At 39.3% G+C, this 72,089-nt stretch overlaps 2 protein-coding genes and 1 long non-coding RNA gene across 3 annotated transcripts; 2 read left to right on the forward strand and 1 right to left on the reverse strand.

The window, feature by feature from the left end:
• Nucleotides 17,368–18,654, reverse strand: LOC109843277 (AN1-type zinc finger protein 4-like). The gene is made up of 2 exons (XM_020412208.1): nt 18,623–18,654; nt 17,368–17,769 (listed from the first exon to the last, which is right to left on the reverse strand). Exons 1-2 carry the CDS (start codon nt 18,629–18,631, stop codon nt 17,455–17,457), a joined length of 324 nt encoding a protein of 107 aa, XP_020267797.1. The 5' UTR covers nt 18,632–18,654; the 3' UTR covers nt 17,368–17,454.
• Nucleotides 19,669–33,298, forward strand: LOC109828215. Its single transcript, XR_002243628.1, has 2 exons — nt 19,669–19,738; nt 32,975–33,298. It is a non-coding gene; the product is annotated as an uncharacterized LOC109828215 (long non-coding RNA).
• On the forward strand, nt 54,292–55,641 carry LOC109837404. The gene has a single exon (XM_020405642.1). It carries the CDS (start codon nt 54,292–54,294, stop codon nt 55,639–55,641), a length of 1,350 nt encoding a protein of 449 aa, XP_020261231.1.

Below are 72,089 nucleotides of genomic sequence, written 5' to 3' on the forward strand. Positions count from 1 at the left end.
AGGGGGAAAAATGGAAACAGATGATTGTTGCTTGATATGTTAAAAGCTTAGTTTAAATTTCCTTGATTGTCCCTAGGTGAGTTTAAGCGCCCTGAGTAAAAATGAAATAGAGAGTTTTGAATTTAAAATTCATTATTTTCCAAAAAGTTTAACTTGTTCGTAGAGCACTAGCACAAACCAAAAAATTGATTTGTGCTACCTATTGATTCAGTATATGTCCTTGGGAGGATAAATCTGAAACTGGAATCCTATCGTACTCTCCATTTAATGGAAAATCATGAAATTATGTCATCGTTTGCCAGGTGAACATATATATTAATTATTTTATTTTATTTACTTTATTTATTTATTTATTTTGGGAGAAAAAGTGGTCAGGCAAAAGAGAGGAAAGTGAAACAAGAAAAAAAAGAAAATCATAAGATAGTAGGTGGAGAATTTATTCTTTCGTGCCTATTTATGTATATGCGGATTTGTTTTATTTAGTTAGTTCAATTGGTCTCGGTTTGTTGGATTGATATGATTGGGGTTATTTTAAGTCGTGATATTTTTTTGGAGTTTTTAATAAGAAGATATCCTTAGAGCATAGGAAGATTTTTTATATATGACTTGGAGAAACTTGAGTATGATGACTTAATTGAAGAATTCGCTTCAAAAAATTCAATGAGAAGGGCAACCAAACTTAAATTGGGCTAGGGCAACCCAAACCTCGGGGCCGGCCCTGTTGAATTGTATAGCTTCACTCCACAGTTCCGCCAACCTCCATTTGATATGATCGTGAATGCTCGATTCCATCCATCCTTCAACTCGTTGTTTGCCTAGAATAAATAACAAAACACAAACACTAGACAAACAATATTAGATGTAAATTGTTTGTTAAATCATCATCAAAACAAGAAGGCCAACAATCTCTCCCTTTTTGATGATGACAAATAATTTATAAAAATGATATATGCATGAAAGAAAATGAATATATAATATTATAATTATCATGCATATAAACAAAAAGAATATACTCACAATATTTCTCCCCCTTTGGTAACATCAAAAAGGGGAAAACAAAAGAATGAAGAGAGCGAAAGCTCCCCCTATCAAAATGCATGGGTGAGTATAAAAACAATAATAGAAAATGGAAGACTCCCCCTATCAAAATGCCTTAATGAATATATGCAATGAATGCTAAAGCATACATATGTGAGCAAGCAAGAAATATGCTAAACACAACTCACATACAAAAAGACAATGAGAACACATATAAATATGTCAATATGAAAATAGTGTCTCATTAACAAATTATAAAAGCATAGTGTATAAAAATAGATTTATGAAAACAAAGGAATGAGGAAAACATGAGAACCATGAAAAAAGTTTTCAAGTGAAAACAAATCACTCAAATGAAGTTATAAATCAAGATTTGAGTCCAAAAACAATGTTTGATCAAAGAAGAAAATTTTCTTTGTATAACTTGATCAAACCACTCATAGAATACATTACAAGACACGAATAGATGATCCATAAGCACAAACACATAAATATCATCATATAAGTGAAATATAATGAATTCAAAGCAACAATTCAAAACAAAATCTTTGACAAAAGAATTTTAAGAGAGGCAACAATATATCAAGCTCTTAAGCTTGTTCCAACCCATATAATCATTCTAGCATCCGGTAAACATGATTTGGGAATAAACACCGAATAAAACCGGAGGGTTATATAAACACAAACCTCTCATCAAAATCAAAACTAATAATCATAAAAACAAAAGAATTGATAAAAGAAAAAATTGTTTTCATAACCAAAATATTTTAAAACATAATTTTCAAAACCAAGAAAAAGAAAAAGAAAAACACTAAAATACTTGATTTTAAAAATTAAATTTGTTTTGGTACCCAAGAATTCTTGGTACCAAAAAGTTTATGGACATGACCCCTATCATTTAAGCTCAAAGCCCTAGGGTTATGAACCCTCATAGGCATATGTGGTGCACTAACATGGTCAAAACAATATTTACTCAAATGATCCTTCCGATTATAATTTGTGCAATGAAAGAGATCCATTTGTTTTTGTGGACCATTAGCTCGTGCACGTGAAACATTTGCAAACATAGATGATCTTTTAGGATTATTTTGCAAATGTGAAACATTATCAAAACAAAACTTTTCTAAGTGGTCATATCTACCACAAACATCATATTTAAAAACATGTGATCTACTAGAAACATTTAGCAAATGAGATTTTTTTTCAAATCAAAACAATATTTTGCCAATTGACCAAAACGATCACATATATCACATTTAAACACATGAGCATGCTTATGATGAACTTTATGAGTGTGTGCATGTACATATGTGTGTGATGAAGAAGCCTATGAGATGCACAAGAAGCATTAACCTTAGAAGATTTGTGTGCATCATAACAAAATTTAGCAATGTGGCCTTTACGATTGTAAATTGAGCATTTGTAAATTTTGTTATACAAGTGTGCATAGTGTGTAGGTGATTTTGTAACACTAAGTTTAGCACACTTGTCCATAAGTTTCTTATGGTTATCAATGCATGTATTAAGAGTTGAGTCTAAAGATAAAATGCGATTTTTAACAACATTCAACTCATCATTTGGTACATATGCATTTTTATTAGAAGTAGAATATAAATAGTCATTTATAAAAGAAATAATATTATTTTTTATGTTCTTTACTTCTAACATGGTATTATTTTTGTCATGAGTCAAGTTAGCAATATTCAATTTCAAATTATTATTTTCCAAATTTAACATATCATTGTTTTCTTGAAGAGCAATACTTTCTTGAGAAATGATATCAAATTTGGAAGCTAACTTCTCATGATCGGATTTTAAATCTTCATGCTTGTTTTACAAATCAATAAATTTTTTATGCAATATGTTATAGGCATGTAATAATTTTTTACTAGCACAAGCAAGTTCATCACTAGATAAATCATTAGTTGTTTCGAACTCGCAAACCTCACTATGGCTATCGCCTAGTGGCCGTGTGCATGATGTTCCATATAAACTTGAAGCGGGATCCTCCAAAGCTTGTCGGATCGCCTCCAAGTCCCCTTGATGTGCTTCAATAAGTTTCCATAAGTTGTAAGCACTATTAAAATGAACAAACTTGTTAGACATAGATGAATTAAGAGCATTTAACAAATATTCTAATAAAATCTTGTTCATTGTAAACATCCTTTTATCATGTTTGCTCCACTTGGATTTCTCCAACATGGGCACAATATAAGCACAATCAATGACTTTTCATAAATCAGTATTTTTAGATTGAACAAATATTTTGAATCTAAAATACCATTGAGCATAGGGGAAAACATTAAATTTAGGAGCAATATTAGAATCATAGCCTAAACAAGATGCATCATTCATATCCATAATTTGTAAAAATATGCAAATAAGATACAAATGCAATCAAAATAAGATTAGCACAAAAAGATAACTTGGATCTTTAACTCAAGGCGATTAGACCTTAAATCAAAGAGCATCAAGCTCTGATACCAATTGTTAGACCCTAGGGGGGGAGAGGGGGGGTGGTGATTAGGGTCTTATGCTAATCTAATCCGATTTTATGCCAATTAAAACTAATTAACAAGTTATCCTAGCAGGTATGAAATACAATAAGATATATGAGCTAGGATAAACAATATGAATAAAGAGATATATCCTATATGATAAAAATATATGCAAGGATATATAAACTAACACGAGGGGTGAAATAAATAGGATAAGAGTGATAGTGTGCAAATAAACAATGCAAGCACACGAAATGATCACGGAGTTCGGACCTTCCGTCCAACGTCTCCGCTCCCACTCCCGGGGAGAAATCCACTATCACAACCGGGTATTTTACGTTTACCCGAACAACGTTTACACCACACAATACAGTTTTCTAGTTTACCAAAAACTCTACAACTCACACACTCTTGCAATCCCACTCTACACCCTCTCAAGTGTTGAACTAGACGTGTGTGACGCCCCTGGGTTCACACAAGGCTGCAGTTCAAGGTGAAACCAAGAATGTCAAACCTGCTATGCACCACACCGTGTAATAACATGTTTCACCATCATAATTAACATCTATCTAGTAGAATCGACAACTGGTGTAGGTACAAAACAGGTAAGAGATAATACAAGGAATACTGATGAAATGATAATAGTCACATAAATATCTCATCATCCAACAATACAGAAATACATAGTCAAGATCTGAGTAGATAAACTGAAATACTCAACAAGTCTCGAATACAAATATCTGACGATAAAGAGATAAGGCTCACAGCCTTTACAATTTTTAGAATAATACCCTCAAATGTCTAACCTCACTACAGTGGAGCCCAAAGAAAATAATACATAGCTAGAAAGTAAAGCTGAACACTAATGTGATCCGCTATCAACCTGCGGCTCTCCGTGCTCCTGGCTCGTGATTTGAAAGGGGGAGGGACAACGAGCGTCAAAGCGCTAGCGAGTAACATCACAACCAACCCCAAGGGAAAAGGGCTCGTTGTATAAGAAAATACAGATAATATATATAATAGATCTAAAATCATTGATCCTACTAAAGAGGGTTTTAGTATTTAGAAATTTACAACACGAGCATAGGTACGTCGAGCGAAATAATCCAAACAAGGAAACCCTCATGTATATACCTTGTATCTCAAATTGTAAATCTCTAAACACCAAACCCGAGGTTCTAGTACAGAAACAATAAATCAAGAAATACAGCTAATCTCAGAACAAATTACAGTGCCATACCATAGCTAACATGAATGTCATGTTATTACTTACATAAGTGTCATGTCAACATCATGTCGTGAACTTCTGTGAAGAAGTCATATGCAGGGTTAAAAAACTATGTCCAAATCAGGAACTATATATGTCGTAGTTTTTCCAAACTCATAGATTAAGTGGCAAATGTCCAACACGAGGACTGGAATGAATTTATAGTCCAACACGAGGACTTCTATGGATTATAGTCCAACACGAGGACTAAGGCATAGTAAAATATCGCTATGATGTATATAGTGAAGTCTACTTATATCAATCCACACTAAATAGGAATCATTATCAAGATCCCAAACATAGTTAAACATGATCTATGTATAGTTAATCAACAAAAACAGGGTTTTTCTCCTTTTTAAACATATTCAGATCTGGATCTCTTTAACAGAATCGTTGGTGAGCTTTAAAATTTTAGAAATACCTGAATCTCATACTGTACGCAAAGATGATCTATTAGCTTTTCAAAAAAATACGATTTTGGCTCAATAAAACTCACAAAAATCCAAGAGAAAACCATAGAGAACAGGGGTGAGGGATTTGGCGAGATGATACTCGCCTTTGGGTGTTGACGAAAGTCCTAGATCTGCAGGAGGTTGATCCTCTTCGCTGAAATCCCACAGACCTGCTGACAATCCTCTAAACTGCTCCCAGATCACCAAAAGAGAGGATTAGGGTTTAAGGGAAGAGAGAGGGGGCTAGGGTTTTGATTTCAGAACTCCAAGAGGCTCTCTCGTGAACAGTAGCATATATACCCACTCACAACCCGACCCGAAACCCAAAAGACCCAAAATAGAACCACAAAGAAAACAAAACCTGAAACTCTCTGTACGCTGATCGGTCGACCGCACCGGTCGACCGCCACGGTCGACCGCTCAGCACAAAAATGCCTTCTGTAGGCACTTCACCTGCTGGCCATATACCACTCGATTTCTCTCACTTGTAAACACCTGCTGGGTTCCCAAACACTGATAAACATATATATCTTATATTTATATGGTTATTCATCACAAGGGAATTATTTACTATTAATAATTCACATATATTTATTATAGAAATTTTTGGGGTTTTACAACGTGTCTCCCTCAAGTGCTCGGTTACAACCTCTCCCTAGATTCGTCAACCGACGCCACTCCTCTTGGGACGATCCCCGACTCTCGCCACACACTTCTCTCGGTGTACAAGTATATTACAAAGTGATTCTCACAATAAGGCACAATTACAATAATTGTTTGTTCTCAAATATGGATGAGAACACAATGAAAACTCACACTCAATTGTTACAACCCCACAACCTAAATTATACTATGAATATAAATACAATAAGCTCAATGTGGGTGTGTGTAAACAATGAGTAAAATCAAATCTAAACTCAATAAAAAACTAGCTTTAATAAAATGATAATCAAATAAATAGATGTAAAGCTAGAAATAGAGTTTCAAAAACTTCTCAATAAATCAAGAGGTGGAGGGAGAATAGTTGGATGCCCAAACACCAATAGATGATCTCCTCAAACTCTTGTGAAATTGATTTTATAAACTCAAATTTCCAAATGTTTAAAAGCTTCTTAAACCAAACTTAAACCCTTGTTTAAAACTCTTTAAACTTGTTTTAAAAACACTCTCTTGTTATAGAAGAGCTGAAGGCAATGGGGTATTTATATCCACTCAAAACTTTAGAAAAAACCCAAAACAAAATGACCAAAAAGCCCACAGAATCCAAAATCAGATTCTGTACAAAATAGCCGTTGGAGTATATGGCGGTCGACCGTAAAAATCTCGCGGTCGACCGCGAGTCACTTTCGAAGCTGAGAATTTTCCAGAGACTTTGACGGTCGACCGTGACGATCGACAGTTAGAAAATTCGAGCTGATGGTCGACCGTGACGGTCGCCCGTGAAAGTTTCTGTTTGACTCCGCAGGTAAAAACTCAGGTGCGGTCGACCGTGACGGTCGACCGCAAACTGATACATGAACAAAACAGTTTGAAAATTATTTTTTTGATTTTAAAACCCTGTTTAAAAATATCAAATAAATTCAGAAAAATGTAAAACTTTGGAAAATGATTGTAAACATGATAATACACATGCTACAAAAACTGATTTACAAAAAGAATCACCCAAATGAGAAATATCATCATTTTGCAAAATAATCCAAAACATAAAAATGTGAACACATGAGTTTTAACATTTTAGTTTAACCATGTTTTGAAACATTACAAAATAATTTTATAGACTTAAAGAAAGATATAAACTATTGTTATGATGTCTATAAACAATGAATATAATATTTTCACAAATACAATAGAATATGAAACATATGAGTATGTATATGAATATATATTTGTTTCATATCTATGAAATTAAACCAAAACAACTTATCCACATAGAAAACAAACATGTATACATAATTTTTAGAATTTATTTATAAAAACTTTGTTTGTGGATAAAACTAAAAACCAAGATGTATATATATATACATATTATATATATAAAACTATATATATATATATATATATATATATATATATAGAAACCAATAAAATGTGTGTGTGTATGATTGAGCTTAGAGTACTAACACACATAATATAAAACCTAAACTAAATATACCCAAGCTTGATTGATCTTCGATGTAGCTCAACTTGGTAAATTTGGATGAAGCTTGTAATTGGATCTTTAACTTGAATTGTATAGCTTCACTCCACAGTTCCGCCAACCTCCATTTGATATGATCGTGAATGCTCGATTCCATCCATCCTTCAACTCGTTGTTTGCCTAGAATAAATAACAAAACACAAACACTAGACAAACAATATTAGATGTAAATTGTTTGTTAAATCATCATCAAAACAAGAAGGCCAACAGTTACCTTCATACCCCTCCGATCTGCTATAAAAGGGAGTTATGTTGCATGGGGTAAGGGTTTCTTCTGCATTTTAGCAACTTTGAATAACTACCTATACAATTTATCCTTAATTTCCCCACTCAAGATCAGAAGACTGACTTGATCGTTAGAGGAATACCGAAGAACTCAACTCCGTCCTCTTAGAGTTTTTCATGTGCAAGGAAGAACAACGGACTCTGGGACCAGTCATCTGAAAGAGTTTGATGACCCTAATCACTCTTATAACTCTAACATAAACCCTCTGCTTGGTAACTAAAATCACAGCTGACAACTAACATTGAGTGAATCTAAATTATGCCCCTATTGTGCAAGACTACATGTAAATTACCACATATGATTTAATTTTATCCTGTACTGATAATCAACTGCTCTGTTATACGTGTATTTAGAAATCCTAATATAAACAAAAAGAATTTGTCATAGAGGTTAGTTATGACCATAAAAGAGCCCGTACAACGTAGTCAAATTTGTTTGTGACTTTACAAGCCAACTGTGCTTGAATAAAGCCTTATTTGATAATAGATTACATCAAGATTCAAAGGGGTTTTAATATGGATTTGTGTAGTTAAACAACTTTTTAATCAGTGTGTTACCTGCGGTTGAAGTCATGAATGTCTGCGGAGCTTATGCTATTACAATTAACGGAGCATATAAGATTGTCATCTAAGTTCTATTTCTGATTGGAAAATAAACCTGCAATAGCTCGATTATCCTCAACTATTGTCTCAATTAAACTGCAAAAATCCATAAAAAATCACACAAAAATAGATGATAAATATTATTAATAGATAATAAATATTATTGGTAGTGGAAAACAACCTCGCAATACTCTTCCCTAGTGGGTCTTAAGACCCTAGAATAATATCAGAAGCTAAGAAAAAATTAGAAAAGAAAAAGGGAATAGTTAAGCGAACGATTAGGAAAGCAGAGGAAAACAAACATGTACTGTTATTTCAAATACCTTCGGAGCTTCGAATAATACGGCAGCTGGAATTTAGGTTCTATTTGGAAGCAGGAAGGTGAAGATGAGAACATGTCTCAGGAATTTGAAAACCAATAAGGTTGCGTTTGGATTGGAGGATTTGATTTCAAATTTCAGAATTGAATTCTGAAATTTGAAATCCAGAATTTCAAATTCAATTCTTTCGTTTGGGAAACATTCAAATTTGAATTCTAGAATTCAATTTGAAATTCATGTTTGGCAAACTTTAGAATTTCAATTTTAAAAATTTCAATTGGATTGTTTGCCAACTAGTAGAATTCTAATTTCTAAACTAAAATTGTAGCTCGAAGACAATTTAGAAATAAAATACTCAAATTACATAAGGTTTGCATCAAAATTTGTGGAAATAATTACCTCAAATAGTATATCACATATCCAACTAAATAAAGTAGAAACTTCAAATATTGCATATAACAATGCAACAAACTAGAGATCCAAAATATCCAACAAATACAAACCAACAAAAGTTAATATTTCGCTGTTACATAGTGTCATGTTTAAGTTGCTCTCGCACTAGTTTCTTTAAAACTTTTACAACTGATTCAAATGAGAGTTTCTTTTTAATGCTTATACACTTTCACTTTGTATTTGTTTTGTAGTTTTCTCCCATTGGTTCAGAAAGTCTTGCTTTGCGAGTTCTTGAATCACCTGAAACAATAACAAGAAGACCAAATCAACTCCATTCTTAAAGACCGTACAGACTTGCAACATAAAAGAAATCATCTTTTATTTATATCGTAATTCAGAATGACGGGCAATTTCCCGTACCGCTTAACCTTTGGATGAACTCTTGGTAAGTCTGAAGCAGTTTGACTAAAATCAAACTTGTTAACATGTAAATATGATTAAGTAACATGTTAGAATTACTTTGTAACTTTGTTATCCTGTTAGCTGTGGCAAATAATCAATGGTGACGATGAAGGACAGCTTATGTGTGTAAATGTATTGAACAGTTAATTGAATTTCTGAAACATTTTCTTAAACATGTGGGCAAAAAGCTAAAATGCGGTAAACTACCATTATAAGACATTGAGCTTTTTCTTTTCATTTTTGGTGAAGAAAGCTTAGTAAGCAAACTATATATTACTGGAACATTTTATGAGCACATAAAAAGAATTAATAAAATAATCTGACCTTTGATAACGGCTTTCCCTTCTCAATGATCAGAACATTTAGATGAGGAGCTATTTCTTTTGCTCTTATTGAAGCATATACTACCGCAGCACCACCACCCACAATGACTAATAGTTGTTCACTTATCTAACAAAACAAACATAATTAATATGCATATATTTCAGCTTGAATAAATGAAAAATTTTAGTCAAGATAGCTGAGGCAATGATGTTCAAACATTTAATATGCACTAACTAAAACTATCAAAACCAGAGCTTCAATGCAAACGGAAAAGTTAATGAGTTATTTTTTTTTACCTTAGTCTGAGTGTTCAAGACATAGTATAATCCAATCTAACTTTTGATTGTCTGGAAGTAACTTCAACATTCGGAAATCATGTGCAGAACCATCAATGAGTCTCTTAACCGCCCTTAAAATTGATGTGGAGGAATACCCCTCACTTTAGATACCTTGGCATAAATCTCCTCGCAATCAGTTTTTGGTGGGTTCGTACTCACCAGATACTCCTTTAGCATCTCACCAACATCACTTACTGCATTTAGTAAAAGGGTCTCTCTTGAGCTTCTTATTGGATTTAGAAGTTGAAGATTGTGAAACCTCTCTGCTAGAGCTCTCCCCTTCATTCGCACCTTCCATATCCTGTTGGCCTTCTTGTTTTGATGGTGATTTAGCAAACAATTTATATCTAATGTTGTTTGTCTAGTGTTTATGTTTTTGTATTTATTCTAGGCAAACAACGTGTTGGAGGATGGATGGATTGCACCATAACGATCATATCAAATAGAGGTTGGTGGAATAGTGGTTGAAGCTATGCAAATTCAAGTTGAAGATCCAAGTTCAAGCTTCATCCGTAATATTACCAAGAAGAGCTTATTGAAGATCAAGATCTAGCTTGGGTAACTCAGTTTAGGTTTTATATTATGTGTGTTAAGTACCTTAAGCTCAATATCATATACACACACGCATTGGTTTCTATGTATATATATAGTTATATATATACATGCATGGTTTTGAGTTTTCATGCTTTGGACACACTTGCAAAATACATGAGTTTTCACAAATAGAAATTCAATTTGAGAAATTCTTTTTCTAACATGTTTGTTTTCATGCTTATAAACATTTCGCAAAGTTTCATCAAGTTTGGAATTGATTTGTTATGTTTAATGGAATTTACAAAATCATGTTTTTGTTCGTGCACATGTTCGTGCATGTTTTACAAAACAGATAAGTTTTCACAAATGAGAATTGATATTTAAGAAATTCTTTCTTTGAAATGTTTATCTACATGTTTAGAAACTTTTCTCAAAATTTTACCATTTTTGGAGTTTATTTACTGTGCCCAATTGATTTTACAAAATCGTGTATGTCAGCAGATTTTCAGAAACTGTATATCTGTGTTAAAACATTTATTTCTCTCAAATTATAAAATATTTTTCAGAAACTCTTTCTCTAACATGTTTTTATACATGTCTATAACCTTCCCTCAAAATTTCATAATTTTTGGAATTGATTTACTATTTTTAATTGATTTTACAAAATCAGATACGCAAATTTCCAGAATGCTGGATTTTGGGGTATTTTGGTCTTTTCAACCTATAACGGCTAGTAACGGCTAGTTTTTGATATTTTTGGTTTTTGGGGGTTTGTGGCTGATTTAAGAGGCTATAAAAATCCCTCAACTTTCATTGTTTCTTATGGATGTTTAAGAGAGTTTTAAAAAGAGTTTTACAAGTTTGTTGAAGGGTTTTTAAGTTTGTTTCAAGAGTTTGTTTGTGAAGAAAATTCCACAAGAGCTTGAGAAGATCATCTATTGAAGTTTGAGCTTCCAACTATTCTCCCTCCATCTCTTGATCTATTGAGAAGATTTTTAAACTCTTATCTAGCTTTACATTTGGATAGTTATTTGATTATCTTACTTTAAAGCTAGTTTTTATATTGAGTTTAGATTTGATTTTATTTAATCTTATTGTTACACACACCCACATGAGCTTATCGTATTTTCATACATAGTATATTTGGGTTGGTGAGAGTTGTAACATTTGAGTGTGAGCATTCATTGTGTTCTCATCCATATTAGAGAACAATCTTTTATTGTAATTGTGCTTATTGTGAGATTCACTTTGTAATACACTTGTACACCGAGAGAAGTATGTGGTGAGAGTCGGGGATCGTCCCAAGAGGAGTGGCGTCAGTTGATGAACCTAAGAAGAGGTTGTATCAGAGCACTTGAAGGAGACACGTCTAGTTCAACACTTGAGAGGGTGTAGAGTGGGATTACAAGAGTATGTAAGTTGTAGAGTTTTTGGTAAACTAGAAAATCGTATTGTGAGGTGTAAATTGTTCGGGTAAACGTAGAAAACCCGCTTGTAATAGTGGAGATCTCCTCGAGGTGATGAGCGGAGACGTAGGTCGTGGGGACCGAACTCCGTAATCATATCGTTTGTTTGTGATTGTATTGGCGTACTTAGTTTTATGTTCATATCTTATATCGCCTTTGTATATTACTTGTTGATTATATTGCCCACTATCTAGTTTAGATTATTTACCCTTGTGTTAATTATATATCCTTGCATATATCTTATAGTATATCTCTTTGCTAGGATATATCTCTTTATTCATATTGTTTATCCTAGCTCATATATCTTATTGTATTTCATAATTGCTAGGATAACTTGTTAATTAGTTTTAATTGGTATAAAATCGGATTAGATTAGCATAAGAACCTAATCACCCCCCTCTAGGGTCTAACATATCCATGGCTGTAATAGAATCATCAATTTTCTCTGCACCCTCGCGAGTTGCTCTATCGGTGCCCACTAACACACATATATCATCCCAGTTCTCAATAGCTTTGTTTTGATATGCCTTGGCATCTGAATTTACCTATGCAAGCATGAGAACATACAAAAACATAGTGAGACAATCTAGTAACACAACACCATATATCAATAAGATTTTGAACATCACTCACTTTTTGAATCTAGAATATATACGATGAAAGAGCAAAGACATAATTTATGTCAACTATCTATCACTATTCAAAAGAGTGAACAGTCAATATTTATCTCCAACAATGTAGAACACATTAAACCTTGTTTTGTGCCGTATTCTTCCTAATGACAATAACATCAACCGGGAAAACATGAACACAAAGACTGCATAAAAGAAGAACCACGAAACACATATGTAAGTAACTCTACTTAATCCTAGCATTGAGTTCTTTCCATTTTCTGAGTTACACTGGTCAACAAATCATTTAATACCAAAGTTAGCCGCAAATGTTAAACAGTATGTACATAATTATGGACAAAATCAAACTAATACATAGTAAGACAAAGATTTATGAACATGTGTTGTAGATATTTAACATACCTCATAATATTTGGTCCAATCTACCAAGTCCTCAATGGTAATTACCACCATTTTCTTATCATCATCCCATCAAAACTTGGTTTTTGTCATTATTTCAGTGATGATGGCATAGTGTCTCTTCCAAAGTTTTACCCTATTCCTTACGTGATCCACCGTGATAGACAAACCCAATTTGGATTTTAACTCATCAACAATAGCTTGATAAGCTTGAGGCTTCCAATCCCCCTCACCTTTATTGCCTTGGTTTAGTTGATTGTAAAACACGGCCGTCAGTATCATGTCCATTTGTGGATTCCAAGTAAGAAAGCTCTTTTCCTACCTCCTTGTGTAGGAGGCAAAGTCTCTTTACCTTTTCTAATCATTACCTTAAAAAGAAGGAAATCATATTAGTAGGAAAACTCTAAAGTCAGAGAAACTTCATTGAACAAAACAAAAAGAAGATATTATAACAAATCAATAGCCCACGAGCAAACTTTACAATATTGAACACATACAATTGTTACGAAACTGTCAGTTGATTTCATTGCTTAAGCGACAAAGCGGGCAAGAGCTTATAAGTACTTGCTAATAACAGTCATCTGCCCACATATCAAGAATCAAACTAATGATTTCAAACCTAAGGTATTCGTCCTAATTCTGCAGAAATCAAAAGTAACAGAAAAACCCTCTATAGAAGAATTTCACACGCGAATAGCATGTTTACAGAAAAACACCCTTATTAATACTTGCAGCCTGTTTCTGTACGCTTTAACTCGTATAGTTTCAGGCAAAATACTACAATATGTAACTTCAAAATGAAAAACTGCAGAATTAAAGACCACGTGACGATTTTACAAAAATTTTCTAAACAGACCATCGCTTAAGCAGACTTCACTGTGGCAGCATTGATGATGTCCACAAATTCAGGCTGAAGCAAAACAAACACAATAGAGTGAGGCAAAAAGAAATTGTAAAGGTCTCTAAAAATTAAAGCAGAAGAAATGTAGTTCAATCGTTTCTTTTTTGCTCTTCAGTGGTAATAGGAAAACTCGAGGTGAGAGACTATTTACAACTGACCCAAAAGTAATTAAGATATAACAGCTTGCTAGACGTTTGGTATCGGCGTTCAAGAGAAGATTTCTTTTTGTTTCATGTGATTATGATGCATACTTTTCATCAAAGAAACAAGATATAAAGAAAAACTTGAATTTCATAGATAACAATTACTTGAATTCCTTAACAACCCTCAACACATAGCTCATAGATTCACAATTCAAAGGTCAAGAAAATCTCAAGTAGCACGAGCTCTCCGAGCTTGATATTCATTGAACATCTCCAAAGCAATATCATCTCTGAACAAATTCCATTCATCCGTTGCTCGAGCACTTGTAATGTAATCAACATCAACCTCATTGTCGCTATCAAATGTGTCTGTATTTTCAAGCTCCTCATCCACCTCACGCAACAAATCATTCTCTTCCATATTTTCATCTCTTACGAAATTGTGAAGAATAAAACAAGCATTTATAATCCTAATTTGAGTCTTTTTGTCAAAGAAGCTTGCTGTTCTAAGAATGACCCATCGTTTCTTCAACACTCCAAAAGCTCTTTCAATAGTATTTCGAGCAGATGAATGTCGCAGATTGAAGAGCTCCTTGTAATTTGTTGGAGTAATCCCTCGCCACAAATTCAAATGGTACCGAGTGCCTCTATACGGAGCTAAGAAACCCCGACTATTGGTGAACCCCAAATCCACAAGATAATACTTATCTACAACATCAATATTACCATTTTAGCTTAAACATGAAAAAACTAGTTAAAAAAGGAAAGTCTATCAACACCAAGCTAATGTCTTACTTGTTGGTACTTTTAAACCATTAGGCCTCTGCAAAGCATCACGAAGGATAACACCAAGCTAATGTCTTACTTGTTGGTACTTTTAAACCATTAGGCCTCTGCAAAGCATCACGAAGGATGCGAGGATCAGATGCGGATCCTTCCCAGCTTTTAAACCATTAGGCCTCTGCAAAGCATCACGAAGGATGCGAGGATCAGATGCGGATCCTTCCCAACCAGGTAAAACATAAGTAAATTGGAGATTGGGATTGCACAAGGCAAGGACATTATAGTTTCTCTGGAACGAAAAAAGATTGCTCCAACAATTTGATTCTTCAAGTTATAAGAAATAACATGTAGAGAAAATACCACAGCTTCTCTCACCGTGACATTCCTAGAAGTCACCAATCCCCCTTTAGATCGTAAAATAACACACAACTTCTCAAAACAGCGTCTATTAAGACGTAGTTGCTCCCGACATATTGTATCATTCATTAATGTGTCCATCCAGATGGCTCTTTTATCTATTAAGACGTAGTTGCTCCCGACATATTGTATCATTCATTAATGTGTCCATCCAGATGGCTCTTTTATGAGCACGTACATCTTCACTCCATGCATATTGTATCATTCATTAATGTGTCCATCCAGATGGCTCTTTTATGAGCACGTACATCTTCACTCCATGTTATCTCCTTGTTGCTAAACCTTCTTCTATGACGGTATGCTCCAACTACCATTATTATGAAAGTCACAATTATGATAACTAGCTTTTTTTTTCTCATCATCTTCACCTACTTCTTCCCTTACACGTTTCCTTTGACCATGTAAACTGTGTTGGTCTGACATTTTCTCCTAAACTGTTTCATCATCAAAATTTAATGTGTAAAACTATACTTATCTAAGAGATTTCATCATCAAAATTTAATGTGTAAAACTATACTTATCTAAGAGATAGAATCAGACCATGTAACATGGAGTAAATGTAAAGGAAACTATACTTATCTAAGAGATAGAATCAGACCATGTAACATGGAGTAAATGTAAAGGAAAAGAATAAAAAAATTTAGAATTACTAAACGAAATTATCAAAGACTAAAGATAACAATATGAAACAAAAAGTAAATTAATAACAGAGCCAATGATATCAGGTACATGTTCTTTACTGTGATATCTGCCAATGTCTGATATTCACTCATAATTGTTCACAATCGTTCATTTCAATTATGTTGTTGGATCAATTCCACACAAATTGTTTTAAAATACAAATGACTCTAAGCAAATGTTAGCAAATGCATCTCAATTTTGTAACAGAAGCAGAATATACATTATGCATTTCTTCTTATAATCATAACCGAGTAGAAACAAATACACAAAACAATGTTCTCACAACAACACATGCATCTACATCTTATACTAAATCTTAGGATATATCACTGACAATATCATTCAAATGTGGGAATTTGTCCTGTTCACTGAGAATAAAATAGATAAATCATCACTTCTTAAATAACTAAATGACGAGATCATTAATCAAATTAATAACAGATTCAAAGGATTCTTATTGAAACACATAACACAATGAAATCAACAACTAGGCATTGAAATAAGAATATAAATTAAAAAGAGCAAACCAATCAAAATTCAAAAAAATAAATCGCAGTTCTCCTAGATCTAGGATCTCACCGTTGTATTATTGGCGTCGCCCAAGGTGAGATTAGTACATGTGAACCGTCACTGTTTGGATCGTCGTCGCCGGTTGGATCTAGGATTCGTCGCCGGTTGGATCTAGGAACTAGGGTTTTGATGGATCTGGAGAGAGAGAGCGATAGCGTTGACGCCGGTTGGATCTAAGATCTAGGGTTTTGATGGAACTGGAGAGAGAGAGAGAGAGAGAGAGAGAGAGAGAGAGCGCAACTGAGAGCTGAAGTGAGGAGAGAGAAATCACAGCTCCAGAAAAGGAAATGGCGGAGGCGGAAGCGGAAGTGGGAGAGAGATCGCGGGTGAAAAAAATTGCGGAATTGTAAATGACAGGGAATAGGGTGGGATTTAGAATTCTGGGTTTATTACCGGTTTACAATGTTAATGGATTTGGCCCAATATCCAGGATTCAAATTCTTTTGAATCCAAACAATGTAATTGGCCCAATTACGATATTTGAAATGAAATACGGGTTTCCAAACAGGCCGTTACAAAGAAATATAAAAAATGTTCATATCTGATAACCGAACACAACATATCAGAGTGTGAGAAAAACAACCACTTGCTCAAGGAAATTGCATCAACCAATGTAGGCATCATATTCCATGTCTATTTTCAAATCATCATCATTGTAGGTAATTATCCATTCATGATAAAAATCAATGTACATTTTTTTTAGGCAGAAATATGGGGAATTAGGGGTTTATTAGCATAGCGTTAATGGTGTTTATTCAATATTCAATACATATCTTTTAACACGTTGATGAAGTTTAGAACCCGTCTTAATATTGTAATAGTTGAAAGATCTGTAATCCTCCAACTCCAATCCATTATGCATCAAAATTTGAAGCTCCTCCGGTGTTCCCTCCAAATAATTCATAATGTTCTTGATGCACCAAACGACATCAGAGCCCTTCACTCGAAAACGGAAGATGGTCCCTTGCCATGTCTCCAATTTTATGAAAATCTTTGCGTTTTGATTTGAGACCCTACTGCAGTTTGCATTGCTCATCGTACCTTCTCTTATTACTCTCTGATCGATCTGCAATATGAAACAAGAAAGAAAAAGAAAAAAAAAGGAGATTAAGATTACGACAACAAACTTGTAGGAACTTAAAAAAAAAAAGAAAATCAAATTATAATAGACTTACATACGAAAAACACTTGCTCGGGATGAAAGAAGTCACAAGAATAATGAAAAATAATTGAAGGGACAAGTTTTGATGAGTACGTACATATATCATCCATCTATAGTGCAATAGTTTGATTCCTATATCATCAAGATACGTGTTCCTGATTTTAATATTTTGGTGGTTTTGCTCATTGTTTTCTTTGCCAATAAATGTTTACCATCTATACATTAATTAATGTAACAATGAGACTTCCCTTTTAACAGAGACAATGAATGTAGAGCCTTTTCTTAGAGAATCACACAATTATTTAGAGACATGGAATCTAGCATCCTGTAATATTAATTCGGAAAAGATTAATTCCTATTCATCTAACAAAATGTAAATAAGTTTGAGCACATTGTAAAAAAGAAAAATAAACCAAATATTTCTCTGGCTTGGAAATGTTTCAAACATGTAACATGTAATGATGATGTTTTTTTTTTGAAACTTGTTAAACAATATTTATTTTAAAAAATTAGAATAAAATCACTATTCAATAATATGCAGAGTAGATGTTGCTTGGAAAAACAAAAAATAAAAAGCTTTCATGGTTAAGGACAATGATTAAACCTACAAAGAAAAATCTTCAAAAGGGACTAAAACATCACAATTAAGAATTATTTACCATTCAATTCAACATTAAATAAAGTTTAGAATATAAAATAGATATTCCAGAGAGAAAAAAAAACAACTCTAATCAAAGAAAGGATTAATCTCTCTCACCTTCCCCATTGTTGGTACTTTAAACCTCGGCAGGCGATAAAAATAAAAAAATAAAAAATAAAACTCTCTTCTCCCGTACATATAAAGGCAAATGGAGCCGATTAAATTTCCAATTCAGATTAGGGTTTGTATTAGGTAAGGTTTTTGTTGTTAATTTGAAATTTAAAAAACAGAAAATTTTTGTGATGCCCATGGTCTTGGGCCCACTTATGAGCCCAATGTTGAAAAAGAGCATTTTGTTAGTTGGGCTGCAAATGGGTTGGGTTCAGCTGCATCTTCATGGATAGTTCTATTTTGTTTGTTTTTCCGATAAAGATGCTGTGTGTAATCATGCATCACAATGTAGGAAGTTTGAATAATTATTCCTTGTCCTTCTGTGATATGAGCTTCTCATTTGCATATATTTGTACATAATTTATTGTCTTTGCTTTGGTAATTGTATCAATAAATCATTTGACTGTCGACACAGAGTTATAGATGAATCATTTTGAAAAAAAGATCTGTGGGACTGTTTTCAAAATATGAAGATGTAATGGACTAACATGAATGAAACCCTTCTTTTCTGATTTCAACTTGGTACCCCCATGGTTTATCCAGTTTTCACTTTTACACCCTAAGTACTTTTAACACTTTGATACCATAAATATTTCAATCTCATTTCACTTTGATACCCGAAAGTAGTCTTTAATCTTTTAATATCCTTGAGTTTCAATTTAATTTCAGTTTGATTCCCTGTTGATATCTTGTTAGATTTTTCGTAAGTTTGGTATCGCGTCCTTATCAATTCGGTAAAATAGATCTGCACGTATCATATTCTAAGGATGCGACACAAACTTAATTGAAAATCTACCAAAATGTGGAGAGGGGTAACAAAGTGAAACGTGGTTGAAACTTTGGCATATGGACGTGCTAATTAAATGCTTGGGGGTATGGAAGTAAAACGGTACTAAGAGACTGTTGGGTTACCGAAATGTTATTAAGTAAAGATACCTGAGGGTATCAAAGTGAAAATACGGGTGAACTCTGGAATAGAAGTGAAAAAAGGACCCGCGCTGCCCATCTCTATCTCCAGGCTTAGAGCCATCTACGGAGAGGATCAGCCGCCCGTGGACCGAGGTAATGATTTCATTGGGTTTTTTTTAATGGGGATATTGATGATGGGTTTTGGTTTGATTGGGGTTTGGAAGGAAAACCCATGTTGGATATGACTTACAAGTTTTTTTTAATATGCATTAGTATCGATTTCCTTTTTAAAGTTTGATATTGATGGAGAGGATCAGCCTCCAGTGGATCGAGTTAATGGTTTGAGTGATTTGGATGGAGTTTATTTGGGTTTGGGAGGAGACCCATGTTGAATAGTGAGTTAATAATGAAGAAATTTGGATTTAATAGCGTTGGATGAGTGGGTTCTTTTGATGGTTTTTTATTTTTAATTGATATTTTTTGAGATAAATACAATGAATTAATTTATAATTTTTATACCATTAATTTTCATTTTTTAAACTCTATAAATAGAGATTAACTTTGTGTCATTTGGACACCAAAAAAAATCTGAGTTTCTACATCCCATTCTTCTTCTTTCTACAATTTGAAGCTAGTTTCTTCATGGATCTTTCACAAAACTATCCTAATTTTTCCTACAACTACAACTTTCCTAACCAACCTCAAAATACCCTCCCTCAACCACAACATCCAAATATACAACGCCCCGAAAATACTCAAAATACGGGGATGCAGTCCAATTTTCAAATGCCGTATATGATGCAACCAAATTTCGGCATGCAATATCCTTATCTTCCTTACGGTTATCCTCCAGTTCCGGGAAGCAGCTATGTTCCCTCCCATATGAATTATCCTAACACGGAGTCGAGTGAGCTAGCGACACCCCGGTTTAGTAGCGGATCTACAGATATCCCAAAATTTTCCACCCAAATGTCTTTGGGAAATGTTGGTGGGGATACTCCTCACAGTTTTGTCCCTCCAACCCAACAATCAGCAAAGAGATCAAGTTATGAAACTTGGACCACCGAAGACAACATACTTTTACTAACTGGTTATTTTCACGTTAGTAATGATAGTGAGTTGGGGAACAACCAAAAGGGTGAAACTTTCTGGGGTAAAATTACACAATACGTGAATGAGAACGTCAAAAGTGGAAAGGAGAGGATTGTGTTTCGGTGCCATAGTCATTTCAAAGACATCAACAGAAAGATATCCAGTTTCATTGGCTGCTACAGTACTGCATGTAGGGAGAAGCGTAGCGGTTGGTCCGATGAAAACTACATATCCAAGGCAAGAGAGTTGTACTTTGAGAAAATGGGTACGACGTTTAATTTGGTGGATGAGTGGAAGGTGGTTCGTAATCAACCCAATATATGACAGGAGAAAATGCATCCGGTAGTAGTGGCTCTAAAAGAAAGAGTAGTGGTGAGGATGTTGAATCATCAACTCCTACCCTTGTACGTCCAGAGGGTAGAGACGTGGCAAAGAAGAAAGCTAGAGGTTCCTCTAGTAAAACATCTGTGTCAAGGAAATCAAAGGGGGCAATTGAGGAGGAGTTATCTAAGCTAGTCAGTGCTCATGAAAAATTTGAAGAGAAAAGATCAAGTACTGCTTCAGCTATGAATAACCTGGCTCATTCCAAGAATATGGAGATGTGGTTATTCTTGAAAAACAAACCAGATCGTGACGATGAGACGTGAATAAAAGTGTTGTTTATTTTTGAATAAAAGTGTTGTTTATGTTTCAATAAAGCCGATTGATAATGACTTCTCACTGCATAATAGTACAAAAGATACAATTACTACTCACTGCAAAAACAAACAAATGTTGAATTGACCTTTCACTGCAAAAAATACAAAGGATGAAATGACTACACCTGCATAATAATACAAAATATGAATTGACAACTCTCTGCACATGCATGCCCTATGACACATGTCTCTGATGTTGCATGCCCTACGACACATGTCTCTGATGTTGCATGTCCTATGACACATGTCTCTGCAATTGCATGTGAATTCAATTATTTGAACAACTACCATTCATTATATAAACTGATCAGATGCACATCATAAGTATACCTATCAACATTTTAAAAATCATAACATCCAATGGATCCTTTCCTAAATGAGTTTAGTCTAGAAGAGTTCCAACAACAATGGGAAATAGAAGAAAAAATACTTGATAGGCAGCGAGAACTTCTTGAAGAATTGCAAAGGAGAAGCGAACAACCACGTAAGAGGAAATCCATACATAGAGATCATCATGCAGCGCATGAGAGACTCATGGCCGACTACTTTGCCGAGTCATGCACTTACACTAACGCCCAGTTCCGACGCAGGTATCAAATGAAAAGGCCTCTCTTTCTACGAATTGTGGACTCTATATCAAATTACGACGATTACTTCACACAACGGCGCAATAATGCGGGCAAGCTTGGGTTAACGCCTATCCAGAAGTGTACGGCTGCCATACGCATGCTCGCATATGGAGTCGCAGCCGATGCTTGTGATGAGTACGTCAAGATAGGAGAATCCACTGCTATCAAGTGTACTCGCAAGTTTTGCGAATGGGTAATAGCATTGTTTCAAGATGAATACTTACGACGACCAAATGTGAAAGACTTGCAGAGGTTGCTCCAAGTTGGACAGGAACGTGGATTCCCACGGATGATTGAAAGTATTGATTGTATGCACTGGCAGTGGAAAAATTATCCTAAGGCTTGGCAAGGGCAGTTTACTAGTGGACACATGGGGACGGTAACAGTTATCCTCGAGGCAGTTACGTTATATGATTTGTGGATATGGCATGCTTTTTTAGGGCTTCCTGGTAGTTTGAATGACATAAATGTACTAGATAGGTCACCGGTTTTTGACGACATTGAGTCGGGTGAAGCTCCACGGATAAACTTCACCGTGAATGGGCGGGAGTACAATCTTGCATACTATCTTGCCGACGAAATCTACCCTAAGTGGCCTGTCTTCGTGCAGTCAATTCAAATGCCCCAAGGCAACAAACATCAATTTTTTGCCAAACAACAGGAATCATACATGAAGGACGTGGAACGCGCATTCGGGGTACTCCAAGCACGCTTCGCTATTGTCCGCCAACCAGCTAGAATGTGGGATCTTGATGTCTTAGGAAAAATAATGAGGGCGTGCATTATTTTACATAACATGATAGTAGAGGATGAACGAGATACGTATTCGCGAAACTGGGAAAATATCGACTTTGAACCGTCGAACAATGCTAGCTCTAGCGCCTCTTTCAATGTTCAAACAGACGTGTTGCCGGAGTTTCAAGTCCATGTTCAACACCGATCTGAGGCAGATAATCAGACTAGAGCGGAACTACGAGATAAGACCCAACATATTCAGCTGAAGAAGGATCTCATCGAGCACATTTGGCAGAAGTTTGAGACAACCTCCGATTAGATTTAGCAATTTAGTGTGTTTTCTTTAATGTTTTCAATAATTTGGGTGTGTTTGGTTTTCCGTATGCTTAATAAAACCGTGTGTTATTTTATGTTAATTTAAAAATATTATTGAAAATTAAATTAATAATATATATTTAAATATTAGATATTATTTATTGAATTATTAATAAATTATAATTATAAATATATGAGTTATATTAATAATAATAATAATAAAATAGTAATATATATGAAATAGGAAAAAGAATGAATAAATATGGTGGGGTATATGTTGAAGTGAAGTGGTTTATGGTGGTCACCTTTTCAAAAAACTCCTGCTGCAACCAAATATCTCTTCAAATAACCCCTGCTGCATATGGTCTAATGAAGGGTAGTTGTTCAAATAATTAAATTCACATGCAATTGCAGAGACATGTGTCATAGGGCATGCAACATCAAAGACATGTGTCGTAGGGCATGCAACATCAAAGACATGTGTCATAGGGCATGCATGTGCAGAGAGTTGTCAATTCATATTTTGTATTATTATGCAGGTGTAGTCATTTCATCCTTTGTATTTTTTGCAGTGAAAGGTCAATTCAACATTTGTTTGTTTTTGCAGGGAGTAGTAATTGTATCTTTTGTACTATTATGCAGTGAGAAGTCATTATCAATCGGCTTTATTGAAACATAAACAACAATTTTATTCAAATATAAACAACACTTTTATTAATACATTCAACAAACATAGGCACCCACACAACTCCAAAATTAAACAAACGGCACACAAAAACATCAGAAAGAAAACACACAATCATAACTTCTTGAGAAGGTCTTATTTTCCAAACAGGTTCTTCCTCAACATATTATAAGCTTCTTCATCTTCATCGTCACGATCTGGTTTGTTTTTCAAGAATAACCACATCTCCATATTCTTGGAATGAGCCAGGTTATTCATAGCTGAAGCAGTACTTGATCTTTTCTCTTCAAATTTTTCATGAGCACTGACTAGCTTAGATAAGTCCTCCTCAATTGCCCCCTTTGATTTCCTTGACACAGATGTTTTACTAGAGGAACCTCTAGCTTTCTTCTTTGCCACGTCCCTACCCTCTGGACGTACAAGGGTAGAAGTTGATGATTCAACATCCTCACCACTACTCTTTCTTTTAGAGCCACTACTACCAGATGCATTTCCTCCTGTCATATATTTGGATTGATTACGAACCACCTTCCACTCATCCACCAAATTAAACGTCGTACCTATTTTCTCAAAGTACAACTCTCTTGCCTTGGATATGTAGTTTTCATCGGACCAACCGCTACGCTTCTCCCTACATGCAGTACTGTAGCAGCCAATGAAACTGGATATCTTTCTGTTGATGTCTTTGAAATGACTATGGCACCGAGACACAATCCTCTCCTTTCCACTTTTGGCGTTCTCATTCACGTACTGTGTAATTTTACCCCGGAAAGTTTCACCCTTTTGGTTGTTCCCCAACTCACTATCATTACTAATATGAAAATAACCAGTTAGTAAAAGTATGTTGTCTTCGGTGGTCCAAGTTTCATAACTTGTTCTCTTTGCTGATTGTTGGGTTGGAGGGAGAAAACTGTGAGGAGTATCCCCACCAACATTTCCCAAAGACATTTGGGTGGAAAATTCTGGGATATCTGTAGATCCGCTACTAAACCGGGGTGTCGCTGGCTCACTCGACTCCGTGTTAGGACAATTCATATGGGAGGGAACATAGCTGCTTCCCGGAACTGGAGGATAACCGTAAGGAAGATAATGATATTACATGCCGAAATTTGGTTGCATCATATACGGCATTTGAAAATTGGGCTGCATCCCCGTATTTTGAGTATTTTCGGGGCGTTGTATATTTGGATGTTGTGGTTGAGGGAGGGTATTTTGAGGTTGGTTAGGAAAGTTGTAGTTGTAGGAAAAATTAGGATAGTTTTGTGAAGGATCCATGAAGAAACTAGCTTCAAATTGTAGAAAGAAGAAGAATAGGGTGTAGAAACTCAGATTTTTTTTTGTGTCCAAATGACACAAAGTTAGTCTCTATTTATAGAGTTTGAAAAATGAAAATTAATGGTATAAAAATTATAAATTAATTCATTGTATTTATCTCAAAAAATATCAATTAAAAACAAGGAGGAAAACAAAAATTGCCGCCCAATCAGATTTCGCCACGCGGCAGCTGGCAGGCATGCGCCTGCAGCCTCCATGCACGCGTCCACGTGCCCGTTTCTGATTGGGCGGCTTCTATTTAATTTTTTTTAATAAACCTGTCATGCATTTAATGAGGTGGGGCCCACCAGGTCAGAAATACCCGGGGTGAATTTTTCACCCCTTGGCCTTGTTTTTTTGATTCACCTTTTCAAAAAACTCCTGCTGCAACCAAATATCTCTTCAAATAACCCCTGTTGCATATGGTCTTATGTTGAGATTGATGGTAGGTTTTGGTTGAATTAACTCTAGGAGTAAAACCCGTGCTGCACCTATTAATCTCAAGGCTTAGGGCCATCCGTGGATAAGATCAGGTAAGGTGGATTTAGGTAATAGTTTCATTGGTTGTTGAGATTGATGCGGTTTTGTTTGATTGGGGTTTGGAAGGAAACACTTGTTGGGTATGAGCCGGGAATGTGAGAATTTAGGTTTGGTTGTGTTTGATGATTGGTCGTTTTAATGGGTTTTTAGGTTGAGATTGATGCTAGCTTATGATTGAATTGACGTGTGGAGTGAAACCGAAGTGAATTTTTGCTTCTAATGGGATTGGATGATTGCTTATTTTCATGGGGTTTTCAGGTTGTCGTTGATGCTAGGTTTTGGTTTGATTGACTTGTGGGAACCCATGTGAATTTTCGCATTTAATGCTATTGGATGATTGCTTATCTTCATTGTTTTTTTAAGTTGAGGTTTATTGTATAAATTTATAATAACACTCACCACAACTCCGGAGTTTTAATGCAATGAAGTGGACTTTAATATACTATTAGAGCAATCTGGTTCAAAGCCCACCAGTCAAGCATTTACAAAGGATTAAAAAAATATCACTAGCCAATCCTGATTAGGTTAAGGCGTTCAAGCTGTTGGACACCTACGTCAGATATGAGCATAAGATCTGAAAATTTGGGCCTAATAATGTTGGATGATTGCTTGAATGCATGGATGATAGGTTGAGATCAATCATCAATGGTAGGCTTTGGTTGAATTAGCTTTAGGAATGAAACAAACTTAATTTATGCCTCTAATGGTGTTGGATGATTGTATGTTTTCATGGATTTTGTAGTTGAGGCTGATTGTCTCATTGTGTATTTTGACTGCATAAGCTTTTAGATTGGGGGTTGATACTGAGTTTTGATGGAATTGCTATAGTAAGTAAAACCCATGTAGAACATCAGGAAAGTGAACTTTTTCTCTTTCTTTTTTTTAACTCAAGTCTCAAAAGATTTCATGCCATCATTTGAATCAAGAAAGTGAACTTTGTTTACATGTGACTGATTATGTTCATGGAGTTTGAGTTGATACCACTGCTTTATGAAAGCTCTTTGTTACAACATGGGTTTCAGATGGTGTCTTTCAATGGGAACATTAGAATTTTGGGCCTTGTGTTGTTAATTATCAGCTATTTGTGCTCTGATGGTTGTTAATACAGTTATGATCCGCTGTAGAAAAGAGGGGAAAACAGATGCAACAATCAATTTTTGTTTGCTGGTTAGTTAGATATGTACTTGGGGTTGGGACCAAACTCGGAGAATTTATGCTCTCCAAGTTCACGAAGTTTATATGAAGTGCGGAATAATTAGGAGTTTTGGAGAGTGACCCCCTTGCTCTTTGAATACCTTCAATGGATTTGCATGATTGCAATTTGATCAAAGATGTATTCTTCTTGTTCTTTTCCTTCTCTAGTTCTTAAAGAGTAGATGCCTCTCTTTTTCTCCATGTTCTCCTTAAAATTTTGATGTTCCAGGTTTTTCCTTCCTTTTCTAGAGGATATGGTCTTAGTTTTAGGTGTAGATTTCTTTTGATTATTTAATATATCCTCTATTAGAGACTCATAATTAAGGGTCCTATCTAATTATGGAGATGGACTGCTCCTTCCAACTATGCAAAACTCCTATTCTTATTTGGATCAGCTTGGTAGCTAGTTCACCAATCTATGACTTTAAACATGGGTTGAATAGGCAATATCTACAGCCATGTAGAAATAATCGGTAGATGTGGAAGAACTTGCAGCAAAATGTAGTGTCTCAACGCCACAAGACTGAGCACAAATATCATGATCCATAACTTGATGCAGAGAGATTGTTCCCTCCACCATGTTTGAAGTTGGACAAGACCTTAGTTATCATGATTTATGCCTTTTACAATCCTTGGACTGGGAGATCTCCTGAGAGTTGGTCTCTTTTATATTATGTTGAACTTGAATTAAATGACTGCTAGTTATTTCCTAGATAAGTTCTTAAACTGTCATACTTTTATTTCCTCTTTTCTATGCTTGTGCACTAAGCAACCTGGAAGACACTAGTTGCTACGATGGGTTTTCTCAGAACAGAAACGAGGTCTACATGTGATATATGGTTTTGTTAGATAAACATTATGTCCAAGGATCAAGCTTATATGGATTGTGGGTGAATATATCATAAACTTTGACCCTATTATGTGGCAAACATCAATAAGTTTGTTTCGGCTCAACTAACTACTATGCCCCTATTTTTGACTGACATTGCTAAGGGATATATATATAAATGAAAATGGAGAAACTTGGTACTAAGTTTCTCCATTGGCCTTGGTAGTGATGTGGAGTAACATGAGCCTTTGGATCCTGCTTTGATGGAACCTTAAGTAGTTAAGGATATTATGCAAAGAAAACCTTTTGAAAAGGGCTGCAGCATTTATGAAAGATTCCTCTCTCTCTCTCTCTCTCTTTCTCTCTCTCTCTCATTGGTCTCTCTCTGTGCACCCTTTCACAGACCCTTTCTCTCCTATCTCAATCTCTCACTTCCTGAAGAAAAAAACTCTCCCTAAAGCTCGCCACCGCTTGTAGTGCAGCCGCCGACTAAAGCTCGCTGCCACCGACTAAAGCTCGCCGCTACCTGTAGAGTCACCGCTGCCAGCTCTCGCCCACCCGAAACTCGCCATCCTTCTGACAGATCCGCCGCCACCCTCGCCTTTTGACAGTGCCGCAGCCTCCTTCCGACATGGCCTCGAGCGAGCAAACAATTGAATCCGACGTTGCCAGATCATCTAACCTTCGCCTGCTCTCTCTCTTCCCCCTTTTTATTTTCCCCATCTTCGCCTCCTTCATTTAAATTCATCTCCAATGGAATCCGACAATTCTCTTTATTATTGATGACGACGATGTTGATCGTAGATCATATAATGGATAATTTGGGCAAGTTGTTTGAGTTAAAATTTGGATGAATTTTAGATCCTCGGGGTATATGGAATCAGTGTTTATTTTGTGATTCATTTTCCTCTTTTAATTGTTCCCCCCCCCCCGCCGCTGCCGCCTCCTTCTGACAGATCCGCCGCCACCCTCGCCTTTTGACAGTGCCGCAGCCTCCTTCCGACATGGCCTCGAGCGAGCAAACAATTGAATCCGACGTTGCCAGATCATCTAACCTTCGCCTGCTCTCTCTCTTCCCCCTTTTTATTTTCCCCATCTTCGCCTCCTTCATTTAAATTCATCTCCAATGGAATCCGACAATTCTCTTTATTATTGATGACGACGATGTTGATCGTAGATCATATAATGGATAATTTGGGCAAGTTGTTTGAGTTAAAATTTGGATGAATTTTAGATCCTCGGGGTATATGGAATCAGTGTTTATTTTGTGATTCATTTTCCTCTTTTAATTGTTCATGTTTTCTATCTTTGTAAGGATTGTTATTCTTGTGGTATGAACTACAATTTGTGTATTCGTTGAGTGTTTGAGTGTTCTTGTTCTATGATTATATCTCATTGTTGATCGATTTGGGAAATTTTTTTCTGGCAGTTAAAATGTATCTAAAAATCTGATGAGAAGAGGAGGTTATAAAGCTAGCAAGCCTACAGAATACGCTCGTGTAGAAAATATCACTTGAGCAATAAGTAGCTACACTATAGAAAAGTTCTCTCATTTATTTCATTATGCACTTGGTTAGTTGAGGTTTACGGGGTTATTATGTCTTGTTGAGCTGAGGTGCTTCTCGAACATAGAGTTCAGTATGTGTTTGGGACCTTGTGAATTTTTGACGTGTAATACAATGTGAATTTGATGTATATTTGTGCAAACTTGGAAATTTGATGTTTAATAATAAAGTCATTTTGACAAATTTGGTATTTCAATCCTTTCTTTTTCCTATCATCACCTAAAAAGGAAAATATAGTAACCCCCAAACAACACTTTGATTAGAGAGCGGTGCAAAACTGTATCTCGACAACAACTTTCTCCAAGCAATTACTTCAAACGACCACAACATACAAATACTTCAGTGGTGTTGGCCACAATAACCAAAATAGTATATAATCCAACCAATTAGTCCATACAATCACAACATACAAATACTTTAATACAACCACAGTTAGTCAATAAGTCCTTACAACAATAAAACCACATAACTTACCAACAATTTAAAACCGAACAACATCAATAAGTTCATACATCATCAAAATTCACTTACATCAACAAGTCCAAACATCCAAATTAGTCAATAAATAACCAAATTGGTCAATAAACAACCACATCATCTAACACCTCGTTGCTCTTAACCTCCAAGATACTTTTGTAAACTATCTTGCAAACTATCTCTTTTGCTTCTTCTGTAAATGAAACACAAAAAGAAATTAATTAGTAATATTTCAATAAAAGCAAAACAATAAACAATATATGAAAAATATGTAAAACAAATGAAGTAAATTGAACTTACCAACAGTTGACAACACGTTCTATAGTGAACCAATTGTTGACAATGACCATATTTTCGTTGTCTCACCTCTTTTTGCTCTTCTGAGTTCAGATTCTTCAAAACTACTTTTAATCCTAGTTGAATTTTTTACACATCCCTTTGGTTCCGCGAGGCCGAGGGGATCACAAACCATAATTTCCTTACCATCTTTCAAGTACAATCATATGAGCATTTGAATCTATGTGGTTTCCAACTTGAGAATCTAGAGTTTGTGCCATCTTGCACCTTACTTCCTCCTTTGCTTCCGCAAGTAAGTTTGCTAATTGTTGCTCCAATTTAGAAAGAAGATCCTTCGAGCCTGTCGTCATATTAAGTGCTTCATTAAAATTTCTTCGTAAAGCCCATAATCTTATAATATTTTCCCGCTCCATGCTATCTTCATTTTGTTACGACTTCATAGTATTAACAAAGCCAAAATAACTATACCTTGCATCAATTTTCTATCTAGGCAAGATATACTTATCGGGAATAGAAGTCACTTGGTTTAGCCATAATATATTTAGAATATGCTTACAAGCACCCCTTTCGTTTCCCATAATGAACAAGTGCATGCAACATTAAGCTCACCATTTATTTCAGAGGTTACTTCTTTCCAATTTTCTTTGTTTTCAAAATATTTGCTAGCCAAATATACAACTTTTAACTCCTCCTTCGACATTTATTCACAATGCAATGACATCACATCATCAAGCTCCTTTTGAAACATCTTCAAGATCACCCTAGTGTATGTATTTCCAGCTTGCTCTTCAATCGGATTTGAGAAACTCATTGTAGGCACGGTATTCAAAGTCATGAAGTCTTTGTGAGATTCAAATGCACGACGAGATGCCGCTGCTTTGTCATATTGACCCACGAATTCAACTAGTCTAGTGTTGGCATTGACAAAGCCATCACAAGAAAGGCATTGATACTCACACTCCTTTGGCTTGTTGTCATTCCCGCCCAAAAACAATCCTTCAAGTATGCATCAACCCAATATTCATACAAGCTATGCATTCTTATTAGCCAACTATATTCATCTTCATTTATGTTGAATTTAACCTTCATGACTTCCCAAAGCTCATCACATTTGCTTGTACTTCTAGCATAATATTAATACCAATTGTTGAAATATGTAGGCATCTCATCCCTGCATTGGCTCTTTAACTTGTTGCTTAGTAATATGCTTTTTAGCATGCCAAGAACAAAAGCGATGATGAGTATTTGGCAAAATGTTCTTAATAGATTTTCTCATCTGTGCATTGATAGCCTTTGGTGCAACCCCATGCATACACTTCAGCCATTGAGAAAACAACTACTCGAAGGTTTCCTTTCACTCGTCTACAAGCAATGCACAACCGAAGAGGGTGGATTGGCGGTGGTGGTTTACTCCTATAAATGGAGCAAATGACATACTCAATTGATTAGGCTTGTATATGGTATCACACACCATTATATCTTCAAGTCTTAAATAAGAAGCTCTAGCTTTACCATCCGCCTAAAACAAGCTTCTCAGAGTACCAAGGTGATCGACCTCCATAGCAAAATAAAAATTTGGATTCGATTCATTTCTGTCTTGGAAATGTCTAATGATATTTAAGCATTCACAGGCAATGTTACTTTGCCTTGTCTTTCTGATATGGTAAATAATCTGTTGCGTGGTGAGTTGTTCATCATCTTGTCCCTGCTATCCAACTTTAAGCAGCTTTTTAACATTAGACGGATTCATTCCCTCTTCACGCAACCAACTCAATGAGGCTAATACAAGGCTTCGATCGATGTCGCTGCTTGTGAGAATGATGATGCATTACTCTATCGGGGCTTGTTAAAGGATGAACATGCTCAGAAAAGAACTTAGTAACCGTCCAAGTATTTGAAGAAGTGAGCCTAATATTCATTTTTGCACCATAACAATAAACTTTAGTTTCTAGACGATGATCAATAATCAATTAACTTGCATTTTCAGTAGATGCTCTATCTCCCCGCTTTATCGCAAACAAAAGTCCTCGAAAGAATCTCTCCTAAAGCTTTCTTTGATTTTACAAAAATATCTTTGCGAATTCCAAACCCAATCTTTTTTGCATATGCATTGTAGTAGTTGTATGCACCGTTGTCCGTTGGAAACTCCTTCCCTTCAAATGGAATAACATGATCACTAATTTGACCATCCTCCATTGGACAATTCTGTAGTATTAAAACATCATATGAATTTGTTAGCCATGAATTTAAAAATAAATGCAAATCTATCCTACAAATTTACTTACATACACTAAATATTCACAATTATCTAATATTTGCTGACATATATTATTCTGACATAAAATGCTAATGCTAATTTGGTCCTCCTATGCGCTCATAAAGATGTAGTGCTGAATTTTTTATACAACCTTACTCGTTGTCCTTCAAGATTTCTTTATAGCACAACAGGGATTGCATTACTGAATTGATATTCATAAGTGAACTGTTTTACTATCAAGGCTTTGTTGTTCTCGTTCCATAGTGAGCCCTATTTGATATCTTGCATCCAATACTTCAAGTTGCTGAAAAAGTTGAAACTCTTTCTGTTTTTCCAGAAGTGAAATAATGGTCGTAGTTAGTATTGTATTGACCATGCACCCCTGCCACCCCCCTCCCTCCTTCTCCAAACCCGCCACAAAAAAAGGAAAAAAAAAATCTCCTGCATTATCTAGATCTGTAATATAAAGATTGGACAGCAAAATGTGAACTTTTGTGCCCTGCAGGAGAAGGTAACAAGTCTAGTATCACCCTTTTAGTTTACGGCTTCATGAATTCCATAATATAACGTTCAACAAAACTTCATATGCTTTATTCTCATATTTCTCATTCTCGCACATAGCGATGTAATATTGTGCAGAGCATGTCATCTATAGATAAGTGTATCCCTGTTACATTGTTGCTAGAAGAGTGTGGTTTCTTTGCTCGGTATTGAGATATAGCATACACATTTTTTGCTAATATATCCAATTAATACTTGTAGGTCTTGAAGTGGATGCTGAAGAAGACTCGATCCCTATTGCATAATCCAAAGGAGAATCTTGCATCTTTATGCGTTACATCTTGAGAACTAGTAGCAGGAAGGGACGCTATTCAATAGGTAGACAGAAGAAACCTACAGCTAAGACATTTGTACCAAATCTATGGGAAAGGCATAATTTTTTGATATGCTGAATTGATAAGTTCGACGTTCTCTATTTTTGGCTGTGGCAGTTAGTCTCTAATGGGAATGTTCCTAATGCCTGTTAATTTCAACTTGTGAATCTCAAAGTGTTTGGCACGTTTTGATGCAGTATGGTTCTGTGCACTGATGACCATGAGACTGCAACATTTTCTGTTCTTTTAAAGAATTTAGGTTAATTTACGAGTCCAAGCATCAGGTCTTGTTGGTTTCAAAATAAAATTGGACAAATTTTCAAAACCAACCTGTTTTGAATCTTAATCTCAAAAAAAGACCTGTTTCAAACTTAATTTCAAAAACCGACCCAGTTGGCTAAAACTGGGTCGATTTTTTGAAAAAAAAAATTCTCAAACTTCACGGGAGTTGAAGTCCCGTGAAGTTTTTTACGTAACAAAACTTCACGGGGCTTCAATTTCTGTGAAGTTTGAGAACTTTTTTTTTAAAACCGACCCAGTTTCAGCTCAGCTGGGTCTGTTTTTGAAATTAAATTTAAAAGAGGTAGGTTTTTGGGAATTTTTTGGCAAAGAAGTCTGTTTTGAAAATTTGTCCAAATAAAATTCCTACCTTTTTATACTTTTTTTTTCCTTTTTTTTTTTGAATGTCCTGTATCAATGATGGCAAAGCATTGACATTATCTATACTACTCTATTAAAAAAAAAATTGGTGGGGTTAGATAAAAGTGAAGAAATGGTGAGAAATTTCTTATTGCAAAGTTGACTTTGTAGGGGAATTTGTGATTTGAGTGGGAAAAGTTGGTAATTTGAAAAAAAAAATTGAATGCAGGCACATTTGTGTCCATCTATTATTTCATTAAATGCTCTCTCTCTCTCTCTCTCTCTCTCTCCAAATGCCTCGCCTGTCAGACAACCAAGTTTATAAGTAGCGAAATTTTCAATAAAAGGTACAAATAAGCCTTTAAATATTAGAGATCGTAAAAGCAAAATGCGATGGATCCAAAGAATGAAAATACTTCTATTAATGTTAAATCGTGAAATATAACATCTTAAATAATAGTTGCACGCATCTCTTAATCTAATTTTTTTTATGAAATAGTTGTTTTAATTTCTTTCAAACTACATTATTGTACGTTTTGTTTCTTATATCACGTGCATTACGCACGTGTAATATAACTAGTACCGTTCATGAAACTCCTTGTAATACACTCTAGGAATGTATAGAGTATTTACATTACACGTTCAAATTTGTAAGAGAGATGGAAAGAAATAAATCAGGCTAAATAGTAAGTATACACCCTATTATTCCATCTACTTTTCACTTATATACCCTCACTTGTTTTTTGTAGCACTTATATACCCTAAAATTTTCAAAACTCGCACTTAAATACCCTCAAGTTTGCATAACTGAGGGTACATAAGTGCAAGTTTAGAAAACTTTTGGGTATTATTTTACTACCAAATACAAGCTGGGCATATGAGCGACAAGTGGGTGAAACAATAGAAGATATATTGGGCTATGTGGTCATACAATCATAAGGTTTCACAAATTCAGCAATTCTATTCATGTAGAGCAAAACAAAAAGCCTGCTTAAAACTAAATGTGCCTCTGTGCACAAAGACAGCCCAGCCAAAACAAAAGCCCGCTTAAAAGAAGCAAAAGATGTTGCTTGTGTGGGCCTGTCAGACAACCTCGGGTACACCTCAGCAATTCAAATTGCTGAGAACGATCCTCTACAACTTGTCTCCTTAGAACTCAAGGATACAGTTGTACGAGCCTATAGAACAGATCCTGTTCAAGTAAGGTCGTGCCGGGATGTCATCAAATCTCTTATTTAAGCAACCACAACTTTGTGACGTTAGTCGATGTGGGAGTAAACACGAAATGGTCACCCACCTATCGGGTAGCCTGCAATTCCCTTTCCTTTTCTTTTTGTTATTCATGTTATGCCGATCCTCCAAAGTTTAAACAGTGAAAACCCGAAAGGTTATAAAATAAATTGATAACTATTTGTCTAAGTTTTTCCTTGATGCAATTTCGTGTAGTTGTTCAGGCAATAACCTCATTAAACAAACGAATTAACTAGAACACGTATGCTTATAAATAGCGGATAATCTTGAGTCAAATTGGTGACGACAATAGGTAGGTAAACATAATCGACAGAAGAAAAAAATTCGCGAGTCAATTCATCTATTCAAATTACATTTTTGTACCTTATATTAATACAGAAGAATTTTCTTCATATACTAACAATAAAATCAAATTCTAAATTTTTAACCAAATAAAGAAGAAAAAACCGTGTTAAGGCCTCAAAAATCAAAAGTTCATGTGTCCAAGCCCATAGTATTATTTATCTTGTCTAAAAACCCTAAATATATTATCCTTTTGTGTTTCAGTGCCTTATACATTGCAAACTCACCAGAAAAAGATAATATCTAAAAATACCCATCTGCAATCTCTCTCTCTCTCTCTCTCTCTCTCTCTCTCTCAATCATGGTCATATTTCTCCTCTGTCTTCAAATGCCTCTCCCTCTCTCTCTAAATCATGACAATATCTCTCCTCTGTCTTCCCTCTCCCAACCCAACCCTCTCTCTTGCCCCTCCTCTCCCTCCCTATCTCTCTACAATTGAGTCCACAACTATAATCTGATCTTCATCTCCCTCTCTCATCCTCACTCAACTCCCCCCTCAGATCTCTCCTCTCTTTTTCCCGTCATCTCTCATCTTCACTCAACTATCCCCCTCTTTCATTTCTCCAAATCCCCCTCACTAATTTCACATTTACATAAAACCCCTCATTCCCTCAGACCATCGTCACTTCATGCCCTCAAACCATAACCATAATTCTCCTTCGCTACAATGACGATCATCATTCTTTCCTCCTCCTCTAACACTCCCACCACCATCAAAAAGCTATCAAACCTTAGTCATCCTTGGCTCCGTAGTAATATTACCTCCCTAATTGATGCCTGCAAGTCTAAATGGTATTCTCTCAACTAGAACTAACTCCCCTCCTCCGCCACCAGTGGATGGTTGAGTAGCATTCTAACGTTCACTTTCACTATATCTCCTGTAATGAGCACATTAATATCCTCAATCACTTGACAATCCTCCACCGAAAAAATCCGAATTTGAGTCTAATGGAAAATTCTGAATCTTGAGTCTAACAAATTACTTTTGTTGAGATTTAAAGAAGTGAGGAGATTAGCGAGGATTTTTTTGAACGAGGTGTCAATCTTATTGGACAATTATAACTGGTTCCTGTTAAGGACCACAAGTACATGTTAACTATAACCTATACCTGTTAATTATAACCGGTTCATGTTAAGCTTCACAAATACATGTTAACTATACATGTTAGTTATAATCGGTTCATGTTAAGTATGACATGTAATTGTTAACTATAGCAGGTACATATTAACTATAAATTGTTCCCATTAAGTATCACATATACCTTTTAACCATAACATATACCTCTTCACTATAACTAGAAACCACCTACAGAAATATAGTTAAAATTCTAAATGTATAGATTGGTCAACTAAATGTAGCATATACCATGGAACACCCACAAAAATATGTCACGTAAAATATAAACAAATTATAATTGTTTTTTTCATCAAGTTAACCCTCATAGTCAAATCTCCCATCATTCGTTTATGCATCCCAATGCCACCACTTCGTTCTTGGTTCAAGTACATTTATAAACCCGTAACAAGCACTCAGCTAGTGGTAGGTCTTATTTCTGCAATAGCTCCAATGTTTTTCCTGCAATATTTAAATAAAATCACTTAATATTAACAACCACTAAATGGTATTAACAACCACTTATCAAACTTAATAGTCATATTATAAACTTAATAAAAATTACATATATTTAACATATACAAATAAAACTTGTCAGTTACTGTGTTTAACTTAATATCCATTTATCTAAATTAACAACTAACATTAAATCTAAATAGTTAAGGCTTAAACTTAACATACAATTACCAACAATAACAACCAACCATAAAACCTAACAGTTATGCTCTTTACCTTAACAGACATTCACTAAAATTAACATACATCAACAAAACTTAATAGGTAATTCGTAAAGTTGGATATAAAATACCAATACTAACAATCAATGTTCAAACTTAACAGTTAAATTATACACTTTGACATCCAAAGATTCATCTCTAAAATTAATAACTTTAAATAACTACTAATTTGTATAATTAAACCTGTATTGCATAACATTTACAGACAAAATTAATACACAACTCTTATATGTAACATCTATATGTTAAATTTCACAGATAATGGCACATAGTTCACAATGCACCAATACAACTACATATTTTTCTTTCATGTCGAAGGCGAGGGTTTTCGGTCATCGATCAATGTCGATGGTTACTGATAATTCTCTGACTGCCATGAATGATGAACTAATTTTGTTGCTGTATTTGCTCATTGTTGATGCCTTGTATCACACAGCCGATGGGGTCTTTCCGCCGAGGGATGCACTTATGATCTTCGTACTGACGGAGAAGAGGAAGAGGATGAGAGGTGGGGCCGCTTCCTCCTCCGACTTTATGCCCGATCCTTGGACTGGAATTCCTGATCCCTCTGCACAAGCAAGAAGAAACCCATAAGAGGGCGGGGACTGGTTCCCCCGTGACACCTCCGACGGTTAAGTCAGCTGGTGAGCTTGAGTGGGGTTTGAGGGAAGGTCCGAGGATCATTGAGATCCTCGTCTTCATTACTCTTATTGAGTTTTTAAAAGAAGGCCTAGCTTTTAGAATTACGTAGAGCTTTAGCCAAAAAAGAGTTAGAGATCTTAAAAGAGTTCAAGAAAAAAAAGTCCTCATCTTCCTACCCCCATCACCTCCTTTTATAGTCTGTCACCTCTGAGATTGACCTTTGGCTTTAACTATGCACAGGAGGACGGTTACGGGGTGAGCAGACAGGCTGCTGAGTCATCCTCCGCTTTACAGATGTTGGCTGGAGACTGGTGGGGGAAGTCATTCAAGCACAGGAGAGGACGTCTGGGAGATATCCCAGATTCGATAGATGGGATAGGACGGGGGATAGACTAACTGTTTGTGCCTCCTTCCCTTTCCAGATGGCGGCTAACGACTGGAGGGGAAGTCATTCGAGCACAGGAGAGTATGTCTAGGAGATATCCCAGATTCGATAGATGAGACAGGACGGGGGATAGACCGACTGTTTGTGTCTCCTTCCCTTTCCAGATGGCAGCTGACGACTGGAAGGGAAGTCATTCGAGCATAGAAGAGTATCTTAGTGATCTCTGGGAAGTGACTTGTGGGCAGAGTGAGCTGTTTTCGCACGAGGTTTGTCAGAGTTGAGATCTTGATAAGATCGCTCGATAAACTGTGGTGTTGATTGATGTATATATGAAGGTGGCTTAGTTGGATCTTATCCCCTTAGTGAAGACGGGTTGATTTGTGGATCGCCTCTATGATTTGTCGACAAGTCAGTCGAGTGAGCTTTTGGCCAAGTGAACTGCCGAGAAGGTGGTCGACCTGACTATTTGGGGAGTTGTCTCGACTTAAGAAGGGTCGACTAATCCCGCACTTCGTGTCGGTAGAAGATGACTCGTCTCCTCGGCGGGTCAATAGACTTGCTCTTGGCTGGGCTTCTGGGCCGCTAAGTTAGTTTGGACCATAGATTTTTTGGGCCTATGAAGGAAATCTCTCGACATATTTATCTTTAAATGGTAAATTACCATAACAGTTGGCCCCTTTCATTCAGAGCTGACTTTAGTCGGGTCCGAGTGAAATAGATATGAATTTGCTCAAGATGTTGAGAATTTTTAGCCACTTGATCGTGGCTGGAGATGTGGTGTAATACTTGCTAACCACCAGTCTCCTGTGCACTGATGTTGTTGGTATTGGGAACCACTCTCTCTTTTTAGAAAACAAGGCGTCATGGGTAGAGCGAATGGCGCTTCACTTGCCAATTGATTGGCGTGCGTTACGAGTGGCGGTTGGTACTTCGAGCGATCCGTTTCTGGTTCTCAAAGCGGATCTTTCTTGGTTGCTCCGAGATTGTGCCTCTTGAATCCTTCTGCATTCTTCTTCGGAGGCTTATAAATAATCCCTAGCGCTGTTGAAAGAACCTTCATTAGGAAAACCCCTTTTCTTGTTGATTCCTTCTCTCCTCTTAGAGATTTTTGCCATTCCTCAGAATAACTATGATAAGAAGCTCAGAACTTTGTATTTGTCTCGTTCAAGGGTGACAATGGATGAGGCGGCATGGTTATATGATGAGTATGACATCCCGCGCCTAATGACCCTAGGGGCACCGGACAACATTACCCCAGTGCACATGCATGACGGGGGTCGGGTGCCTCTCTATCTGTCGCATCTGCAATGTGGGTTGCGCCTGCCACTGCACCCTTTCATTAGGGAGGTGTTCACTGTTTTGGGGGCCTCCCTCTGTTAATTTCATCCACACGCCATATGTATCTTGATGGCGTTTATAGATGCTTGCTCCGAGGCGGGAGTGGTGCCCAACATCAGTTTGTTTGGGCACGTGGTTAGTGTGGGGTCTACTGAGGGGGACCCGCACTATTTTTTCCACTATCATGGCGATTTTCGTCTGGATGCCGACTTTCTGGAGCTGGACAAAGAATGGAGGAGGCTCTTTGTCTAGGCATACGATGCTGACAATTTATTATCCTATTTGGGTTGGCCTGAAGTACAAGAGAACGTATTAGAGTCGAGGGCTCTTAGTGATCATGAGGCCGAAGATCTTGAGAAGCTCCGGTATCGCCTTGGTCTTTAGGAGTCCAGAGCTTTGGACGGGGAAGAATTCTCGAAGGTGAGAGGATCCCCCTCGGTTTCCGCCGACTCCAAAGTAACAATCCTTCCTCCAACAATGGAGGTGTGTAAAAGAAGGGCTGATTCGGAGGGGCTGAGCTCTTCTAGGAGGCCTCTGAAGAAAGTTGTAGGCATTAAAAATGCCAAAATTCAAAAGATGAAAAGAAGGGTCAGGGAAACGAACCCTTTTTCAATCAGAAACGAGGTTCGTTATTTAGAAAAGATCAACCTCGAGAACGAGAGTCGCCCAAGCCGAGCCACCAATTGGTGGTTTGTGTCGTTTCGCACCCGGTTCGGTTCGGTTCGCACCTGATTCAGTTCGATTCGCACCCGGTTCACCTCTCGCGGTCCTGTTTAAGACTTCGGCAGCCCATGTTTCTATCCCGATGAATCACATACCTCCGGTAGGGCCCCGCGGTAGCGTAGACTTGTCCCAATTCAAGACGAGGATGACGGATCGCCTGGGTCCTTTGCATGAGGATCAAGGTAAAGTTCTGATCAAAGAATACTTGGCTTCGGTGATTGAACCCCGAGCAACCGCTCGAGCTGGGGGTCGCACACGTCCTCGCAAGAAGTCAAAGCCTTCCTATAATGGGAAAACCCCTACAATTGACCCCCTCGGATGACGAATTGAAGTCCAAGAGCCCGTCAAGAGTTCGCGCTCCCAAAAGCGTAGCTCCAAATACGTGACTCTTAAGAACGCCAATAAAGCGGCAAGCTCTCAGAAGGAAACATGTTCGTCAGACGATAACGTTATACCTGAAAAGTCGTGCCAACAAGCGATAGGTTGCTCCGGTCATATGACCGACGAGTTGTACTATCGGGCGGGGGGTACGAACAAGTAGGGGTGAGCACGGTTCGGTTCGGGTCGGTTTTTACTAAAATTTGAACAACCGAACCGAACCACCTACAATTCAAAACCGAACCGAACCATTGCAAATCGGTTCGGTTCGGTTCGGTTCGGTTTGTTCGGTTTTAACTTCATCAAGTATAACTTTACTTTAATTTATCTTTTATATATTCTTATTACCCTATGTCAGCATGTATTTATTTTTTAACTTCACTTTAATTTATTATTCTTGCTCATGTATGTATACTGTTTTTAAGTGAAGTAACTTGTCCTTTTGGATTAAATACTAGACTCTAACGTTGTAATTTTTTAGTAACAGACTTGCTTTGTCTTTGGGTAAACGGGTAGGGTTTGAGGCAAGGGAATATATTCGGTTGGTTCGGGTCGGTTCGGTTTGAAAAATTGTCAACCCGACCCGAACCGTCTTACTCATAAAACCGCTTTTTTCGGGTCGGTTCGGGTCGGTTCGGTCGGTTTTTTCGGTTTGAACCGAACCGTGCTCACCCCTACGAACAAGTCTCGGAAGAGAAGTACCCGAGAAACAGAATCTCTTTGCTCGTGTGTCAAACTTATCAGGGCAGTATTATTAGCATGTAGCTGCCCTAAGACCGCTTCGCAGAGGATCTTGGTATTTGAGAGGATCTCTAACGGAGCGACTAAGTCCAAGCTAAGACGTTTCCGCAAGAAATGATCGGCCGTTCAAGGTGACGAACTTCCGGAAATCATAATAAATATGGCTGATAAGGGAAAGTCAATTCGACCTTCTAGTTCTGACCCGCTTATATCGCATCGTCTAACCCGGTTGCGATCGGGAACTATTAGACAAAAGGATTATCAGAGAATGCAGAGGGGATTATTCTCCGATGATGAAGCATCAGATGCCAACTCTGCAGTCGCTTCTGACCAAACGGTGTCCAGCCCAGGACAATCGCACGAGGCATTCATGATCAATACCGAGCAAATCGCCAAAATTCTCGAGGATGCTCTAACCAAACAAAAAGAGGCATTCAAGATCAAAATGGAAATGACTATGCTACGAATGAGGGAAGAGCATGACCAACAAATTCGGGCTCTATCCAATCAGTTCGGTGAATCTAGCCATCGCAACCTTGCTGACCAAGTAGGTAGCGATTTAGATGTGGATGAACGTCTCGATATTGAGAACCCTCCCGTTGACCAAAATGCTGGGGGTAGTCCTACCAATAATGAAAACACTGGGAGTGGCCCCGTTATTCCTCTTAAGAATCGTCTAAGCCCCGATACGAGCGAGGATAAGAAAATAAAAAATCTCGAGAGCAAAATCAACGCTCTGATGTCTGCTCGAGAGGTGAAAAGGACCGGTATTCCGTGTTCATAACCGAGAGAGTGGGATTCGATCCCGTATCCGACGAAGTTCAACCTAATCAATTTCACGTCGTTCGATGGGAAGGGTTCGCCGACTCAGCATCTGATCTATTTTAAGTCCCACTTGGGCATGATCTCCAGCAATGAAGCCTTGATGGTTCAGTCATTCGTTGGCACCCTTCGTGAGCCCACCTTCGATTGGTACCACCGTCTTAAGTCTGGAAGCATCAACAACTGGGACAACCTAGAGAATCTATTCCTCGCTCATTTCTTTAATGATGACGCTGAGGTGTCAATTAGGACACTCTTCGATGAGAAGTAAGAAGACGACGAGACGATCGACGACTTCGTCAAACGCTTCCGGAATAAGGCAATGAACTGTTGAGATCCGATCACGGAGGACTTCATCCTACAAACATGTCATAACAACCTATCTATTGAGATATTGAAAGTTATGGGAGTCGTACTGTCCAACACATGAAAAGAGTTGAAGACGCGCGGAGAGCCGGCCGAACGCTTCCTCAAAAGGAAACAGGTCGAGAGAAGCCAACCGATGGCTAATCCTCCGAACTCAAGCTTCGTCTCCCGTGGCAATGGAAAAACACCTGCAGCAGCTGTTGACGCTAATTAGACGTCGCAACAGCAACCCCGAAGACAGCAGAAGATTTCGGGTTTAAGACTCCAAAAAGAGTACTCATTCAAGGACGAAGATGTTCCAGCCATCTTCGAATCCCTCCTTGAAAATAACAAGATCAAGCTACCACCTATCACAAATCAGGAGGGAGCTGACAACACTACGGATCCAAAGTACTATGTATACCACGGGAGGGTCCTTCATCCCACTAAGGATTGCTTTGCTCTTAAGAATAGCATCCAAACCTTGGTTGAAGCCGGCGTCATAACACTGGGATAAGCCAGATGAGAGCGGTGAAACTCCGAAGAGTATACGAGTATAAACTGCTTCTCAATTACTCTAATAGGCACACGAGTCTAAACTGTTTCCCATTCTTGACGGGAAGTTCCTAGAGAATGTTACACTAATATTCTTAAGGATAGCCCAGTCATGTAACTGAATATAATGTCTGACCCAGTTCCACAAAGGAAGCTGGGGGTGGATGATTTATATAACGGGAAGTTCCCGGAAGAATGCTACATGTAATTTTCTTAGGGATAACTCGATCATTACAAAAAAAGTGATAAACACTAAACCCCTACTGTGATTTCTGAATACTTTTTTTGTTAACGACTCATAGTCTTCCACCACAAAATCCCCCACCGATCAGACTAATTGATGGTAGGACCATTAAAATTTCTTTCGGTTAAATCCGTTCAAACTTTCGCTGTATCTGTGCACTCAACATCCTCAACGTTAGAGTTTAGACATGGTACTCGGAATTCTAATGTCTTAATCATTGACGAATTGTCAAACCCCTTCGTGTTAAGTTCTTAATTCTAATGTCTTAATCATTGACGAATTGTCAAACCCCTTCGTGTTAAGTTCTTATCACTTGACACCAAGAATCCCCATTGAGTAATCTTGTCAAACCCCTTCGTGTTAAGTTCTTATCACTTGACACCAAGAATCCCCATTGAGTAATCGGTACAATACTCCCACTATGATTTGTACTCTCACTCCTACTGTCTACCTAGTCAAACCTTCCTACAGTTAGGGCCATAACCAAAATCCTCTCTCGATTCCTACAATGAACGAGAGGCCCACAAATCGAGTGATCAAATCTTCCTACAGTCAAGATCATCTCAAACCTCCCACTCGGTCAAGCCTTCCTACAGTTAGGGCCAAAACTAAAATCCCCTCTCGATTCCTCCAATGAACGAGAGGTCTACTTTCAAATCAAGTGATCAAATTTTCCTACAGTTAGGGTCACCTCAAACTCCCGCTTGGTCAAACCTTCCTACAGTCAAGGTCAAAACCCTAATTCACTCTCGATAAACGAGAAACCCACATTTAGTTCGGTAATCAAACCTTCTGACAGTTAGGATTATCCGAATCTTTTCGATTCTCAGAGTGGAGATCCTGCTCTTAGTTTCACCTTCCCGGATTCTGAAAGTGGAGATCCCACTTTGAGTTTTCTTTGGCAACTGAAGATAGAATATGAAATTATTCCTCTTCAGCTTTGGAAGATAGAATATAAAATTCTTCCTCTCCAGTATCGGGTTCGTCTTTGCCCTAGGAGAAGACACCACTTTTTTAAACTTCTAAAATCCAGGCCTCACGCGTACAGGGAATTTTACCTCGAATCCTGAGTAGGGATAAGTCAACGCCTAACACGTGTTGTCGGTTTAGTCTTTCACCGAGTAAAAAAGATACCAAAATACCAATCTGGGGTATTTTATCCCGAAACCTAAGTAGGGATGCGTCAGTGCTTAACCCGTGCTGCTGGGTGGTTCGTTCCCATAAAAACGACCGAGTCTACGTATTTAGTATCGTAGCAACAAAAATCCATGCCTTTTATGCATGGAAAATTTTATCTCGAATCCTAAGTAGGGATAAGTCAACGCCTAACACGCGTTGCCGGCCTGTCTTTTACCGTAAAAAGGACAAAAACCCACATATTCGATATTGTGGCAGGTTGTTATTAATAACACCAAAATCCGTGCCTCACGCGTACGGGGAATTTTATCCAGAATCCTGAGTAGGGATAAGTTAACGCCTAACACGCGTTGCAGGTTTAGTCTTTCACCGAGTGAAAAAGACACCATAATACCAATCTGAGGCATTTTATCCCGAAGCCTAAGTAGGGATGCGTTAGCGCTTAACCCGCGCTGCTGGGTGGTTCGTTCCTATAAAAACGACCGAGTCTACGTATTCAGTATCGTAGCAACAAAAATCCATACCTTTTATGCATGAGGAATTTTATCCCGAATCCTAAGTAGGGATAAGTCAACGCCTAACACGCGTTGCCGGCCAGTTTTTTACCGTAAAAAGGACAAAAGCTCACATATTCGATATTGTGGCAGGTTGTTATTAATAACACCAAAATCCGTGCCTCACATGCACGGGAAATTTTATCCTGAATCCTGAGTAAGAATAAGTCAACGCCTAACACGTGTTGCCGGTTTAGTCTTTCACCGAGTGAAAAAGATACCAGAATACCAATCTGGGGTATTTTATCCCGAAGTCTAAGTAAGGATGCGTCAGCGCTTAACCCGCGCTACTGGGCGGTTCGTTCCCATAAAAACGACCGAGTCTACATATTCAGTATCGTAGCAATAAAAATCCATGCCTTTTATGCATGGGGAATTTTATCCCGAATCCTAAGTAGGGATAAGTCAATACCTAACACGCGTTGTCGGCCAATCTTTTACCGTAAAAAGGATAAAAGCCCACATATTCGATATTATGGCAGATTATTATTAATAACACCAAAATCCGTGCCTCACACGCACGAGGAATTTTATCCCGAATCCTAAGAAGGGATAGGTCAACGTCTAACACGCGTTGCCGGTTTAGTCTTTTACCGTTTGAAGAAGACACCAAAATCCGAGTCTGGGGACTTTTATCTTGAAGCCTAAGCAGGGATAAGTCAGCGCCTAACACATGTTTCCGGATAGTCTATTCTCGTGAGAAAGATAAAGTCTACGTATTCAATATCGTAGCACTAAAAGAGTTAACTCTTTTAGCATAACGTTACATGCGGAACAGACTTAAACAATCCGCATGCAAGCCCGATTCAAATGGTAATCGGTAAAGGCACGTCAAATCCGTTGAAGGCTGAGGATTTGCCAAAAATCCTAAGTCAGCATCTAATACGCATTGCCGGGTAGTCTATTCCCGTGAGAAAGACGAAGTCTACATATTCAATATCGTAGTACTAAAAGAGTTAACTCTTTTAGCACAACGTTACATGCAGAACGGGTCTAAACAATCTGCATGCTAGCCCAACTCAAACAGTAGTCGGTAAAGGCTAATCAAACCCGTTGATGGCTGAGAATTTACCAAAAATTCTATAAATGTAAGTCATTGACATATCAGCTTTATTAGTTGGTCTCGTGACTTGAGCATCTAACGACTTCGGGATAAGATTCATATCTGCAGACGAAATAACTTTAATAGTTGGTCCTGCAGCCTAAAATTTAGGATCGCCACGCTCCAATGCCTTAAGAGCTTAAACTATGTAGACTCCAGCAAACGTACGTGTATAAACTGTATTAACGCCGATCAACGCATTGCAACAAAGATAATCAGTTCAAAGTCAACTCAACAACACGAGCCAAAACTAACTCACCAATTTCGATTCAAGATTTCGATAACGGTCAGATGATAAACGCAGCGCCAAAAGAAGTTTATCTATTCGACAAAACACTGAATAGACTGAAGGCTGAAGAAATCAAGAATTGAAGCAGTTCACAGGTCCTTTGACACCGACTGAAGGTGGGGGCCTATCATATCCAAAGCTTCCCAGACTCCTCTATAAAAGAATGAGTCTGAAATACTTTGGATGAGGTATCTGTAGGCGTCTAAAAATACCTATAGGTATCCACACACAGCTCGAGAAAGAGAGAAGGTGATGAACGCCATTATCTAAGTCTAAGGGGATTATCCGATGCCGACGAACACATGAAGCGAAACGACAAACCGAATGGCCTGTGCGCTCATCTGCCACCTCCAAGTGGCCCGTGCACTCGTCAGCCAGTTCCAAGTGGCCTGCATGCTCACCGGCCACCACCAAGTGGCCTGCACGCTCATCAGCCACCAAATCGGTGAATCAAGTGACTCGCGTGCTCACCGACCACCACCAAGTGACCCGCACGCTCATCGACCACCAAATCAGCGAACCGACTGGCCCGTGTACTCATCGGCCACCTCCAAAGGGCCCGTACACTCGTCACCAAATCAGCGAACCGACTGGCCCGTGTACTCATCGGCCACCTCCAAAGGGCCCGTACACTCGTCAGCCATCTCCAAGTGTCCCGCACGTTCATAGACCACCAAAATAGCCTACAGATCAACAAAACAACGAAATACGCATAACGACGGAACAAGTCAAAACCCAGAAAACCAATAAAAGTCGCTGGCGGCCGAGTCACATCAAAACGACTCGGCCGAACCAGTGGTTCGGCCCAAAGCCAGATCACCAGAAGGTAAGGTGACTTGGCGGCCGAGCCACCAAATGGTGGCACGGCCAAGCCGAGCCACCAGGTGACTGTTCGGCCAAAATTCGGTTTTTTTGGTTCTTTGACGGATTCTTTTGGAATTTGAGTGTTCTTGGGCATTCCAACTGATCCGATATTGTGGTTGTACAGTTGTTAACTGAAGATACAGAAAAATCCATCAGTCTCATCCAAATAACCGCATCCGAGGCCTATAAATATGAGCCAAAGGCCTCCATTTTAGAGGAGAACATCAAGAGGACGAAACGCTGCCGAATTGGAGAGTGGAGGCATGAATTTCAGCAAGGGTTAGCAGATCTTGGCGATCTCCTGTGCATAAAGAGTGGAGTTCAAGAGATCTAAGACCCGTCCCCTATTCCTCCAGATTTAAGCTTGGTCTTAAATCCCGAGAAGAGCCGTGATCTCGCTTGGTCGAGATCATCGCTGCAGCGATTACTTCCTTCGTGAAGTAAGAGCTTTGATTCCATAATCTGTCAACCGGATCTGATCCGCGGTGATCCACAGATATTAACGTCCCTGGTACAGGCAAAGATCCCACGCAAACAGCGGGTGATAAACGTCCGTTGCGCTGTTTGATAAGAGTTGTAATCTTTATTTTTATTATATAAAGGAGATCTTATAAAAAGATCGACTTTTTTTTCTTTTTTGAACTTATTGTAATGGCTGAAATTGTAATGAGTTCGTCACCAATGAAAATCTTAACTTTTGACCCAAACAACGAGGCTCGCCAAGCAGCGAGGCTCGACATCAAAGACGAGGTTCGCTAACGTAGTGAAGTTCGTCACTTGCATTAAATCAGGCTGTAACGGTCATGAAGACCCAGTCAGCCACGTGGACTAAATTCAAAGAGTCAGTTACGTCACGACTTTGCAATTTTAGCGCATCAGTTACGCCCATGACTCCACTATTGTAGCACGTCGGTTACGTGCTCAAACTCCTATAAATAGCCATCGATGGCTACAGAAAAAGGGGTTGGTTGATTATCGATTAATTGGAGATTTTCAAGCTTGGACTGAAAGTATCAGAGATTAAAGTTTCTACGTACGGATTCGGAGTTTGAACCTTAATTCTAGCTGGCCAACAAACGTCAGAAGCTCTTGTGATCTTGATCTGATCGTCAACAGGAGGTAAGCTCGACTCAAGCATCGAGGGAAGCATCCTTTCGCTACCAAGAACCCACGTTAAACAAAGAGAAGCTGAATTAATCTTCTCTTCATCTGTAATCGAGAGAGAGTGTGAGTGATTATAAGGGTTTCGTACCAAGTGATCGAACCCATTTCTTAAAACAAGAAAATCAATCCCAACATTAATTTTTTAACCTTACAAACGATGGCGACCACAGTGGGAGCAGCTATTCTCTCCGATGAGATGGTGGTGGCGCAATCAGACAAGATTACAGTGGGAGCGGACGTCGAAACTCTGGTTATCGAATTTGACCAGTCCAAATACGAGGAGTACCTCTCCTCTGGTAAGTCTAGTCTCACGAAGGCACAAAAGTGTCGTCGAGTCTCGTATGAGACTTCAGCCCAAGTGGCTTCTGATGATTCAACTCGAGTTACTCTCGAGGAAAAGTCCAAGCCCCTCAAAGAGGAGGCTCTAGAAACTAGCCATCAGGCTAAGAAATGTGTTGTTAAACAACCTAGCCGAACTTCTGCTTCTACCAGCCAAATTCTGGCTTTGGATGACGAACCTCGCTCAGTTCTGACTGAAGCAAAGGTTTCCGTTATTCCATTGTCTAGACGCGCTCGACAACGTCAGCATCAGAACCAAGCTCGTCGCAGGGCTTGAGCTTTGGTCTCGCTAGATGGTTTTCATTATCGATCGAAGGTTAATCAATCTAAGGTCAACAAGTCTGACGAGGGCAGGTAAATGAGGAACATCCGAAAGACGGACCTTATCCTCGTACCCTAGTAGACTCATAACACGAACCTCGTCCTCAAAAAGAGATTCAACAAAATCAACAAGTGGTTCATACCGAGGTTCATCATGAAAACGAACCTCAAATTAAGAACCGACCGAGAAGACGAACTCACCGAACTCATTCTATCAACGAACCTCATCGTGCAAATGACGGAGTTTGTCAATTTACCCAAGGCCGCCAACCTCTATCATTTAGAGGGTCTCGTTCGGGTAAAGCCATGATGACGGAGTCGACTGGGGGTTGTCCAGTTGGTGACCTTTGGGATTATCTCATGTGTAAGCGTAGCATGAGCCAAATGCAATCGTATTGTTGCTGTGAGAAGCTCATATCTGCAGTGCTTTCCCAATGTCCATGTGGAGAGTCGATGCATAAATCTTCAGTCTTCGAACGATTGACTGAATTGCCAATGGCCTCATCATCAAGAAGAAGACGTTTTTGTCCAAAGAAACAAGCGTCCAAGAATCGCCACGTTGAAGTGACGATCAACATGGCCAGCAAGGGTAAAAGCAAAATCTCAGTCGATGATTCAGAGTCTTCTGATTTTGAAAGATCTCCCGAATTATGAGAGGCACTTATTGAAAGTCAGGGCATTTACCAACATACTCGTTCTCGTACTGGGGCAATGATCCCATTAGACTACCGCAAACTGGTAGGTTTATCCAGTGGTGTTGGTCAAGAAGCCGAGAATTCAGCCATTGCTACTTCTCAGCCCTCCAACACCGACCAAAGTGAGCAAGCAAGTGCTCACATGATAGGAAAAGAGGAAGAACTCTCGCGACAATTGGAAGAGCAACAATCAACCATCCTGAAGCGACAGGAGTCCATCAGACGCCTGGAAGCGATGGTGGAGAGACTCCATGAGGAGAAGGAAAAGAAGAAGAAGAAGAAGACTCATTCCCAAGCCTCAGGATCTAGACGTAGAAGACCTTCACCTGTTGATGAGGATCGCTATGATGAAGACGATGAAGAAAGGGTTGTGAAGATTCATTCTGAATCGTCCGAAGCTGAATCTAATCCTCGTACGAAAGAACGAGATCAGAAGTGGGAGGATTTTTAGAAGCAGCTTGATGCACTAAAGCTTCAAGGAAATTTTAAAGAGTTGGGGGTGTCAAGACCCTATCCAAGTGAATGGAATTCGATCCCATATCCTCCGAAGTTCAAACCACTCAACTTGGTACAATTTGATGGTAATGATTCTCCGACCCAACACATCTATTATTTCCAGGTACAGACTGGACACATAGTAGGGAATGATCCCATTATGACTCGACTTTTTATTAGTACTCTTAAGGGGGTCGCTTTTGAATGGTTTCGCAGGCTCGAACCAGGGTTAATCCAGAGTTGGAGAGATTTAGAGAGCCTTTTCTTAACTCGATTCTTCGACGATGACACTGAAGTGTCTATGGCTACATTGTTGTCTGAGAAACAGAAGAAAACGGAGTCGGTCAGTGACTTCGTCAAGAGATTCAGAAATCGATCGTTGTATTCACGCGATCAAGTTTCTGAAGCTACTCTTGTGGAAATGTGCCGCAACAATCTTTCTATCAATATCTTGTCCAAAATGGGCACTGTTGAGGCCCGTTCATGGAAAGATTTGGTTTGGCAAGGAGAGCAAGTGGAAAACATGCTCAAAAGGATAAGTGCTGAAGAACCTCAAGAATCCCAACCTGAAAAGGGAGGTGGTAAAAGAAACTATAATTCCTAAAAACAATCGAATGGGAAAGACACCTTAGCTGTTGAGACAGCTTCATCTCCGAAATTCTTTACCAAATAGAAGGGGAATACATCCGATAATCGTTTTTAGAATAAATACAATTTCAAGGATGAACATGTGGTCTCTATTCTTACATATTTAATCAAGATGAATAAGATCAAGCTATCAGAGGTAAAGTGGAATGCGGAAGTATCAAGGACTGATGATCCTAACTTTTACATGTACCACAGGATGGTACATCATCCAACTAAAGCTTGCTACATCCTGAAAGACAAGATTCAAGCTTTATTAGACGCAGGTTTGATGACCCTTCAAGCTAAGCAAAAGAAGGTGTCTGCGAACATGGTTTCACTTTAATTTGTAGATTTCACCGAAGTACAAATACAAGATGGCGTGCAACCAATTCCTCAAGCGGAGGCGAGGGTGGTGAACTTCGATCCATATCAGAAGAAAAAGAAGGGGATGGTTCCTTACACTACTTCTAAGGGTGAATTGATCTGGGTTCATCCTGACTTATTAATTGACGAGCAGTGGACATCAGCAAACTCAAAAAAGCCTAGAGCCACACGAAGAACTTGCAACGCCGTTTTAGCCGTTCTAGATGAGGGGGTTGAAACTATGTCATTTAGCAGTTCTGAGAATGAACAGCCAGCCTTCGCTGCACAGCCTGCACAGGTATCAGGAACCCACGGAGGAAAAGAGTATTTGAAGAAATATTCTGAAACAACAGCTACACCATCCAGGCAACCTCAATCTAAGGAACTTCGTTACAACAAAGTACTTAGGAAAGATGTCCGGAGAGTTTGAAAGATCCTTTTCGGTTTGATATGATGGCTCAGTTAGCCAACATCCCAGCAAGGATTACCTTGTTTAAGATCCTACGTTTATCTCGATCAACGAGAGAAGCTCTCCGTGAATCATTGGCGGATAACGAGGCTTTTCTCACTCATTTTTCACCAAATCTAGCCGGAGCAACACTGGAAGAAGCTTGTCCTCAATGTTGTTAAGTTTTTCAAAGAAGAATACCATGCATCACCTTCTCTTAGAAGACATGCATGTGAGAAACCCAAAACATGATAGACCATTGTACTTCACAGGGTACATCAGCTCTATTCGGATAGACAGAATTCAGGTTGATCCTGGTTCTGCTTTGAGCATCATTCCATTGCTGCTCATTCATCACCTTGGAATCCCTCTGCATCGTTTATCAACAACGAGAACCACCATATATGGCTTCAATGCCTCTAATACTCGTCCCCTTTGCAAAATCAAACTCAAATGTCAGATGGGTGACTTGAGGACGGACGTTACCTGCTAAGTCATCGATGCAGATATGTCTTACAACTTATTACTGGTTCGACCATGGATCATTAATAATAATTTGATTGTTTCGTCCACTCTACACCAATGCATAAAATATGTAAGTGAGAGTGGTGAAGTAAAAACAGTGGTCGCAGAGAAGCAACCATTCAAGGGGGTAGAGAATTATTTCACTGATTCTATCCATTATCTTGATGGTGAGCCATTTGAGCTACCACTGATCGAAGAACCAGATAGTGGTAATGAAGCCGATATCGAGTCTGAACACGAACAAGGTCTTGTTTTTAATGACATAGAACCCGTCGTAATCGACCTTGAAGATCTGGATGTAAATGACCATGTCCATGGCAGCAGAGTTATCTTTAATAATAATGATTTAGCTTACTTCTCGCGTGTGGAATTGAATGCTAACATGTCAAGTACAAACACTGATGTGTCTATCCAAGTTATACGCTGAATCAAACTTATACATGCCAATTCAGTCGTCTTTTGTAACAAATCGACGACAAATTGAATCTTCGCAAGCAGTCTTTATAGTACCGGCTAAGGTTAACGGTCAAAAAAACATCATCTTTGGAGAGTGACGGCCCGGTGCAAACCATTTTGGAGGAATCTGAGAAAGAGGAAAGGGATCCGTAATTCTCATACTTTACTCCAACAACTCAAAAACTTGTGAAGAATATGGGATATGATTTCATTCATAAATAGGGCTTAAACTTCGGCAGAGGGATCCGGACACCGATATGATCTGCGTATGTCCCGGAAGGAAAGCCATAAGATTATTATCACAAAACTTGTAGTGGATTGGGTTATGAATCTCCACCGTTTATGCTGCATTTTGGGACTAAAGGAGAGTCAGATGATGATTCTTTCACCTCGTCTTCCGAATCCAATTGCTGGGAATCTGATACTAGTATAGGAGCTATATTCAAAGTACTCATGGCTAACATGACCTCAGTGTCTTTGATAGAGAATCAAGAAGATGATCAATTACTTTTGTTTGACGATCCATTAAGTCGACAACTCGGTATACAGTGGGAATACCATTTTGAACAACGTGAACCCCCTACTGATGACAAGGTGATTCATGTGAACATGGGAGATGAGATTAATCCAAAACCCATATTCATAAGTGATAGTTTATCGCCAGAAGAGAAAGAAGACCTCATTACTCTAGTCCGAGAGTATATTGATGTCTTCGCTTGGAACTACGAGGATATGCCTGGGCTTGATCCCCAAGTAGCTATGCATCAGTTAAATATCAAACCAGACATCAAGCCTGTTAAACAACAACAAAGGTGATTTCGGCCCCAAATCATGGAAGCAATTAAAGCTGAAATAAAAAAGCTCATCGAATCAGGATTTATCCACGAAGAGCAATACCCTGATTGGGTGGCTAACATTATCCTTATCCTAAAAAAGAATGGGAAGATTCGAGTGTGTATCGACTTCTGTGACTTGAATTCGGCTTGTCCTAAAGATGATTTTTCGTTACCTATCACGGACGTCATTATTGACAATACGTGTGGGTTTGAGAGGATGTCCTTTATGGATGGATTCTTAGGGTACAACCAAATCAAAATGTATCCTGATGATGAAAACCATACATCCTTTCGAACACCTTCAGGGATATACTATTATACAGTAATGCCCTTTGGGTTAAAAAATGCGAGCGCCACCTATCAACGCGCTATGACCTTTATCTTCCAAAAACATCTACGAAAGATCGTGGAATGTTACGTTGATGATTTGGTTGTCAAAAGTCATGACAAGGAAAATCATTTACACGACTTGAAAACAATGTTTGATCTTATGCGGGTGCATCAGCTCAAGATGAATCCAACTAAGACATTCTTAGGAATGGCTAGTGGTAAATTTCTCGGGTTCGTAGTCACGGGTAACGGAATTCATTTAGACCCAGATAAAGTCAAGGTCATCCAAGAGCTACCACCTCCCAGGAATCTTAAGGAGCTTCGAGGCTTACAAGGATGATTGGCGTATATTCACAGGTTCATTTCTAACCTGTCCGGGAAATGCCAACCATTCTCAAAACTAATGAAGAAAGGAGTATCTTTTATATGGGACGAGGCTTGCCAGAAAACGTTTGAGGAGATTAAGCAATATCTCTCCAATCCACCGATATTGGTCGCACCAAAGTCTGGTAAACCTTTCTTGATATATATTCGGGCTACAGATCATGCATTAGCAGGGCTCCTGGCACAAGATGATGAAAATGGCCATGAACAAGCCGTCTACTATCTTAGTAGGACATTATCGGGTGCTGAACCTCGTTATCCTCTCATTAAGAAGGAATGTTTGGCGCTGGTCTTCACAGTTCAGAAAATACGACATTATTTGGTTGGGCAAATCATACATGTTATTTCTCATATTAATCCTATTCGGGTATTCATGACACAGCCCAGTGCATTGAATTGGCGACTCGCCAGGTGGGTTTTATTGCTTTCCCAATATGACATCCACTTTAAACCTCAAAAAGCAGTGAAAGGCCTGGCTATCTGTGACCTTATGGCTAATCATCCACTAAAAGAAAAGGTCGAATTATACCAGGACATACCTGATGAGGCATATGAAGCAAACATCGTCTCTAGAGAACAAGTATGGCAATTGTACTTTAATGGTGTAGCAAGGACAAGTTCTACTGGTCGGGTTATAGCTAGAGTGGGGGTTGTCTTTATCTCTCCCCAAAACCACATACTCCTACGCGCCGTTTCTTTAACAGAGCCGTGTTCTAATAATATGGTGGAATACAATACTTTGTTGGTTGGCTTGGATATAGCCAAGCAGTTGGGAGTGAAATGCTTAGAGGCATACAGTGATTCTCAACTTATTGTTAATCAAATGAAAGGAGAATATGAGGTTAGGAATAAAGACCTCATTCCTTACCATGCCGCAGCAATCGCATTGGCCGATTCCTTTGAGGGCTTTTACATTAACCATGTACCCCGTCTCAAGAATACCTATGTTGATGCACTGGCGTCACTTGCGGCTACCTTAGCTCTACCTGAAGGAACTACCCAGCAGGTCACATTGACAAGTAGACAATTATTCAAATCAAAGTATGCACTGCAGATCAATGCAGTTGAAGCGGAACCTTCAACACTCGAACATAAAGATTGGCGATTTCCAATCATCGATTATGTCTTATACGGCTTATTGCCTGAAGACATCAAAGAAAAAGAATCTATTCGTAGACGAGCACCTAGATTCTACTATGATTCTCAATCCCAGACTTTGTATCGAAAGTCGTACGATGGACTTTTGCTTCACTGTTTGTCAAATAGGGAAGCAAAAGAAGCCCTTAAAGAGGCTCATGGTGGCATCTGCGGAGCTCATCAGCCTGGTCCTAAATTATGGGATCGACTACGCAGATTGGGTTATTATTAGCCTAATATGGTACAAGATGTTGTTGCTTATGCCAAACGGTGCCACGCCTGTCAGATACATGCTAATTACATGCATCGACCACCCGAGCATCTTCATCCTTCAACCACTTCATGGCCTTTCGAAACGTGGGGAATGGACATTGTTGGTCTAGTGACACCACCCTCTTCCAAAGGACATCGTTTCATTTTGGTGATAACTGATTACTTTTCTAAATGGGCAGAAGCAATCCCGTTGAGAGAAGTCAAAGCGAGTGATGTTGTTAAATTCTTAAAACATCACATCGTATATAAGTACGACATTCCGAGACGTATCATTCATGACAATGGGTCCCAATTCGTTAGCCAAGCTTTTACCCGATTCTGTGACAAATTTAGGATCAAGAATTTGGCTTCAACGGCTTATAATCCTGCTGCTAACGGGCTAGCAGAAGCATTTAACAAGACCATCGTCAGAATTCTCACTAAAGTGGTTTCAACGAGCAAAAGAGATTGGAACGAGAAATTGGGTCAGAGTTTGTGGGCTTATCGTACAACGATTCGAACGCCGACAGGAGCGACACCATATTCCTTGGTATACGGATGTGAAGTTGTATTACCATTAGATATACAAATTCCTTCTTTGCGGATAGCACTCACAATTGGTATGACGACGGAAGAGAATCATCACCGACGTCTTGAAGAGCTGGAAGCGCTTGATGAAAAGCGGCTATTGGCTCAACAACACATTGAGCTTTATCAAGCTCGGATTTCCAAAGTATTTGATAAGAAGGTTAAATACCATACATTTAAGGAAGGCGACTTGGTTCTTGCAGCTCGGCGCCCGATGATTTTGAACTCCAAGAAGAAAGGAAAGTTTGAGCCAAAGTGGGAAGGGCCATTTGTAGTAGAAACTGTCTACTCAAATGGAGCCTATCGTCTTATCACCAAGGATGGCGACAAACTTATGATGCCTATCAACGGTAAATTTTTAAAGAAATATTACCCGTAGACTTTATCATCAAGTGTACCTTGCCACTGGAGAAGAAGCAAATAAAGGTAATGATTTCTTTATTTCATCTCTTCCAAATTTCCCTCACTAATCCTCTTCAATAGGATAGTAGGACTATTATTGTATTAACTCTACCTCTGATTGCTGATGGTCTTCTAATAGTAACCTACTATGTGATGTGTTACTTTCCTAACATCATCATACTTCTAAAGTCACTGAACGATGTGATTTTCCTAACGTCGTTATTTTCCCAAATAACGTTCGTTTTCCTAACTTAGGCCTACCAAGTGATGTGCCTTCGTTTCCAACATCGTCATACTTCTAAAGTCACTGAACGATGTGATTTTCCTAAACATTGTCATTTTCCCAAATAACGTTCGTTTTCCTAACTAAGGCCTACCAAGTGATGTGCCTTCGTTTCCAACATCGTCATACTTCTAAAGTCACTAAACGATGTGATTTTCCTAACGTCGTCATTTTCCTAAATGACGTTCGTTTTCCTAACTTAGGCCTACCAAGTGATGTGCCTTCGTTTCCAACATCATCATATTTCTAAAGTCACTGAACGATGTGATTTTCCTAACGTCGTCATTTTCCCAAATGACGTTCATTTTCCTAATTTAGGCCTACCAAGTGATGTGTCTTTGTTTTCTTTATCGTTGTTATTCTAAGCCACTGAATGACTTGATCATCATAACATTGTCATTTTCCCCAAAATGACGTTCGTTTTCTCGATGAGTCTGCCATGTGTCGAACTTCGTCCTTAATACTTAGTTATATTTTGAACCTCGTTATCATGCATTTGATATGGGGTCTAAAAGTGACTAAGGATAAAAAAGAAATCTTAGCATTGAAGTCTAAAAGAAACTCTTTGATAACTCATCATACTGAGGGGAAAAGTATGGCTTGTCCAACTCAAATGGCAGTTGGTAAAGACCACTCAAGTCTATTGACAGCTGAGGGTTTGCTAAAAATCCTAAGTTAGAATGCTTCAGTTATGCAAGAGAACAATATATGGATAAAGTATAAATTTTATTCATATATAATTGAGGATACAGAAACTTGAAGTACATAGATTGAACTTAGAAGAATCGAACTACAATACGAGGTTCAGTTACAAGTTCTTTCAGCTACAATACGATGTTCGGTTACAAGTTCTTTTGACAACATTCGGACTACAGTACGAAGTTTAGTTACAAGTTTTTTTGACGACCTTCGAGATTGCACTACGAGTCTCGTCCACAGCAAATGCGCTGTCTTGTTGTTAAAGTTCCATCTTCCGTTCCTGGGCATGAAGTCTTCCCCACACTCAACTTTTAACTTTGGTCCTTGTAGCACACGTTTACCTACTTGGGTAAACTGACTACTAATTGAAACACCACAAGCTCTGAGCATAGGATCAGCACTTCTCCCATCTCCGCAGAACATGAAGATGGCATTAACATTATTGCTGACTCCTAAAAGAAGCACTTCACTGAGCCTGTGAAGCTGCCACATAGACCGAAGTCTAGCAAAGGGACTGCATGCTTGGGGGTACATGGCATGTCAAAACAGCAAGCATATTTGAATTTAAGATATCTCTTCAAGATTACATTCAAAAGTCCAACAAGTTGACGAAACATATCCTGATTTTGACTCTGGAGCACTAAGAAATCCTCAAATGAACGAACTACTACGAAGACTAAGAGATCAGAGATCGGGTCAAAAGAGTTACCTGAAGCGACAAAGTCATCAACTTTGCCTACCTCACTGGCGATGATCATCGGAGCTTGGAGTCTAATAGGAAGCAAAGGTGGAAGTCTTAAAGTGGTTCATTTCCTCTGACTCATTTTGGAAACAAGGCATAGAAGAGGAAGATGGATCCTCTTGAAAAGTGACTGCCTATTTATAGGCGAAAGAGCCAATCAAGTGGCTGGGATGCGTTACACGAATCCCTAAGCACCGAATCACCAAAAGGTGCTGAGAACGAAGCGGCACAATCAATTACGTTCGTAATTAACGCCAAAGAAAACGTGGCTCAAAACGACGCATTAAGTACTCAAGACTTAACGTTGACGAGATGAAACGACGGATTCTTATGGATCAACAGTCTTGGAACTGTTGAAAGTTGCCACGTCGTTCAACAAGATTTATTCTCGTTCCTAAGTCAAGAATAGCGAGGATCACTATTTCAAACTGGATTTAAGTATTAAAACTCGATTGAATGTGGATTCAAACCTCGTCCTCGACGAAGGTCATCCTTCTATTGGACTCAAGTGTTGAAACTTGATCGAATTTGGGATCCGAACCTCGTTCTTGACGAAAGTCGTTCCTTTAATTATATTCAAGTGTTGAAACTTGATCGAATTTGGAATCCGAACCTCGTCTTCGACGAAGGTCGTTCCTCTAGCTAACTTGAGTATTGAGATTTGATAAAAATTGGATCCGAAGCTCATCTTCGACGAAGGTCGTTCCTTGAATTTTACTCGAATATTGAGAACTTAATTGAAATCATATTTGAACCTCGTCTTCCATGAAGGTCATTCTGATAATTGAGTTCAAATGCCGAGGATTAACTGAACGAGATTAGAACTTCGTTACGTCGAATACGAATTGGAATTCGAATCCAACTTTGTGTCAAAGTAACAAGGTTTGTACTTCAAATCGTAAATCACAAAACAACGAAGTTTGTGAACTTTGGCATTAGATTACGCATTGAGGTGCAAAGTAAAATTAGTGAACAAAGACGTCCGAAATTCTACTTATATATATAAAAAAAACATATGAAGAAGAGGGTTACAAAAGTCCGATAAAGAAAATGGAGCTAAATGGATCTAGCAATCTGACAAATTTCCTCAGCGAGCTTAGCTATGGATTCCTGATTTTCTGCCTTAACATCAGCCAAAGCGTGTCTACGCAGCTCCTCATCGGAATAGATGCTCATGTCGTTTACGACTTTTTCTAGCTGCTCCATTCGATCAATTTCAGCTTGAAGTAAGGGTTGATACTGCATTTGTTTTGAAGCTAATGTCTGCTTCATATCTCTTATACCTGTCAATTCAGCTTCAGCCTCTACTAGTTGGGCCTGAAGAGCATTTATTTGAGCTTGAAGATGGTCGACCTCATGTTGCTTTTGAAGTTCAGCGTTTGCAACCTTTCTACCCTCTCGAGACAAATTCTCTTCGATCTCTTTGAACTCCTTAATCCGTTGCTTAGTCTCAAGCAATTGATGGTTAAGTTTAAATAAGGAGTTATCCCTTCGCCGCATAGTTTGCATGGCCTGTTCCTCAGCCAAAGGGTAAAGAGATCGAGATCGACAATTTTACCATTGATTGAAAAGATCTTCAACCTTAGTCAGGTGCAACCAATATGGTAATACTGCAAGATTAGAGGTCAAACTCTTCATCAAGTCTAAGAAAGGCACCAACACCTCTTTAATCTCTGCAAAATCCCCTCCATGGTCCAAAACCTGAACGGAAGATTCTCTCAGGATGTTGAGAAAATTCTCCGATATTTTTGATACGACAAAATTTCTAGCTGAAGATGAGGGAGAAACATGTGTGCTACTAGAGGACACTGTTGCATGAGTAGCAGCAGAAGAGACTCTAGCTGCTGTAAAGACTGATGGCGCATGGCACACGGTAGGAGAGTCAGTAGTTGTGGCAACCATTGCAGTAGTGGTAGGAGCAGCAACGACTGTAGTACTTGGTATGACGCAAGTTTCGGCTGTTGTAATGGAACTGGTAGACACAACACTTGTATCCATAGTGGTTTCAGCTTCAGCTATGGTGGTTGGAGCAGATTCATTTCCCTTAGCTTCCTCAGGGTCAACAGTCGGATTATCAGCTGGGCCTGATTCCATAGCTAAACTTAGAGGTACCCTACTTTTAGCAGGGTCATCAGAAGCCGGTCCCACCCCAATACCTGCATCGGTAAAGGTAGTGGAATCTGTGGAAACAACTAAGCACAGCAATCAAAGTCGTTAGTATCTTAGAAATCCAGAAAGGTAAATGACTATATACCTATCTTACCAGGATCAGCAGGAGCGTCTTCGATGTGAGTACTCGGAGCCGAACGCAGTCCAGAGTGGAGTCGAGCTAAAGGAACTTCATCCTCAAGCTCCGAATCCATCTCAACATTGAGTGACTCTATCAAAGGAGTCATAGGCGGAGAAACGTTACGCCTTGGTCTTTTGGCAACGCGTTTAGACTTGCGCATTCACCCAATTTCTTTAGACTTTTTCCCCACTTACCTCGGGGCCTCTTCTTCTGCAGTTTGTTATGAATAAGAAGTATCAGAGGGAAACAAGTCAAAGTTAAGACAAGTCAATGTTCACAATCCAGTGATCCCTTTGTCGGGATGTGGTTCCTCAAGAATCGGAGATTATCGATGAGAGCCTTTAGCAGTAGATCTATGTGGAGGAGGCTCACAAGGTTCGCCCATAGGGGCGAGGTCCTCGAATTCACCAAGATTTTCTCCATCTCTAAGAGCGTCTCTAATATCGGAAGCAGCAGGCATATGGCTCCCGTACTCGTCAACATGAGGAGATCTATAAGATGCACTCTCATTTAGAGCCGCGTCTACCTCTTCCTGAGTCTCATGAGGGCTAGGAGGAGTGGTTTCCTCTACCCCAGCACTCTCTTCAGCATGCAAGAACTCTTTGAACCCTGGTATACGGCTTCGCCTAGAAGCATTTCCGGACCTGTATCGGTGTTGGATGTAACGCAACCCCGAAGAATTTATGTTGAAGTTGGGAATCGCTATGTTTGCCATGAAATGCCACTTGCAATAAGTAAGTGTGGTCCGAAGCTGTGGATTTTTTGGTGGAAGCAAGAAACGAGCACCTGTGCTACCGGCAATAGTCCAATACCAAGCTCTGGCCCCAATGATTAAGCTACAACCCTCAGATATCAGTTGAGTATTAGGATTACCAACGTATAACTAAGTGTAGCCGAATTGTTGAGCAAAGCGACAAGGCAGGTAGGGTTCCAACACACATACTGGGCTGAAACGATAAATATGATACCCAGGATGAATGGTCATAAGCCACATGAAGTAGCCAAGTGATAGAGAAGAATAACCCCGACCATTTGATGCATCCATGATAGCCTGTCCATAGCTGGTTCCGAGGAAATGAGAGAAACAACGATTGAATTCCTATCTCTTGTGGTCGCGAAGAATGCGCCGTACCAAGGCCAAGTAATGGTGCTCCCAGTCTAAATTCTCCAACATCTGAATGAAGGGAATGACTTCACCCTCTATACGGGTAGAAGGCGTACCCATAAGAGTCGGACAATGTAGGACAACCTAGGCCATGAAATAGGTGTAGGGCAACCCCACCTTTGGGTTCTCGTTACCTCGACAAAATTGGTAACATAAGCTCCGTAATCCATAATGAATGCGGGCGATCATAGCAGAAAGAAGGGCATAAGAACGGCCGTGCGCTAAACATACAGCAGGAAACACCACTTCCATTGGCAGCAAGTCGAAACTTCCAGAAACAACAACGACTTGATGGAGCCATAGCATGAGATACCCTGCCAGCAAATCCTTAGAAGAAATAGGCTCTCCACCTTGAAAGAAGTAACTCTTAAAGGTGGTACCAACAGGGTAACCTTGTTCATCTGAATCCGATACCCGATGCATGGGAGGATAAGTAAGTACCCATCGTGATAATTCACTCGCATCGTAAGGACCTAAGGGAACCACGGGGTCATTTTTATGCTCCAAGTTCTTGAAGAGATATCGAGCCCAGATGCTATGGCTGAGGAGTCTCTTACCCTTCTTATTGAGCCACCCTTCCACATTCATACAAATGTGGTAATGACACATTAACTCCCAGAAGGTCTCTACTACGTTGCTCCTTCTCTAGAGCAACTAACTCCCGTTGACCTGGGATATACTCCTCATACGGATAATTCCTGTTTGGTAGCCCGGAGACTTCTTCCATCTCGTGAATAGCAATCCCTATCTCTCCATCAGGAGTAAAGAAAGTACGGGTTGTAGGGTTATACAACTCCAAAATACCAAAGAACCGGTGGGAGTTATTGATCAACCTGAATTGTGTCGCTCTGATGGGCGCATAAAGACCAAACTTTTGTAGGTCTTCTTGGTTCTCCTGCAAAATATATTCGGTGATACGAGGCCACCATTGTGTAGGACTCTAATGAGACCAACCTGGAGTTCTATAAAGTCCTTAGCAGGAAATTGACCGTTTCTCCTAAAGAACGTAAGACCAAAGGTGTTATCCTCTTCAGCAGTCTCACCAATTGGGAGTTTTTTTTGAAAAAGCCCAGGTGCAGTCCGGTGATGTAACGACCACCACTATCTATCTTGGCGCCGCTACGAGAAAAGTGGCCACATGTGACCCCATCTTATACTGGGGTTAAATCCTAGTCCATTCTCTTAGGAGCCGAGACAATATTCAAAGCAGTAAGGGAAACGTCACGCTCCATCCGAGGCAAGAACAAATTGCACCCATTTATAGTTCTAAGCCATTCATATGTCCCGATATCCAGCAAGTCAGGATCCTCTGAAGAGTCTCCGAATAAGAGAACAGGCTTCACAATAGGTTCATGATTGATAGACTCTAAGGGAGCATCAGTGATCATACGCCTAAATGTGGAAACTGAAGGGTCAGAAAGAAGATCCACTTCTTCTAGCGCCCATTCTATGAACAAAGGAATGCTCTCAAGGGCATAGTAACGAGGATGAATTGCAGTTGTTTGAGTACCATCCGCTCCGAGATCACCACGTTGGGGAAGTGGAGTAGAAGGATATGTGACTGCACAAAAAGACAAACAAGATTAGTCTCAAGCAACAGTCACGGCCAAATAATACAAAGGTCATTCTGGCAACGAACGTCAAAATTTGTTCGAATGATGAACCTCGTGTTACAATGAAGTGTTAAACTTCATTGGCCAAGCAAGCTCATTCAACCTCGATAAGGACACTGAGGTTCACCAGTTCAATGAGATTCATTAGAGAACACGAAGTTCATCATCTGAAAACGAAGTTAACCAACCCAACGAGCGTGGTCGATGAAAAGACGAAGCGCATCATATAAACAAATTTTGATTAACAATTCTAGAGGATGATCCTCGTCAAAATAGCCAACAACGTTGGACATGTGAAGTGCAACTTGCGAATAAGGCTCATCGAAAGATGACCTCGTCAAAATAGCCAACAACGTTGGACATGTGAAGTGCAACTTGCGAATAAGGCTCATCGAAAGATGAAACAAGTCATAGAGACGAGAATCATCGATGACGAGCCTCATCCAGCCAAAAAGACGTCATCTTTATGATGAGTCTGGAAGGAACTGTTCATCTTCCTCAAGAAACCCAAGTCTACAATAGACATGGTTGACATCCCTCAGAGCGCAAATCATGCGTTTAAGATCTATTACCTGAAAAGCTGGGTAGAACACCAGATTCGTGTGAAGAGCCAACAACCTTTTTGCCCTTACTCTTGCTTCGGTCTACAGCGGTCTTAGGGGCCATTGATTTTGTTTGAAGGGCTTGCGAAGAAAGAAAGATCAGAATTTTGAGAAGAGAAGGAGTTCAGATAACTCAAAAGACGAAGAGAGAAGAAAGGACTTCTCATATTATGATACCCTATTTATAGGGGTGGGAAAAGGGTCAAATCAAGGGTCGCAATCTTCAGTTAGGGTTGTTTGATGAGATCTCTCCCCAATAAGATCTACGGATGAGATTCACAGGGATTTCCAATCGCCAGCTGGCAACTATTCACTAGCTCTAGGAAAGGTGCATAGTAGTGATGCTGACGAAGCTGCGAGGGTCATTTGTCAGATGTTAGTTATTCTAACAAGGCTTGTATAAAGGGACAGACTCTAGAATGAACCACAAAGTAACTTTCGCAAACACGAGGTTCATGACAAAACCGAGTTCGTGAAATAAACTCCTCAAGTTCGAGATACCTATTCAAAGTATTTCAGACTACATACAACCGGATTCAAGTCTGAAAACTTTGAAGGGGGTTTTGTAGGCATTAAAAAATGCCAAAATTCAAAAGATGAAAAGAAGGGTCAGGGAAACGAACTCCTTTTCAATCAGAAACGAGGTTCGTTGTTTAGAAAAGATCAACCTCGAGAATGAGAGTCGCCATGCAACAGAACTCAACATCGAAAGATAAAGTTCATTATTGAATAAAACGGATCTACGAGACTCGGAGCTCATCATTGGATACGAGGTTCGAGGTTCGCTAGTGAATACGAGACATGAAGCTCGTCATTAGATATGAGGTTCGAAGTTCACTAGTGGATACGGGGTTCGAAGCTAGTCATTAGACACGAGTTGGACTCTAGCTGTCAAAGATGAAGCTCGTTATTGAATACGATGTTCGAATTTCATCATTGGATACGAGGTTCAGAGTTCATCATTAGAGATGAAGTTCGTCAGTGAAGACGAAGCTCACGAGGCTCGCCAAGCAGCGAGGCTCGACATCAAAGACGAGATTCGCCAACGCAGTGAAGTTCGTCACCCGCATTAAATCAGGCTGTAACGGTCATGAGGACCCAGTCAGCCACATGGACTAAATTCAAGGAGTCAGTTATGCCACGACTTCTCAATTTTAGCGCATCAGTTACGCCCACAACTCCACTATTGTAGCACGTCGGTTATGAGCTCAAACTCCTATAAATAGCCATCGATGGCTACAGAAAAAGGGGTTGGTTGATTATCAATTAATTGGAGATTTTCAAGATTTGACTGAGAGAAGTATCAGAGATCAAAATTTCTACGTACGGATTCGGAGTTCAAACCTTAATTCTAGCCGACCAACAAATGTCAGAAGCTCTTGCGATCTTGATCTGATCGTCAACGGGAGGCAAGCACGACTCAAGCATCGAGGGAAGCATCCTTTCGCTACCAAGAACCCACGTTAAACAAAGAGAAGCTGAATTAATCTTCTCTTCATCTGTAATCGAGAGAGAGTGTGAGTGATTGTAAGGGTTTCGTACCAAGTGATCGAACCCATTTCTTAAAATAAGAAAATCAATCCCAACATCAATTTTTCGACCCTACAAAAATGAAGGAAGACTCTGAGGTCGATGGAGGGGACTCAGATCTGTCAGCTAATGGGAAGAACGAGATAAAGCATGATACCACCGCCTGTTGGGTCTTTTTTTTAGGATAGCTGATCTCTCTCTCTCTTTTTTTTGTAAGCCCTGTTGGGTCTTTTGATAAAAACGTAACAAACATTTATAAATGAGAAATGATTTCTCATATCCTTTGCTTTTGAGAACTAAAACTACTTGATGAAATAGTTGATCATATTATAGTTGTAACACTACTTTCTTTTCAAGAACAATGTCGGTCCTTGTAGATCAAATGATATTTGCGGGGGTAAGTGTCAACGTCTTCGTTTCCTCCGTTAGGTAGAGAAGTAATTACAGAGGCCAACCTTGGGGCTTTGCCTTGTGTTTATCTAGGTAAAGAGCCGTGGACTTGATCACCGACTGAGGAGTTATTATGCCTTGAGCTTACCCTGATGAGGAGCCGAGGTCTTAATATTCGATTGAGAAGTCATTGTACCTTAGGCTTACCTTTAAGAAGAGCCAAGGTCTTGATATCCGACTGAAAAGTCGTTATGCGTTGGGCTTATCCTGATGAGGAGCCGAGGTCTTGATATCCGACTGAGAAGTCATTGTGCCTTGGGCTTACCTTTAAGATTTAAGAAGAGCCAAGGTCTTGATATCCGACGGAGAAGTCGTTGTGCCTTGGGCTTATCCTGATGAGAAGCCAAGGTCTTGATGTCCGACTGAGAGTCGTTGTGCCTTGGGCTTACCTTTAAGAAGAACCAAGGTCTTGATGTCCGACTGGGAAGTCGTTGTGCCTTGAGCTTACTTTTAAGAAGAGTCAAGGTCTTTATATCCGACTAAGAAGTCGTTGTGCCTTGGGCTTATCCTAATGAGGAGCCAAGGTCTTGACCATGATGGTCGATGAGAACAGACGGAATCGAACCATGTGTTGTGCCTTGGGCTTACCTTTAAGAAGAGCCAAGAGCTTTGTGCTAACTGAGGAGTCGTTGTGCCTTAGGCTTATCCTGATGAGGAGCCAATGTCTTGACCATGATGATTGATAAGAGCAGACAGAATCAAACCATATGTTGTACCTTGGGCTTATCTTTAAGAAGAGCCAAGGGCTTTATACCGACTGAGGAGTCGTTACGCCTTGGGCTTATCTTGATGAGGAGCCAAGGTCTTGACCATGATGGTCGATGAGAGCAGACGGAATCGAACCATATATTATGCCTTGAGCTTACCTTTAAGAAGAGCTAAGGGTTTTGTGCCAACTGAGGGGTCATTGCGCCTTAGGCTTATCCTGATGAGGAGCCAAGGTCTTGACCATGATGGTCAATGAGAGCAGATAGAATCGAACCATATGTTGTGCCTTAGGCTTACCTTTAAGAAGAGCTAAGGGCTTTGTGCTGACTGAGGAGTCGTTGTGCCTTAGGCTTATCCCGATAAGGAGCCAAGGTCTTGACCATGATGGTTGAAGAGAACAGACGGAATCGAACTATATGTTGTGCCTTGGGCTTACCTTTAAGAAGAGTCAAGAGCTTTGTGTCGACTGAGGAGTCGTTGCGCCTTGGGCTTATCCTGATGAGGAGCCAAGGTCTTGACCATGATGGTCGATGAGAGCAGATGGAATTGAACCATATGTTGTGTCTTAGGCTTACCTTTAAGAAGAGTCAAGGGCTTTATGCCGACTGAGGAGTCGTTGCTCCTTGGGCTTATCCTGATGAGGAGCCATGGTCTTTGTTTTTTTTTTTTTTGAACTTCCATTGATTATTGGAATTTATATATATAATGGAGTACAACTCATCAACATCTAGCGTTCAGTAACGTCTAATTCTTGTTCTTCACACATTTGTATTTTGAAGATAACTTTTTTCTAGAGAAAAAGATCGCCGAGAGCGAACTGTCTTGATGAGGGCAAGTCATATCTTTATTAGCCATCTTTGTTGTAGTGTGACTGAAGACGTTGAGTCGCCAGCTATCTGAATATCCGGAGTCGGATGTTGCTCTCTTTCTTGAGGGTGAGCTGTTTGACTTTATACGTCGCTGAGTAGTCGACCTATTCCCCATCTCATCGGCCAAGACCTTTCTGAACTTGAGTCTTTGCTGAGGTCTTTGCTGGCCGATAGCGGATGTGATGATTTTCAACCGATCTTGCTTCACCACCGTTGGTTGCCCTTCATGGCCAGCGTCCTATGGATTGAGCTTTTTGGAGGATGGTTGTAGGCTATCTAAAAATCACAATAGATAGCCGATCCCTATCAAGCCCTGATAATGGAAGTTACAATCAGATGACTTTCTAATCACTGCATCCGCAACTCTGCAACCGCTATAAACACGGCCTCATCTCTGAGATGATTGATCTTGATGGCTGCGACAACAGCATGACTAATATTATATTAGCAACTATTAGAGATGCTGATGAGCAGTGTAATAATTTCAGAAATAAAAGGTTGGACTTAGTTGGTGAGTTGCTTGGTAGAGAGCTGTGGGCAAATATTCGTCCAGAAGACACTATGGATGTTGATTCCCATCAAGCTCCAACAATGAGAGCTACAATCAAATAGCTTTCGCGTCGACGATCGAAAGCGGCAAATAGGAGACTTTTCACACAGATCGAGAAGAGTTACAATTCGATGACACTTCCGACAGCTGATAAAAACTCTGTTCAGTGGCCTTCACAATCAACAGTGAGAGTTACAATCTGACGACTCTCATATCCTATAACAGGCAAAGATCAATAAGCAATAGCCTTTGCAATGTTATAATGGATGAGGTTACAAGTCAACAACCTCTCTCAAACGCAGAAATTCACTTCTGTGTTTCTCGAATTCAAAAACGCACACAACCTGTGCGTTCCTCAGCAGACATTGAACTCCGTAACGCAGAGTTAAATCATGAAACGCACACACCCTGTGCGTTCTCCAGCAAATATCTAACTCTGCAACGCAGAGTTAAAGCACTAAACGCACACATAACGTGCGTTCTTCAACAGGCTCAACTATGTGCCCCAAACTCTGGACGCAGAGTTGAACTTCAACACACCAGCGACCTGTGCGTTTCCAATTCCAGAACGCATGCGGCATGTGCGTCTCAAATCTCTAACAGAGATTTAACCCTGCGTCTCAAGCCTTGGACGCAGAGTTAAAGCCCAGAACGCCAACTGAGGCGTTTTGACTTGTTCAAACACAAACCGAACGGCCTCAAAACCGTTATCCCACGTTCTGAGGGATCTTCACCCACTCAGGAGCGTATTTAGGGGTTGGTTACATCCCTAACCCCCCTATAAATAACCGACTTACTCAACTGAGTAAGAGGTTGATCGATTTCTAGCAGAAAAACCGCACAGGGTTGAGGTGAGCTGGTATCAAAACCGCTTAAGGTCAACAAATCTCAGCAGTTCAACAGTACGAAGAGGGAGATCTTTTGAAGATCAAAGAATTGATCAACGATCAGTTAATCGAATCCCAGATGATCCCTTCATCAACGGCATAATCAACTTGGCAATTAACCGAATCTTCGGTTCCAACAACTCTTTTACAGAATTCCAACTCACTCTGAGTTTTGAAACTCATTTAAGAGTTCGTGATTAAGCTTGCAACCCAACTTAATCACATCAAACCAGACATTCGGTTTTCAACAACTCTTGTCAGAGTTTTTAACTCGTTCAGAGTTCCTTACGCTCATCAAGAGTTCTAAACTGAAGTCATCAAGCCTTTCAATTGTTCCAGTGAAGTAGGACGGTCGGATCGTCAACGGAGAGCAAGTTCGACGCGATCAATCGAAGGAGGCACTCCACCGCTACCAAGAAGAACCCAGTTTTAAACAAAGGGGAGAATCAAATTCATTCTTCTCTCTTTTGTAATCGGAATCCAAATTGTAATTGTCGTTCTACTGCAAATTTCCAACAAACAAAAGATGGACGTCTTGTTGCTTGTGGGGAGAGAGACGATGACGTCCCAGCAGCCTCAGTAGTTGGAGAACCTACACAAAAGAACAGTCAATGTAAAAGAAAGAAACACCAGAAAAATCAAAGGGTGTAATTTCTACTAGTAGGGTAAAAAGGAAGATAACCAGACGCCTTGTCAGAAGGTGGTGGTGGTTGATCCGCCCAGGCATAAAAATCGTCATCATCGCTTTCATCCTCATCAGCATCCTCATGGTGAGACGAGCTCCCATAGTCTAACGGTTCGTCATCGTCAGCAGCTGAAAGTTCAGGAGAGCTCGCGTGCGTATCCACTTGGGTCAGTCGGCCAGTCGTGGGACTAGGAATAATAGTCCCCGAATGTGGCAATAGTACAGAGGAAGCGGGAGACTGACCCTCATTAAGATTAGCAAGCTCATCTGTCACCAGTTCATCTGTAGGCAGTTGATCCCCTTCAAATAGAGACGTTGTAGGCGGTACCCTTGCAGGTGAAGCAGCAGCACCAGGAGTCTGATCCGGAAATGGTGAGATGTCGGGATCCATAGTAGAAGAAACCCCCATATCCCTAATTGGGAATTCATCTCCACCCTCTTCCTGATCCAGGGGACAGTGAGGAGAAAATTCTTCAGAAAAGGTAGATCCCCCAGACTGAGGATCAGCATGATCAGGGCGACTTGCAACAGCTGATTCTTGCTCTTCACTTCCACTGGCAGATTTGAAAGCACCCGCCATGAGCTTCTGAGCAGGAGGATCTACTAGCAGTTTCCTACGAGTATGTTTCTCGTATTGGGCTTCTTCTGCTTCAGAGAGAGCCCTCTTTCCAGTTGCTTTGGCTCTCGAAGTTTCAACAGCCTTAGGGCTCGCTACCGGGGCACTCTCTAGTCCCAGTTCTTCTTCTCCTTCTTCAGCTGCATCTTCAAAATGTAAAAACTCGTCGATCCCCTTCAGACGAGATACACGACCACCTCCTTTCCGAGAAGAATACATCTTCCTAATCGCACGAAGGCCTGAAGTGTACAGTTTGTAATCTGGCATCGTAGAAGCTGTATGATACCAGTTACAGAAAGCCACGGAAAGAAGAGAATTAGGCGTTTTGTGGGGTAATCTGAAGGTAGCCCCAGTACAACCTGCGGAGGAGTAATACCAGGCTCGAGCTCCTTCGTATATGTTGCCCATAACTGAAAGCTGGCTCCTCGGATTCCCAACGTATAGTTGGTCATATCCGAATTGTCGAGCAAAACGATACGGTTGATAGGGCTCAATTATACATTTGTCATTTTGCCTGAAGAGGAGATAACCAGGTCTAATGTTTAGCAGCCAGTGGAAAACTCCCCCGTCCAAACGGGTAAAACCATTAGGACCAGCGGTATCTTGGAAGACTTGTCCATATCCTCCACCCTCAAAATCCGGGAAGCAGCGGAAGATGTCGTAGCTGAGGTCTCTCGACAGAATCTGACGGACCCTCACTACGTAAGTGCCTATCCAAGTAGCTTTTTCTAATCTCTGCACGAAAGGGATGAAGCCTTCATCCATAGCAGAGGGAGCACTCATCAAATGTACACAATGTGAGACGTACCAAGCCATTAGATAAGTATACGGCAAGGGTACTCGAGGATTCGAGGTCACCAAGCTTTTCGTTCCTTCAGAGTTTATCTCCTTCACTTGAATAAACTCGAGGCACAGTTCCCTCAAACCGTGTTGCAAACAACACGTCATGGCAGAAAGTAGATTTAAGGGTCTCCCATGTGCTAAGACGACAGCGGGATAAGCTACTTCTATCATCACTGCATCTATTGGCCTAGTAGGAATCACACACCGCTTGAGCCACAGCATGAGGAACCCTGCCAATAAAGCCATGTCAGAAATGGGAGTGGCTGCCTGGTGATGGAAGCTCTTGAATTCAGTCTGCGCTGGGAAGTCATCTTCTATTCCCTCGCTGACATAGTGAACGGTGGCGTCATTGATCAGAGCCTGGATGGTCTCAAGCCTTGTTGGACAAATTCTGGAAAAGATACTCGGCCCAAGATAGCTGCTTGATACCACATCCACGTGCTCCTGTCAGTTGGCCGCAGATTTGAAAATAACACATCACCTCCCACAGAGTGTCATATACTTCGGGGTTCGTCTCCTTCAAGATCTTCAGCTCAGTTGATCCGGGAATAAACTCTTCATATGGCAGGTCTCCGAAAGGAAGACCTGAGACATCAAACATATCATGCAGGGCGAACCCTAATTCTCCTTCCGGCGTGAAAAATGTACAAGTCTCTGGATTGTACCGTTCCAGAATGGCGAAGAAGTTATAAGGACTAAGAGCGATACCGTATTTGGTAGCCGTAATAGGGCAACCAAGCCCAGATTGAGCTAATGGTTCCTTTAATTCTGCCAACACAAATTCTATCATTCGTGCCCACCATCCTGCCTTGGTGGAATGTACCCATCCAGGAGCTCGGAATACTGCAGTTGGGAATTCTCCTTTGGCGGTCAAAAATCGTCGCATGAAGGTATTAGCTGGGCTAG

This window comes from Asparagus officinalis, chromosome 1 (genome assembly GCF_001876935.1).
Source record: "Asparagus officinalis chromosome 1, Aspof.V1, whole genome shotgun sequence".
Taxonomy (NCBI): domain Eukaryota; kingdom Viridiplantae; phylum Streptophyta; class Magnoliopsida; order Asparagales; family Asparagaceae; genus Asparagus; species Asparagus officinalis.

What these genes read in the sequence shown, in the direction of transcription:
- LOC109837404 (XM_020405642.1), top strand. Translation starts at nt 54,292, where the DNA reads ATGAAGAAAGGAGTATCTTTTATATGGGACGAGGCTTGCCAGAAAACG.